We start from the raw sequence: 72,089 nt of genomic DNA on the forward strand, positions 1-72,089 counted from the left end.
TTTATTGCAATGCTGCCAAAACAAGATGACTGAAAGCAAACAACCTCAAGGTCACAATAAAGAGCCAACCTTCCTAGTAATCTTTCCATTTAACTCAATTTAACACCTTCCTACTACTCATCAAATGCATCTACACAAACAAACCTACTGACTCCATTTGTTTCACAATTGACCCATGTAATAAAAGAGAATTATTTCCTTGCTCAGGATTTGAGAGGATAATGGAATCTATAATGGCCCAAAATGCTGTACTCGATCTTACTTATAGAGAAATTCCAACATAAACATGTATATAAATGTACTGTAAAACATACAGATTATTTGTTTGTACTTAATAATAACCACGTGCTGTACTTTGACATTGGTTGGCTCCATGTGGTGTGTGTACAGAAGAGTAGGAAAGAAAACCGAGAATGCTTGAATCTACAAGCAACAAAAATTGGGCTATTTATGGAGTGTTCCCTCACAAAATGCAAAGTGCATTCAAATAGACTATCTCATTCATAGCACAAATCGAGTAACCACAGGATCCAGGTTCCCACTAATGGTACAAAATCTATGAAACCAAACAAGCAGGAGAAAGGACAGCCCCCCACCTGCATGGTGCCCCCACGAAGCAATACCAGCCTTCAGAAGAAAACAACCCCCGTTGCAGCGAGCTGACTGAGTGCAGTGCTGATAATGTGGTACCATGTAAAGCTAGAGCCACTAATGAAGGTCACTTCATAGAGGTCAGGCAGGTATGTTTTCTTGCAGTCATTGTGCCAAATGTCTGTAAGCCATTTATGCAACAAGGAAAGGGCATCAAAACCCCTGCTTCTGTCCAGGGACTACTGATGCATGTGTGCTTGTCTCAGAGAAACATTTGCTATCATTTTCACTGAGAACTGTTTTCTTTCAAACACACTGTAAAAACCTCTGACAGTACTTGCACTGGGAAGTTTGTCTGATAAAGGGACATAAATGTGGGACCAGTAAAGGTAAACATTTTTGGGAATATTGAGTCCCTCTGAGATACTTCTCCTTTTACAAAGCTTAAGATACCCATTTACCATTACTGGTAGTGTTTCTGAATGCCAAAAAAAAAAAAAATGCAAATTCTACTGAATGCTTAAATCCTAATCAATCACAATTAATTAACTGAATTTCTATGAAGCAGTGTGACCCAATGATGTGGGAATTATGGCATCCCAGGGCACAGCTAAATGATGGAAAGATTTGCTCCAAACCCAGTGAAAACTGTCATTTCACTTACAGGATCCATTTACAATGTGGAAAGTCTGGAAGTCATTGTCAAGACCAGTCACCTCAAACTTTCTGAAAACCCTAAAATTCTCACATTGATCATATGATCGTCTGAATAAAGCAAAAACATAAGCCACTCCTGGCTCTTCCAGGGTTAGTTTTTGAGCTAACCAGTCCTGGAGGCCTCACCCATTTCTCTTTGATTGTTAACGTTTAAAAAATGCTCCTGGCATAAAAACTTTCATTGCTATTAGAACTCCTTTTATATCTTTTATATCTATTTTATCATCAACTCCCCATGCTAACCGCAGTCACAAAAGCAGCAGGTGAGGCATAAAAAGGGGTGGCTGCAATTAGTGACAGATATATCTGGCAAAATAATCTTAACATAGATGAAGGCCATTACTTTTTTCTCTTCCACACAGGCCCTTTTCATCCATGCTACTGCTCTCCTTCCTTCTCCAAGTATCTTCCCTAGGTTTCATTAATAGAGTCTTCTTCTCAGCAAACTAAACTAGCCATGGCAGGGGTTAATTTTTAAGTTAAGTTTAGCTAATAATGGCAAAAGTTTTATAATCTTTCAGAAAGGCATTTTCATTATAGAACTTCAGTTCAATTCATTTCCATGAATATGTCAGGATACCTCCTGTGTGTCACTTCACATCTTCTTAGCCTCATGTTTGATTCCAGTCACTGGAGCAGTTACAAGTTATATGAAATTTGGCAAACTCTGATCATACGAAACAAAAACGAGCTTTACTCAGCTCTGTACCATGTACTTTTCATTTTCTGTCCTGAGATTTCAGAATATTTTTTTAAGTTTATTTATTTATTTTGAGAGCGAAAAAGCACGAGCTGGGGAGGGACAGAGAGAGAGGGAGACAAAGGATCAGAAATGGGTTCTGCACTGACAGAAGTGAGCCCAGTGTGGGACTCAAACTCATGAACTGTGAGGTCATGACCTTTGCCAAAGTCAGATGCATAACTGGCTGAGCCACGCAGGCATCCCCAGAATACTTTATGGAGGACACCCACTAGAACCCTCTTGGCATTCATACATGGGAAAGGACATTTCGTGTGGAAGAAGAAGAAATCTGAAGTGAGAACATGCATCACCCTGGTAAATGGTCTGTGGTCTAGTCACCTGAACAGGTGCTTGTTAGGAAAAGACAGGATTAGTGATAGGGAAGTCTGTGTAGAGGAATATGGATGGACAAATAGGATTCGAAGATTTCTGTATAACTAGAAAGTAGCCGTAATGGAAGAGGTGCTAAACAACCAGACAGACAAAATGATCAACCTGCTTTCATCATTAAGCACCCCAGAACTGGCAAAATGAGTACACAAAGGGGAATATCATTGGTGGGAGGTGTGGTGGCTATATATAGGACCAAGAGCAGGGACTCCAACATACTAAGGTCTATCTACGTAATGATGCTGCTTCTAAGTGTCCAATCTTTCAAGAACAGAAACCATCACTGAGCCTTTGGTATAGTGGAAGATGGATTAAATTGGTCCTCATCAGTTTGGAAGGCCTAGAAGTTCATCCTTAAAGAGATAATTTCCTATTCCAAGTATGTGCTCACCTTTACTGCTCTCAGAGTCGTAGCAGAAATGCCACAGTCTGACGACTTATGAAATGCCTGATCCATAGATATGTAATCCTATACAACCTAACACCCAACCAGGATATGTACTTCACAGCAAAGAAAGTATAGGAGTGAGCCCATTACCATGGGATCAAGTATGATTGTATCACATCCTGCACCATCCAGAAGAAGCCAGCCTCATAAAGCACTAAAGTGTCCTTCCAAATGCATAGCTGAAGTGCCACTGAAAAATTCATCCATTCTGAAATGACGGTGTGCTCTCCTTCAGGATATGGGCTATGTGTTAAATCAGGGATGTATGCTGTTTCCCCAGTGGGAAGAAACCGTGGGTCCAGGAACAAAAGGATAGAAGCAGGAGTGCCATCATCTTCGGGCACCCACTGAGAAACTTAATATTTACTCTTCCCACAACCCTGGGCTCTGCTGGGTTAGAGATCCTATTTTCCAAAGGGGATGCATTCTTGCCAAGGAACACAATAGAGATCCCAGTGAACTATAAGCTACGGTGGCCACCAGGATACTTTTTATTCCTTGTGTCTAGGAACCAACATGTAATGGGAAGTCATCTTTTTGGGGGTAATTTACCCTAATCAGGAGGACATAGTACTGTTTCAACACATTGGAGGCAGGAGAGAATAGGAGTTGAATGCTAGTGATCCACGTAGGCGTGTCTTAATATTTTCTTGTTCCATTGTAACGATGAATACAGTGATCTCTCACCTGAAAAGAATATGAAGCCCATTTTATTATGTCTTTGAAATTTTCCTCACCTGTCAACATGGTAAATTAGAAGCAAAAATACATCTCAAAAGAAAATGTGAGAATTAATGCCACCATCAAAGGTTTAAAAGTTTTGGGGGTGGCAATGCCCATTATATCCTCAGTTGGTGAATTTGTTGGATTCTGCAAAAACTAAATGGATAATGACAGGTGATGTTGAACTCCATAATCATGCCAAGTGGTAGCTCCCATCACAACTACCATGTCAAATGAGGTTTCTTTACTGGACAGGATAATGAAGCACATGCTACTAGGTGTGTAGCTATTGATCTGGTCAATGCGCCCTTCCAAATCTCCATCAGTAAGCAGAATCAAAAGCAGTTCTTGTTTATTGCCTAGAAAAACACATTGATTATCTTTGCTCCATGACCACATTCATTCTCCTGCTCTCCCATAATATAGCCCTTAATTATCTTGATATTAGAATATCATGCTTTTCCTAAATTGATGTTATCATGTGAATAGGACTTGTTGAGCAGATAAAGAATCATTCTAGTTGGCCTGATAAGACATATCCATACCAAAGGATAAGAGGTAAATCTTAGATGTACTCAGGGATCTGCCATACACGTAAAATATTTAAGTCTCCAATAATCTGGAACATACAAACACAGAAAGTGTTGCAATTTGGACAATACTGCCACTAAGAAAAAAGCACTTCCCAGGTGTTGAATTTTGGAGGCAGTAGTACCACACCTAGGAAAAGCACATGATCCCATTTTTTCAGATGACCAAGAAGAGTGCCAGTTTTGACTGGGGTCTAGAGAAAGAGAAGGCTCTGCAGCAGTTTCAGTCTGTGTTGCCTGCTGCCCTGATATTTGGGCAATATGGCTAGCAGATAAGCTAGTGATAAAGGCAGCTGTAGTAGTTGGGGCTATTGTAGAGTTTCTGACAAGGCTGAATAGAAACATTTCATGACATACTCCTAGGATTTTGGACGAAGGCCATGAATTCTCTTCTAGAGAATTGTGCACTATTTTAAAAAACAGCTCCTGTTATGTTCTTCATCTCTAGTGAAGACAGAGCATCTGGCAACGAGACTAGTGATCATGAGACCAGAAAAAAAAAAAAAAAAAACATTAGCAACCGGGTGTTATCATACCATATCATATGATATCAAGTCATAATGGTGGATGGGCTCAACAGCAATTCCTTACACAGTGGAAACTATACACTCAGAATTGGGTACAACTAATTATAGAAATTGTGACTAAATCACATGAACAAGTAGCCCATATTTCCTTGTCATTCATCCCTGCTGCACTGTCACTTTTTTTTTTTCAACGTAGTCATTTGGCCTTATGGAAGATTTCTTATAGCCAACTGATAGAGAAAAAAAAATCTTTATCAAAACTCACCCCTACCATGCAAGTGTATTTATCTTCCCTTCCCACTGTTCTGCCAGCTGCTCCAGGACTAAGAGAATGCCCGTCTGGTTCCCAGATCGCTCAGCACAATGTGTCGTTATTACCACAAAGGCACTGCTGCCACACTAGAACCCTCTCTGAGTGGACTTCATGGTTAAATGGTGAAGGGAGATCCCCCAGTGGCAGAGCTGTGAGAAGCATATTTGATCATTCAGTTTGTTGGAAGAAATGGCCCAAAAGAAGATAGACGCCCTGGGCAGTAGCAAAAGGATGGGTGGGCTAAAAGGTCTAAGAGAGCAAAATTGGGATTTGGAAAGAGGCATGTGTATCTTTGATACAGAAAGATCATGTCAGTACCAGCAGAGAACAAACAACACAGTAGAGGCAATACAAAACCCCATGGGTGGAATGACTCAGCATCGTTTTTCCACAGTCCCTGCAATACTGGCACAATTGGCCTGTGAATAGAAAGACTTTGGTGACAGAGAAGGAGGCCATGCATGAGGCCAGCAGCTTTGGCTCGCCCTCGTGAAGGCTGATCTAGCTACAGCCCATAAAGAAAGCCTGAACTTCCAACAGTAAAGTCTAACAATGAGCCTTCAATATGCTATTGTTACTCAGAGACTACTCAGCCTCTTGGGAGCAAGTTTCTTACATGGACCCCTTCAACCCTAGAAGAGACATTGATAGATCCTTATCAAAACTGACACCTACCACGGTTATGTGTTTACCTTTACTACCCACAGTTCGTCTGCCATCAGCACCTGAACTTAGAGAATACCTAATCTCTTGGTGTAGTATGTCGCATAACATTGCTTGCTGAGATCTCTTGGGTCTGTCCCACTAGACAAACAATTAAATCAGACAGTATGCCAACCAACGGTGAAGGAAATGGAAAATGACCAATGGAAAAGGGAAATCAATTATGTTATTTACAGCCTCTGGACCACCTGCAGCAGTGAGGACTGTTCTTCCAGTAAACCTCTTAAATTAAGTCCTATAGAGTTTATGGTTAGCAACAGGTTAAAGAGGACTCCAGGATATTTGGGATTTAGTAAAGGACACAAGCACCACTTCAGATCCTGTCAGGTCTGCCTCTTACTGAACAACTGTGGAGTGACCAGGTTTGCACAGTTTTCATTCTGATTTACACAGTATTACTTCCAATGTCTCACCTCAGGCTTTCACTCCATACCTACTCTTCCAGATCTTCTCTGATGTCCAATCACAGGACATCAAGGGTCACCCCATCAGCATTTACACAGGCAAAGTTCATAAGTACGAAAGGGTTAATGCCTACAGGGTCTCCCTTGACTACAGGACTTGGGAAAGATTGATGAAGCTTTGCCTTTTTATCCTCTTGGCAAACAGTTCTAAGACTTGTTTTCTGTGGTTCTTTAGAAGGTGCTATGGGATTGAGCACCTAGGGTAGACAACTTGATAAAGCATCCTTGTGTTCTCTATCCTTTTCTGTTCAGTTCCAGTGTCCCCTACTCTTAACTTTGTACATCACTTTGCAAATAAACTATATGAAAGAAAGCCTTTATCTCAGGCTATGTTTTTAGTGGATCCTAAGACATAGGTTTGCTATCTCTCTGTAGAGTAAGTCTGCTTTCATTTGAGTGCACTTAAAAGAGTCTCTTAGATTTATACATTGCTACTAATTAAGCAATTATAATGTTATTTGAGCATTTAAAGCTTTTCACTGATTACAAAGGTTAATACAAATTCTTTGGATATATTAATGCAATTGAGAGATACACAGAAGAAAAAATAGAGTGCATTTTTAATACCAGCACCAAGATAACTACAGTTAACATTTCTTTGAGGCTTAACATATTTTTAATATGCATACTACACACACACAAACACACCAAAAAGGAAATGGACCATATCACAACTACCTTTTTGGAACATGATTAAAACAATTCGTGGAAATGAAATATATAGAGATATATTTCATATCAAAAATTATAAATATACTTTTTTTACTTTTATAATGCAGCATATTTTTAGATTATACTATAATTTAATCATTTACCTACAGATAATTGTTTCCAGTTTCCCTTGTATACAATGCTCCAGTGATTTCCTAGATAACGTGCTTGTGCGATTTGTCTGATGATTCTCTTGGTACATAGAACTACACTGAGATATCACCTCATGCCAGTCAGAGTGGCTAAAATGAACAAATCAGGAGACTACAGATGCTGGAGAGGATGTGGAGAAACGGGAACCCTCTTGCACTGTTGGTGGGAATGCAAACTGGTGCAGCCGCTCTGGAAAACAGTGTGGAGGTTCCTCAAAATATTAAAAATAGAGCTGCCCTATGACCCAGCAATAGCACTGCTAGGAATTTACCCAAGGGATACAGGAGTGCTGATGCATAGGGCCACTTGTACCCCAATGTTTATAGCAGCACTTTCAACAATAGCCAAATTATGGAAAGAGCCTAAATGTCCATCAACTGGTGAATGGATAAAAAAGTGTGTTTTATATATACAGTGGACTACGACTTGGCAATGAGAAAGAAAAAAATCTGGCCTTTTGTAGCAACGTGGTTGGAACTGGAGAGTGTTATGCTAAGTGAAATAAGTCATACAAAGAAAGATACCATATGTTTTCACTCTTATGTGGATCCTGAAAAACTAACAAAAGACCATGGGGGAGGGAAGGGGGAGAAAAAAGTAGAGAGGGAGGGAGCCAAACCATAAGAGACTCTTAAAAACTGAGAATAAGCATTGACGGGGGGCGGGGGAGTGGGTGATGGGCGTTGAGGAGGGCACCTGTTGGGTTGAGCACTGGGTGTTGTATGGAAACCAACTTGACAATAAATTTCAGGAAAAGAAAAAAAAAAGAACATAGAACTAAAATTGAATTTTAGTGGGCCAAAAGATACATAGCTTTTAAAGCCTTAGATGTATATACAGATTGTCACCTCAAGAAATATCATCCTAGTTTATGTTGCCACCAGTGTTTCTTCATACCTTCACCAGTATTACATAACGAGAATGGAAGAATTTCATTCAGCAACATCTTCCTTGGGGAAATCTATCACTTGACACCCCAGGGTTATTTCAATAATAGAAGAATGCCAGTAAACTACTTTGTTAGGTGCCTGGTCCTTTTAAATGGAATATCCTTTTAAATGTGTTTTAATGATCTTGATGAATTTGAGTGTTGACATTTGGGAATAAAAGATAAAAGATAAAGCTGAGCTGATTGTTCTATATAAGAGTGAATAAGGAATTGTGAGATTCTTAGAGAGAGTGAGATCTGGAGACCAGAGGGGAAAGTGAGAAGAAAGAGCAGAGGTGAAGGAGAAGGAATGCCTATGTGAGCAGAAGGGAGAGAGGGAGAAGAGACACACAAAGAAGGGAAATAGGGAGGGAAGAAGAGAGAACATAGGTGAGCATTTGCATTAATGTAAAACCAGTATATTCAAAGGCAGGAGAGCAGTGTTAAAACTAGGACTGGCACAGGTGATGAGGACGTGTGGAAGGGTAGATAAGCAGGAGCTTTTAAATGGTTTGTGCTAAGGTTTGCAATATAGGCATTAAAAAATCTCTGTCAAGTCAACCTTTTACATTAATGCCATTGTCAAATGAAAAAGAAGAAGGAGCTTGGGGTAATTCTGAGTCCTCAGTTTTTCATCTGCTTAGCAGTGATTCCCAGGGTTTTATCAACATTTCTGTGTATTCACAGGGTAATTATGGGCAGCTTAGGATCAGTTGTAAAGCACTCAACGTAGGGCCAAATGTCCAAATACAAGTTCTGACGTCATCTTCTCAGTGATTCTGAGAGTCATTTAAAGCCCTCTGAACCAAAATTTCTTCAGTAGGAAATTTTAAAAGACAATACTGAAATTTTCAGGTTATTAGGCTGATTCAGTATATAATTTTTGAAGGGGAAAAATTATTTGCCCAATGTCTTCCACATAATAGGCAATCAATAAATGTTTGCAGAATCCCAAAAGACCATAATTCTTAGAAACACACAAAATAAAATACATATGCCAATGGGAACTAGGGGTAAAAGGAGGCAAAGGGATTTTGCAACTCTGTAAAATAAACATTGCCCAAGTTATTTAATATTAATTTGATTCCATCTCTTATTCACAAAAATCATACTGAATTTCTATATAAAATGATATATAACCAAGAACTTACCTGAAAGTTCCTATAAAGGAAATATAAATTTTTCTTTTTTCAGTGATTACCTTTTATCTTCAAATGGCTAAAAGAGTCAATTTAAGAAATATTTGAATAAAAACACCAGCAATACTGTGAATTCTTATGTGTTAAAATATTTTTAAATATTAAAAATTATTTGTAAAATGGAGTGATAATGTTATTTTTTAGTTTCTACATATTTGCCATTTTCATAATCAGAGAGGTTTGGAGGGAATGAGTTGTCTAATTTTAATTATCATTGCCTATTTGATTGACATAGGAATATATTGAGTTACTTACAAAACTGCTAACTATGTAAATCTATTTCTTCAGGAGATATTGACTGAGAAAGCCCTAATAATCTAGTGTAAGAACATGTACTTCGGGTGTTTTTAAAATATGAATTATTGATCCAACTAACAGCTCCAAAGGAGCTATTAATGTCCATCATTAAAAATATTTAATGACTTTTTAAAGCAATAGTTATTCACCTAATTGACCATAACAGTCGCTTTGGTAGAGTTATGATATGTCATCTCAAATCTAGTTACAGACCTTTTTAAAACTAGAATTATTAGTTCCTTGTACTGTCACAGAAAGGTAAGTAATCACTATTACCAGTTGTGGATTGAAGAGCAGAATTCACAGCTCACTCCTGCTCTGTGAATAACAGAGGTATTTGCAACAGAAGTTGCAAGGTATTTAAGGTCCTATATCTAGCCCTTCTGAAACCTAGACAAGAAAGAGAAAGGCTGGTAAATTTGTAATGAGGCAACACATGAGTCATCTATCATTGTTTCTGATCCTGGTGCTGGTGTCTCCTGTTTATTTGTTTGAATCAGTATCATGGTTTCCACAGGATGGAGGGCAGTTGCTCAAAATGTCTTTGCTTCACTTACTCAATAATAAAGCCCTCTCCTCCTCCCACTACTGGCAAGCAAGAATGGGGTGGTGAATTCAATTACTGACAGGATTTATGATAGTAGAAAAAGTCTGGAATTGGAGGGTCCATTGCAAAATTCGTTGATATTCTAGAGAAGAGGAAGGAAAACTACATGGGAAGGTTATCAGAGAACAAAGGGAAACAATATAATTTCATTATTGTTTGCTGAAGCACATCAACTTGGACTGAAATCAGGCTATTATGAACACAGATGCTCACTCTTTCTAGGGCAAACAGAATGTATAGCAACATAGAAATTTATACTAGCAAATTTCTGACTTTGGATTTTGTTCATATATTAGTGTGTCCAGGATTTGAAACAGGCCTCAAAGAAATATTATAGGCATAGTAGAAACATGTGCAGCAAAGAAACAGAATATGATGTAATCACTTAACTAAGTGTTTCATTTCATTATGACTGGAATATAAAATGTGCACATGTCTATGCACACATGTTCTTGTGTGGGATTTGTGCTGTGACATTGGGTGAAGTAAGGAGTCAGTGAAACATGAAGCTACCCAGGTAAGTAAGGAAGTGACTTATTACACTGGCCTTATTTGGCCAATTTTGGAATTTGAACTTTATCCTAGAGATGAGATAGAGAACATTTGAGAGTAAGTATGGTGGAACAGTGTTGGTTTCTGGAAAATTTGCTCTCACACTTTAATGCAGGAGAGATGAATGGGGGGAAAGGTCTGAATGAAATTGAGCAGATCAGTAAGGAGGTCTCTGATATTGCAAGAATTAATCAAGGGATTGCCCGTGCTTTAATTAAGCATTGCCAATAGCATTAAGAGGAATGAGAACAAGATAACAAGCATCTAGGGGTGATAGTGGTGATAATTGCACAACAATGTGAATGTGCTTAATACCTCTCTGAACTATACACTTAAAATGGTTATGATGGTAAATTGTATGTGTATCCTACCACAATTGTTTTTTTTTTTAAAGGGAAGGTAAAGGAAATGAGAGATAAAAGAAATATTTGAGAGGCAGAAATGAGTTGTGGGGTCAAGCTAATTAACATGGGTGTGAATAAAAGGAAGCAGTCTCTGAAACTTTTGTTTGGAAGTTGTGCAACTGACTGGGGAAGGTGGAAAATCTCAGGTTCAGGAACACAGGGGAAGAGTAGATTCTTTGCCTGGAGGAGGGGACAGGATAGGTCATGTGTTTGTTGGACATGTTGATTGCGAGATGTCACTCGCTGTCTAGTGCGTGCTGTCCAGTAGGCAATGAGAAATACAGATGCCTAAGGGAAGAAGTCTGAGTGAGGGATATTGGACACATAAATTTCAGTCATAAAATTTGAAGTCATAAATAGGAGCCGTAAAATTTGAACTTAAAGCTCTGGAGGTGACAGAGAGAATTGCCAGAGTGGGTTAGATAGAATGAGAGCAGTTTCAAGCCGAGGATCGAACCCTGGTTACCCCTATGTGAAGGGGGCAAGTGGTGGAACAGTAACTGGGGAGGAGTGGAGAATAACTTGTCATAAGGGGGAAAGGGAATCAGAGAGACTGAAATCCTAAGGATGTAAGGGAGGGTAAGATCACAAAGGAGAGAGATTTAAGCAATGACAAGTGATACGGGGTGGGGGGGGGGAACGTGTAAAGGAATGACATTTCATTTGTAATTAGGAAGTGTGAACAGCTTCAGTGGAACGTTGGATGCAAAGTTAGCAGGGCTAAATGGGAGTGACTTGACGAGGGAGTGCTAATGACAAGGGCAGAGATGTAGTTCAGACACGATTTAGACATGTAGTTCATGTTTGATATGAAAGGAAGTTAGGGAAGAAAGGCTGTTACTGTAGGGAGATGCAGGATGAAACAAATTTTTGTTTACTTTTGTTTGCTCTTATTTTGTTTTTAAATGGGAGACAACACACTTAGATCTGTGTATAAAACGAGTCAGTGTACAGAGAAAGGTTGAAGATACACAATAGTATAAGAAAGACTTAGAAGAAGAATGGGCTTCAAGAATACTGATAGTGTTATTAGCCTGCAAAAAAGAAAGAACGTTTTGCCAAATGGCCTCTATTAGGAGGCAGAATAATAGAATTATTATAAGCTGGGGCTCTAAAGAAAGGCAACATGGGTTCAAATCCCAGACACATTGCTTAGGAATGTTACTTAGATTCTTTCAAGTTGGTTTCCTTGTTTGGAAAAATTGGTTGATAAGGCATTAATTGAGATAATGTATGTGATCAATATATATAATAATCAAGTGATTATTATATTGCATAGTAAGTGCTCAATTCATGTTAGAAGCTATTATTTTGTTTAGATAAAAGGAGACTGTCATCTGAAGAGGTGAGCTTCATGGTGAAGGTCTAGCAAGTAGGATGGGGATTTGGGAGAGTTGGCTAATGGCAGGACGATTGGCATGGCATAGAGAATTTTGCTGAATAAAGTCAGAAGACCAGTAATGCCATTCTTTAACATACAAGGATCGAACACCTAGGTATTTTGCAGCTTCTGTCTCACTTTTTCCCCATGTACTCTTGTATTTTTAGTTTTAGTGGCTTCCCATTAAAAACCATTTCTTTTCCAACTGATTTTAATTGAGCAGCTTCTATTTGGCTGGTGCTGTTCTAGGTGCTGAGGATACAACACTGAGTAAAATGGTAAAAATCTTTATGCCCTCATGGAATTTCAATTAGACAGGGCAATTATAATGAACAAGATAAATTAGTGAAAAAGACAGTATGTTAACTGGTGGTAATGGTAAGGAGGAAAAGCACAGAAATAGGAGGAAACAGAGCTTCTCCATTACGATGACAGGGAAGGGCCTTACCTAAAAGGGTGAGTGAAGATCTGAGAGTGGTAAGAGTCTGAGTGATGTGGGTAATTGTGGAATCCCAGGCGTTGATAACAGCAAATGCACATACCCCGAGGCACAAACACACTGGCACAGCCCAGAAACCATAAAGCCAAGCTGACTGGACAGAGTGAATAAGGAAGCAGCAGAAAGATAATAGAATATTGTGCTCATACTTTAAGTGAGAGAGGAAGCCAGGGATAGCATTTAAAAAGCCTTGCTCTTGCTACTATTTTGAGCAAGGGAGAAAAGAAGAAGCAGGGAAGCCAGTCGGAGACTCTTACAATAACTCAAGATAAGAGATGCTGAAGATGCCACCAGGGTGGCAGCAGAAGTGGTGAGAAGTGCTTGGATTCTGGATACATTTTGGAAGTAGATCCAAGTTTAAGATATCAGTATTGAAAGTGATATTTTGATGTCCATCACTCTGGCTGCTGTACCTAGCTCTCATCCGCTTCTAAAGATGGAAACAGAAGACCAATATTAACTATACCTCACCTCTAAATCCCCCCAGGTTCCTTTCAGTTTATTTCTGATATCTGACATCATAAATTTCAGAACCGGGTTTAAAGATTTTACAGTATTTTTGTGCAGGCCTCCTCTATCATGACTGAAAAATGTATTTAAGTAATTTATTCTGAGCTAAATGTTCTGAATTTTATCTAAAAAATAAAACCTAATGCCTTGGCCTTATGTAAATGAGAACCTCTCTTAATCTCAGTTTTTTAGTGATAGAATTAGGATATTAATTTCTGCCCTCCCAAATTCATTCACAGTAGTATTCAGGTCAAAACTGATAATGTGTAGTGTAGAAAACGTCTTTTGTTATTTGTATCACTTCTTATACGTGAGCATCTTCTAGAAGAGCTTTTTGCCTTTTACAGTTTTTCAGTATTCCATACTGATAATTGGGTGCTTAATTTTTATTCCTCTTTGATCCTTTATGTGACACAAGACTTAGAAGAAACAAGAAAGAGTTGATTCTTCCCCCAGTACTATCATAGAGATTGTAACCTTAGTTATTCGTTACAAATAAAAATTATTTTGAAATCGGGGCACCTGGGTGGCTCAGTTGGCTAAGCATCCGACTTCGGCTTAGGTCATGATCTCACGGCTTGTGAGTTCGAGTCTTGAATCGGGCTCTGTGCTGACAGCTCAGAGCCTGAAGCCTGCTTCAGATTCTGTGTCTCCCTCTCTCTCTGCCCCTTCCCCACTCATTCATTCATTCTCTCTCTCTCTCTCTCTCTCTCTCAAAAATAATAAACATTAAAAAAATCATCTTAGTTATTTTAAAATAAAATCACACCAATATGATTTTTTTAAGTTTCCTTTAACAACAAAGCAAGTGCTTGTCTTTCTTGTCCCAGTTTAGTGCTGCTTCAGAATTATAGATAAAGTATAAATACCCAAACATCATATGCTAGAACCCAGAGGCATATTATTTTTTAAGTTTACATATTTAAAGAGAAAGAGAGAGAGTGGGGAAGGGACAGAGAGAGAGGGAGAGAATCCCAAGCAGGCTCTGAGATGTCAGCACAGAGCCCGTCCTGGGGCTCGATCTCATGAACCATGAAATTATGACCTGAGCCAAAATCAAGAGTGGGATACTTAACCTACTGAGCCACCCAGGTGCCCCCAAAGGCATATTAACAATGGAGATTTTTGTTGGAATGTCCACATACTCATCATGGAGTGGAAGCAAACCAGGTTATCATTTCATTCACACATAATCCTGTGATCCTGTATGGTACACTCAAGCCATTATTGATATTTCATTGTTAAAAATTAGTCACCTTGGATTTGGGGAGAAAAATAAAGATAAGTAGGTACAATCATGTGGAGAAACTGTTTTTAGTATCAAAGTTCAATCCATTTCATTTTTTAAAAATATTTATTTTCATAATAATGAGCTGCACATAAAAGTTATAGAAAATCACTTGATTGTAATGCATTATTAGTTATCCGGAGTTTTATGCGATTTCAGGGAAATATTACTAGGCTGTCAGTTTAAATAAATAAATAGTGCAATTGAACAATTTGACCTTCAAGTAAAATAAGTGGAAATTTATCTACCAGAGTTTTTAAATAAATCCAACTATAAAATGTTTTAGAACTAGAATAATTTTTGCCATTTGTTTTGACATTTAAAAAATAAGCTTTATACAATTTCCTTCTTTTGCATTAGTTCCTAGTAATATATATAATTTATATCTCCCTGAAGCACATATTTGATAGAAAGTGTTAAATTATATGATACTTCAAGACAATGGGAAGGCAAAGAAATTGCATACACTATCAAAAATTTACTTATAAAATGAGAGTTTGGCTGTTTTATTCTTCATCACTTTAAGAGACATTGAGTAAATGCATGTGTCTATTTAAAGGAGAAACTATGAATGTAAGTATAAATATTAAACGATACATCTTGGGGCTCCTGGGTGGCTCAGTTCGCTAAGCATCCAACTCTTGATTTTGGCTCAGGTCATGACCTCACAGCTTGAGATTGAGCCCTAGGTTGGGTTCTACACTCAGCGTGGATTGTAAGATTCTCAAAACAAACCACCAACCAACCCCACCAAGTTATATCTTATTCCGAAATAATCTGGTCTCTTTTTAAACACTGTGTCAAGAGGACTGTAGGTTTTAATCAGTCCCCCATCCCATATGGCTGAACGACTGCGGTAAAATGTTGGTTACAATAGCCAGCACCCTGGAAGACAGTGTAGTTAAGTGTGGGTAGAATCAGATTAGAAAGAAGATAAGCTCTTCTGTCCAGCAGGTGCTCTGAGAACCTGCTATGGGTTGGACGCCGCACCAACATGGGGATTGTTTCAGGGACCCAAGAGTCTTAATGCTGCATTTCTAAGATGCACGTCTTGTTGTTGTTATTGTTGTTGTTTTTACATTTTATCATTTCTGACATTGTGGTACCCTTACAACAAATAAATGGCATTTTAGCTTTAATGAAACATGGTAATTCTAATCCCTTTTCCTAGCATAACGTTTTTTAAAGGGCAATAAGTAGACTAAAATGTGTGAAGAGTTTGGGGGAAAAAGATATGAGTACATCGTGATCCCTTAGTTTATATACCATGTGAGGAATCATATGTTGATATTTGTGTCATGCTTTTAGTAATGTGTGTATGTGCAAACACCTTAACGTCTCAAGTTGTGAGCTACTTGAAGCAAAGGGTGGCACTATATTCTTCTGTTTCCTCAGACATGTGGAGAATAGGTACTTATTATACATTTATTAATAAATAGAGACATGGTCATGGAGACAAGCTACAAAAGAAAGCATTTTCCTTTCTCCAGTCTGTAGTTTTATTCCATAAATAACAAAAGATACTTTGTAAGGAGTCATTTGCTTGAATTTTTAACTATATAAGTTTTTTCAAAGAATAATTTTCCTTTATATGTTAAAATCTGTATTTAATAATTATCTGTGAATATTTACATTCACTTGAAGATAATAAAACATCTTGACCTAAACCTATATCTATATTTTGAAAAAAAGATTAAAAGTTACCATAATGTTAGATATTTTTGTATTTGACGTGTTTAAAATCATACCTGAGTGTGTAGAGTATTTTGAACTTATTTTGGTTTCATAAAGCACATTATAAGCTCTGACTAAATATTTGGATATTGGCTAAGGTTATGTTCCTAGCTAGCTGGAATTTTCCTCATGACCCAAGATGGTGTGTGTGTGTGTGTCTGTGTGTGTGTGTTTATGTAGTCCCTGCTATGGGGCTGTGCACAATGCCAAAACTCAGGTTTTTCCTGTTGACAGAGCCACAGAAGAAATCCCATAGATATGGCTTGTATGATTTCTCAAAAAGTCCCTTCTCATTTGATTTTAGAAATTTGACTTGGTTCAGGGAAATTTCTTTTTTTTTTTTTTTTTTTTTTTTTTTTTTAGTTTTTTGTTTTTATTTATTTTTTATTTAAAAATTTTTAAAGGTTTATTTTTGATAGAGCATGAGCGGGGGAGGGGAGACAGAATCTGAAGCAGGCTCCAGGCTCTGAGCTGTCAGCACAGAGCCCTACACAGGCTCACAAACTCAAACTCACAAACCATGAGATCATGACCTGAGCTGAAGTTGGATGGTTAACCCACTGAGTCACCCAGGCGCCAAAGTTCAGGGGAATTTCACCTATAGGAGCAAGCAAATATCCTGCTCAGGCTGTTGTCAACAAAGGATTTGGATTTTGCATGCAGCTCAGGGAGTCCCTCTAGCTTTGGGAACCATGTGCACTAGTTCCTCTGGAGACTTGAAAAGTTGGTATCCTTTCTCCTCCTCTACCCACTCCTGCTCCTTACTCCTAGGTTTTGTTAACCCTTCCAGTTAGTTTGTATTTTATGTGTTTAGCTGTCTCCTGGTTTCACAGAAATGGATTTGTTAATTTTGTGCTTTTCTGTTGCTTTTGGGTATTTCTCAGGAAGGGAAAAAAAGCCAAATTTACCCCATCATCCTTAAAACAGATATTCTCTGGAAATGTTTCTGTTATAGCAGGAGCCATTGGATGTATTTTTACTACAGATGCAATAACTTTCTAAGGAACTACTATCATTACCTGATGAGCAGATAGATGTTCATCTATTTATTTCTCCCTCCACGGAGTTACTGCTATTTCCTTAGTCCTGATTCTAGGCTCCAGGGAAGCCGTGTGTGTAAGCTGGATTCTTCTCCACCAGGAATTATAGAAGTTCCATTACTGTCTCCTAAATTGAATCAAACAGGTTAGTTACCATTAAACAAGGTCATTTTGCTATCGATCTACTTTCTCCCCACCACCCCATAAACATAGGAGAGCATTTTTCTGCCTTTGGACAAAAATCATTTAAATATTTGCCTTTTATTCTGCTTGGTGGCCATATTTATGACCTCTGTCATCAGTAGTGTATTCCTGGATCCCAGGGTTGTTGTTATTTGTTTCAGCATTCTACTAATTAGATTATATTTCTACTCTAACTTTAGGCATTATAATATATTTTAAGCTTTTCCAGTGTTTTGGGGATTTACAGTCTAATGCTTTCTCAGCCTTCTTGTGGATGCTTCACTGCTGGTTGACTTTGCTGTTGTGACTCTGAACCTCATTGAACTTCAGAACCTGAAAATACATTCACTCAGCACTGTCTACCTGGTTTTAAACCTCTAGCTCTCACACCATTACCACACCCCAAAACCCCAGTCTCTGCCTCAGCAAACCAAATGTGAGCATCTTGTCAATGTAATCACAACTGCTGCCACTAATTCTCTGCTATGTCCACATCCTCAGACATACACATTTTTAGTGAGCTCTGAACATCCTCAGATAGACTATTGGTTTTAGCTATGCAGAAAATAATATCCTCCATGGTCTTTAGAAGTTGAGTAGAACGTATTCGTTAAGTACTTTCTGCTTAGCATTATCTGTCTAAAGCAGATAATGTCTCAAGAATCAAGAGATGTACAGAATGAAAAGTGAAGAAAGAGCCGAATCGTGGCTGAGGGAACAGCTGTGACCTAGATCTAGAAGAGCTATAACAGTGGTGCTCTCGATTTAAAATGAGCCCTGTGAAAGTCCTGAATGGCAGCTCTCAGAGGACCCATATTTAAATATCCACGTATAAAATTAGAGAACTTTCTTGTATATACAGAGCAGTACGTGTCAGGAATTCAAAGCTTGTTCTCTTCAACAAATGTTCCGCAAGCTCTTCTATATTTATTTGTACCTCTCTTTTAATATCCCAAGACATTCATTGCTGGTATTTATGTATTAGCATTTGAGAATTGGTCGATTTAACAATTAATAAAGTGGTAGAAAGTCTGAATGTTACTGAAAATATTTTATTTTGTAGGCTAAAGATGCTATTTTGTTTTGAGGAAGTGCTATGGCCATTTGTCATAACACTATTATGCTCACAAATATAATATCATTAATAAGGGTGTTTTACAGAATTCAAATGTATTAAAAATAAATTAAGACAAATTGAATTTGAATTTAATTGGTTTGTTCAGGTTTTTTTTTAATTGGAGTGAGGCAATTATTTAATTGTTCAGGCAATTATTTGGTTCCCTGAGAGCTTCTCTTATGTTCGATGAAAAGTTAAGAGACTATTAGTGTAAATTTGGAATGAAGAAAATTCTCCTACAAAAATAATAAACCCAACATGTATAAGACAAAATATAGACATATTTGACTTGATACAAATGAATAAAATGGCTGTGATAAATATAGTATAGACCAAGTACAAAGACACATGATAGATTGAGACAAATATTGGTAAAGTATGGGACAGATAATGGATAAATGGTCCTACCACTACCAGATGTCTGTAGTTTAAGAAAAAAGACAACCTAAAAAAATTAACAAATGATATGAGTGAGAATTTCATAGAAGTAGAAATTTAAATACTCAATGAATCTATGAATTCCCAAATTCATTCATAGCCTGGGAAATGGAAATAAAAGTAATAATGAGATACTATTTTTAAACCAGCAGACAGGCAGAAATTTAAGATGCAGTGTCCAGTGCTAGTAAGAACACGGATAAATGTGCGTTCTAATTTGCTACTAGTTGGAAGTGTAAATTGCTACAAACACTTTGGAATCTAGGCTGGTAATAGCTATTAAGTTAAAATTGAATGAACCTTTTGAACTTGCCCAGTTTGGGAATCATTACCATAGAAATAAAAGAGTTAATACCTAAGAATATATATGTTCATTCAACAGGAAATTAAACATTTAACTGTATTTATTTAATTAATAGCTGCTTATATAGAAGAATACCCAGGATACACTGTTAAAAAGGAAAAAGAAGTTACAATATAATGTGCACTACATGGCCTCATTTTAATAAAAACAATTGCAAAACTAACAGCACAATTTAAATGGGTTTATATGTTTGTGTATAATTATATTAGCACGAGGAAAATTTTATGTGGATCAAGCCATTAAAACTGATAATTCTACACACAAGGAGGAGAGTTTGAATGCAAAATTCATTTGCAATTTGAGAAAAGAATTTAATAAAGTAAAACCTTAAATGTAAAATTTAATAAACAGTAAACATAGCATTTCTCTACCTTGTATTTCTTTTAAGGAATGAAGTTGAAATAAAACTCTGTGTATTTTCCTGAAGATTAGTTATCTGAGCACCATTTAATGAATGCACTATCTTTTCACCCACTAATTTGAAGTGTTACCTCTCTCTTACATGAAATCCCCGTTTCGATCCATCTCCTTCTGTACTGCTACCACACTGTTTTCTTTTCTGTAGCTTTGTAAAACAATCTATTATATAATTGAAAACTTACATTATTACTTTTTATTTTCATTTTCTTTGATACTACCAAATGGGAGTTTTGCCATATAAACTTGGGTAAAATTTTGTCAAATTCCAGAAAATTTTAGTGGACATTTGATTGGGATTTGATTTAATTTGCAACTTTCTTTAGGGAAAATTAGTAGTTCATCACATTCAGAAGGTTTTTTTTTTCCCAAAAAGATATGTATTTTTATTTATGCAAATGTGCTTTCAGAATGTCAGAAAAGTTCTCATCGTTTTCCTGTCAGTTTTGTACATTTTTTAAATTTGAGGATGGGTTATGCAGCTATGAAATAAGCTATCTGATTCAGCCTTAGTTGAACAAAACTCAAATAAATACACTATTTAACTTTGAGCCTGAATAACTCAGGAAACTATGAAACACACTTCAGTGACTGGAAACATGCTTTAGTGGTTGGAGGTGGCTCTTAATGCAAAATGTATTCCATGTCCTTATAATTTGTAAGCAATGTCTTATTCTAAGTTCTTTGTTTTTAGTTATATTCTTTATTCTATTTTGCCTCATGCCAATAATTTTTCAATATGTGTGAAGGAAAAGAACACCAAACTGAAGTCAATAGCAAGTTTTGTTAAGTCTTTTGGGGAAGTTTCTAGATAAAACATAGTACATTTCTCAATTTATAGCTTATTAAGTTACTATGCTTCATATAATAAGCATTTAAAAATGTCTTTGTATTTGAGATAACTTCCAAGATAAATATCTATGGGAAAATACTTGTAAAATCTGAAAGCAAAGAACACAACTATGGTATCACTAGAGTAGTATTATGTCCCAAACCAAGAAAGTAGTCTGAATTTTCTTTTTTTTTCTTTTTCTTTTATTTTTTTGCAGTATAGCAAAATTTATTCAACAAATGCTTATTCAATCATTCATTTAACAACGATTTTGAATGCTTAATGTGTACCAGGTAATGTACTAGATGCTGAGAATATAAAAATGACTATCACTGGAGCATACATATAAGTAATCCAGCAATTATAACATAGGATGTAATGTTTGCAACTGTAGACTTAAGCCCAGGGTGTAGAACAGGCTCCTTGGCTGTTCAAGCTTTTGGTGATAGGGGAATGTAGTGTTTCAGAGAAGTGATGTTTAAGCTGGGATTTAAGGAGGAACAGCAGTTAGTGTATACAAGGTGGGGAAAAAGAGTTCTGGCCAGATACCTTAATGTGGGAAATAGTGTGATAGTTTCATACATCTATAAGTGCTATGCCAAGGAAGATGTATATTTGAATTTGATGGTTTTTGTTTTTTGTTCTTTGTTTGCTTTTTTAACCCAGGAAGTGGTAAAAAAAAAAATCACTACTACCCCTACTGTACACATGATCCTTGCAAATGTTAAAATAAAAGGTCGATCTTCAGTAATCATTAATGAAATGCCTGTTGACAGAACAGATATAATCATAGCTCTAGAGTCGTAACAAAATTTAACTGTTACTGTATGAACCTCAAAACATCTTTGTTTTATGATTTCTTGTATTTGAGCTTTTCTTTTTTTATCCTTAAGGCAATATGAAAATTTTTTGATGTTTATTTATTTTTGAGAGAGAGAGAGAGACAGTGCGAGTGGGGGAGGCGCAGAGACAGGGAGACACAGAACCCGAAGCAGGCTCCAACCTCTGAGCTGTCAGCACAGAGCCCAACACGGGGCTCAAACCTAGGAAATGTGAGATCAAGACCTGAGCAGAAGTTAGCTGCCCAACCAACTGAGCCACCCAGGCACCCCATAACCTTAAGGTATTTAGAGATGCTGAAGCAATATTTATTTTACCCAAATATTTAAGAATTCACCTTAAAAAAAACAACTAAATTAATATGATCTGGTTGAATAACTGAGTTAGATTTCAATAAGGAATATTTTCTTCCAAACGCAGACAAGCCGAAAGAATTGTGATACACTTAACAATTTGAGCATATACTAAAATATTTAATATGCAGAGCTTGCAGAAAAGTAAAAAGTCAAGACTCAAAAGGGTCAGAAAGGGCAAGCAAAATGGTCTTTTTGGCACAAGAAATGCTCAGTAATTCAAATAGTATCAATAATATTAAGTACATTTGTGCTCTCTGTGGCAAACTCTGTATTTTCGACATAAACTCTCTTTTCTCATTATACTTTTTATCCTCAGTGCCTTCCCTGCAAATAGCCAAACTCACTCTGCTTTCTTGCCTTTATAGAACTTCAGAGGTTGAAGGGTTGACCCAGTTCCTTCAAGAGCCTCCTCAGTGTCTTTTTCCTTGTGAACCTTTCTGTGAGCTTTCTCACCCATGTCTGTCTTCCCATTCTTGCAAGTGCCAGTATTATCAATATCATGCACCTTGGCATCATTTTCTAGGTGACACAGAGGTGACAATAAATAAGGCATGATGCCTTCTCTCAAGTTGCTCACAGTCCACTAAGGGAGACAGACAAGAAAAAGATTACAAGGAAAATGCTATGTTAAACATATTCAGGAAGTGTCATTAGGAAGACAAAAGGCTAGAGTCAGTCATATTCTACTTGTATTCAGCTGTTTCCTGTGACACGTAGAGTTCTGAAGATCTTTTCTTTGCCTCCTAAACTCACAGCAGATACTACAACACTAAACGTCTTTTGGCTTATTGAATAGAATGTTTATGTTTTCCTGCATGAAAAAAAACAGCAATGTCTTTGCAATTTTTCTGTAAAGCTACAATTTCTAAAAGAAAATGTTTACTTTAAAAAATAACACTAAAGACTATTTCTAAAGAGAAGTAATATTTATAGCTTACTCAAAATCCCATCCATTCTGCATATATATTCTCTCTCAATGTTTTTGAGTCAGTTTATCACCTCTTCTACACATCCACTTTTTTGTGTGTAAAATTCCTCTCCGTTTTTCTGAATTAGTTAAAACATGCAAGATGATGCAAATTGATTAACATGTAGTAATTTGAACATGAGCATAAATTCCAATTTTGAAAAATAAGTGTGTGTCCATTTTTTACATTATAGTTTAGAAGTATCTTCTGGCTGCATGTGCATATGAAGCCTAGATGCTGAATGTCTGACTGCTATACTAGTTTGACCCTTAAAAAAAAAGAGACTTGTAGTTCTTTGCAGAGGCAACCTCAGATAACATGATACCCTCCACATGATGACATTTTTCTTGCACCTGCTAGAATGTGCTTATATCAGTTTCCTATTGCTGTCATAGCAAATTACCTCAAACATAGTGGCTTGAAACAACACAAATTTATTATCTCACAGTTCAGGAAGTCAGAAGTCCAAAATGGGTCTTAGTGGCTAAAAATCAAATATCAGAAGATCTAAGTTCCTTCAGGTAGTTCTAGGGGAGAATTTGTTACTCTCCTTTTTCAGCTTTGAGAGACCACCCACATTCTTTGTCTTGTGGCCCCATTCCTCCATCTTCAAAGCCAGCACCATTGAGCTGAGTCCTTTCCACACTGCCTTCTCTTTGGTTCTCTCTCTTCTGCCTCTCTCTTCTAATGAGGACCCTTAGGATTACATTGAGCCAACCTGGGTAATACTGGATAATCTCCCCCATGTCTAAGTTAGCTGATTAGCAACCTTAATTCTATCTGCTTCCTTAATTCCCATTTGCCATGTTATCCAACACATTAAAAACTTCCAGGGATTAGAACGTGGATATCTTTAGGGGACTGTTGTTATCTCTCCCACAATGTTAATAAAATTTCTGCCCTCCTCTGGTAGGACAAGACAGAACCAGCTTTTTCAGGATCCCTCAGAGAGTAGAAACAACACTTGACACCTTGTCTGCCCCCAGAAAATGCAGCATCCTGAATGGTAAAATGAGTTATGAAAACCTTTATCTTCCCTTGGGTTAGGGATGCTATCCTTCTCAGGAGGTACATCTGTCGAATCTGTTTTGTGTGTGATAAGGTTCACTGGGTTCAAAGCAAAAGAACTGGTTCACAGTGTTCTCTCTGGAACTCAATTTTAACAATTTTAATGTTGGAATATTAGCCAAGATTTTACTGTTCGGTTATCAGATTAAAACTGACCCTGACTAGACATTGCTATTGAGAAAATCCAGGTACTGTATCTGTACAGTGCATTGGATAGCAACATTGCCTTAGCAGGTGTTTATGCTGATTATTAGTTTGGGTTTCATTCGTGATTGGCTGAGGATTAGTCTAGACATTCAACATAAACTTGTTAAGCCCACTGTCTTCAAGGCAGTGAGTTAACACATGGGGATTCAGAAGAAATAAAGACTGATACAGTCTTATCTACATAAACTGAACATTTTACCCAGAGACAGAGATGAAACTCTAATCATATAATGAATCAGTAATGAAACTAGTAATCATACAATGAATTATTTAATTATAGCTGTGGCCAGTGTTGTGAAGAAGAATAAAGCTCTATATATCCACTGATTCTCAAATCATCATCAATTAGGTTAAAAGGAGGCACTCACAAAAAGGAAAAGAAAACATTAATCAAGTGAAAATTTTACCTATTTAGTTCACCCCTGTGTATGTATCACTTTACACAGTGCATGGCATTTACTAGAAACTTACTAAATATTTACTAAATGAAAGAAGATGCTAGAATGGAAAAATTGAAAAAACAGGGTGTTTGGATTAAGAATTATATTATTAAAAATGTATACTATTTGGAAAGAAGAGCAGCCTTACATAAACCATATTTCTAATAGGTTTGTATGGAGAGGAAATGACTATGTTAAGCAACATCTCCCTTCCTATTTTATGTCAGGTCTTTGACTGGGCTCCCTCACAGTTTTCCCAGCCCACACTGAATTAGTAGAGCCAAGAACAGCCTGACATATCTCATGTACCACAGGAAGTAGAGTCGACATGCTCTAATCTAGGGCTTGGAGTAAAATCTAAGGCCTAAATTCACTGAAATCATACTTAAATATAGCAGCAAGTCTGAGAAGGCACTAACATGAGAACCCGAACAAAGAGAGAACAGAGCTGGCAAATTCTGGTGAGAAGGCAGGGACAGAAATTAGAAATGTTTTTGTTAACATTTGTCTAGTTGCATTTGTCCAGACTACACTCTTTTGTCTTAGACTGTCTTCTGAAAGTCATAGGACCTACATCTCATTTTGAGCTTCCAAAGACTATCATGACACTTAAAAAAATCTGATAGAGTCTGACAACATTTGTCGTGGAATGAATGACAGGGATGTTTTCTTCTAAATTAGCATGAAATGTAACTAAAAATTAGCATATAAAAGGTAGACAAAGCGCTGTATTGTTTTTATTTTCAAAATATGTATAATTTTCTAATATAGTAGGAAAAAAAAATTAACCCTAAGATCTTCTCACCTCATGTGTCACATCTCATCCAAAGAAGAAATCAATTGTAGCCTATATTTTTCTTTTCTTCCTCTTCCTTTTTTAAAAAAAATCTGTCTTGGAAGCATTAAGAAAGGCAAAGTAGTCTGGCAATTCTTTTAGTCAAAGAGAAAATAACCTTGAAGTCAAACAAAGAATGTCTATCATCTAAAGTAGAGATGAATGAGATCTGATTAAAATCAGAATTCCCATCACTGCATCTCTACTCACCACACCAAAATCGGGAACTATTGATTCCTTTAATTAAAAAAGACCCGATATGGAACTACTACATTAAGACCAATCCCAGATGGACAAGTCTGTCAGGATTTTTATTTTTTGGCTCATACCTCAGAAGATAAACCTGCTTACATTTCAATTAAATATTATAGGGCCATAATGAATGTTCATACACTGAAAAATCCAAGGGGAAAGAAAGTAGGAACAAGGGGAGAGAAATGTGAGGAAGTGAGTAGACTTTCCTGTGTGAAGGGGGGAAATGTACTAAGAGCCCCAAACATAGAACATAAAGAAAAAAATAATGAAAGCAAATCACTAAAATCAAGGTGAGTGATGTAGTAATCACTCAAATCTCCCAAAGTGCATAGCCAAAATACTATTTCTTAAAGTTTACGGTGGGTATAGATGTGCTAAATACCAGCATCTAAAGATTATTTGTGAATTAACCCTACAAACCTGAATATACTTTGTTTGTTTTGACTCCTTGTCTCTCTAATGCTGTTGTCCTATGAAGTTAATATTAAAGATAGACCTCAGCTAAGTAATAGGACACAGCATATAGCATACATTCTTCCTTCCGGCCTTCCTTCCATCCTCCCTTCCTTCCTCCCTCAAATAAACAGTAATAACTAAAATTCAAAAGAAACATCACCTTTGTGGAAGTATGCAAGCTGACACCATTTAATGACTTTGTGTAGGTTTTCTCTTTTTCATATATTACTATTCATAACATAAACATGGAAGCAAAGTAAGAAAAAGAGGAATAGAAATTGGAAGGAGAGAAAAAGGCAAGAAAATAGAAAAAAAGGAGAGAGAAAGTGTGTCACTTCATAAATGAACCCAGTCATTAAATTTTCATGGCAAGTTATTTCAGTTTTACATTTCAAGTACTTAAAGTATTTTAAAATACTCACATTCCTTCTGTTTATTAAATGGCAAACTGGTTTAATGTTCTTAGGTCTGGGACCATGATGCTGGCATCTGAAGCAGAGCCAATTCTCTACACTTATAAAACTGTCCTAAATATCTATTTCTTCCATGTATTATTAATAATGAATTTTTCTCTCCCTGGGACAGACTCTTTTATATTTGCTCATGGGACAGTGTTTAAATGCAAAATGCTACATGAAAGGAATAAAACCACTGCAGGAACTTGCAAAATTCTGAACAGAAAATAAGGGAGACATAAAATAAACAAACCTGCAAGAAATGATAAAAAGAAAATGTAAGTAAATGAGGAAACATAAACTGTGAAACAGGAAAAGATCCCCAGAAAACACAGTGTGGATCAATTTGGCAGAAGAATGATTGTAGACTATTCCAGACATGACATCTGGTGATTGTTTCCATTGGAGAGACTGGTTCCTAAAGACCTTTGTCAATGATTTCTCTCCCTGAAGGACCACAGCTGATTGATTAATATGTCACATAAACTATAAACTTTTCAAAGGCATTTCTTCTAGATGTTTGTTGTACCTTGAAGCTCAAAAATATTCAGTGAATTCAAAATTTTCTTTATAGTCTACCAAAATAGTACAGAGGGAAATTATCACCATGTTTTACCATCCCGTAAAAGAAAGAAAGAAAGAAAGATTGAAATTATTAATTTTTTAGGGGCATGGTTTATATATCAAAGAGTTAATGGCCATTTTCAACTCATAATCTTCACCACAATAGAGAAGGAATACTCCTTAGAAAAGAGAAAGCAATTTGAAATCACAGAGTGTGTACGTTTCTTTCTAAAGATCAGAGGAAGCCATTCACAAAATGGCTGTGAGCAAAAGAATATGCTCCCTTTTGCTTTGCCAACAGCAGAGTCCTTTTAAATGTGCAAGCTCTGGTTCACAGAAGAGTTCATGAAAAACTAAGAGGTTAAAGTTAGGAGCAAATTCTCCCTGTGGTCTTACTATTCTAGGAATCTATTGCAAGAGGGGTCAGTTTTATGGTCATTGAAGTGATCATAAAAACATTCTTGGGAAATGTCAACATAATTTCACACTAAACAGCTAAAGGAGGAAAAAGCACTGAAAAGGGGAAGAATGGAAAAATAGTTTATAATTTGTCAAAAATATAGATAATAGACCTTATTTATTTATTTATTTTTTACCAAGGAAGGGGAAAGGGAAGGAAGGGAGGAAGGAAATGCAACAACAGAATGAATTGGACTTAATAGAAAGCATTCATGAGGCACTTAAAACCATCAATGATAATGTTCATAGCAATAACAACAATTAAAGTTTAATGAGAGTGTGCCAAGGAATGTATCAAATGTTTTCCATGCATTTGTCATGTAATTTCCAAAATAGTGTGATGAAATTGCCATTTTTCTATAAACAGAGAAACCTAGGCACATAAAGTTTAAATAACCTGTAACTGAGTTAATGGGTACTGATTTATTAGCTATATATGAAGGAAAACTGAGTGGGCCCACAAATCAGTCAGATACCACTTAAGAAACAGCAGCAGTTATTGGAACAGGGAAGTTGACAGAATTGTTAACTAAGAGTAGAACATTAATAAGGAGTACAGAAAACTAAAGAGCACAGGAATAGCAGAATAGGGAAGGACCACTAACTCTAGGCTGAGGGAGAGCTCACTAAGGAGGAATAAATACGTACGAGCCCTATGCCACCAGGCTGAGATCCAGACCTGTCACAAAAGAGCAGGTCCTTGGTCCACTGGATGGCAGAGGAGACGGCTGAGGGCTGTGCACTGGGGCTGGAGGGCAGCAACGGCCAGCTGGGAGGCCAGTGGAGCATGTACACCACTGAGTCTGCATATACTTAGCAGCGACTATTGCCAGCCGTGCATCAGGAAGCCATTCACTAAGTCCAAGAAATAATCGGAAACTTGGGAAAGAGGAGGAGAAGCTCCTGCCTCTTCCATTGTTCTCTTAAGCACCCACTACCTGTAAGGTGCACCGTTGTGCTTGCAGGAGTGGTGGTGGGCGGGGTAATGAAGAAGCCCTGAGAAAGTCCAGCTTATGTATCGGTAAGCGCAGAAAGTGGGTAGGTTTTCAGCTGAGAGGTAATAAATTGATAACTGGTACCATCTATGACTGCAAACACTGCTTTATTTTCAAATGCATCATTGCAGAGCATTTTCATATCTCAAAAAATGATCTAGGTTTAAACCATTTCAGGTATTGTTTAAATCTTGATTATTTCTGCATTTATTTTAATTTGTTTATATCGGAAAAGGGAAAGCCTAATTCTGTGAGATTTTCGTATATGGTAAGGTATGCCTCTTCAGATAACAGTTGTAGGGAAACATACTTTTTTTTAAATGCCAAGGAAATGGCAGTGACCACTGGGTTCTCCAAGTGCACAAGTTATTCATGCTTTCCTTGGTGGTGAGAATTTGGCTCCTTGAATCACCCTTGCTGAGGGGCTTGGGCTAGGTCTGTTCTATTTCTTCTATTCCTCCCCACTCAACACTCAGTGTCTCCCGTTATCTCAAGTTAGATATACCTGTTCCAGTACTTGGCCCATGGGAGCCCAGGCTGTTATTCTGGTTTCTCACTTGGGTCAAAGCTATTCCTCTAATGATTGAATGGGTTACATATTTTTACTAAGAGTAGTTTGAGAAGTTCTCTCCACACCTAAATAAATATTTCTTTTTTTTTTCTTTTTTTTTTTAATTTTTTTTTTCAACGTTTATTTATTTTTGGGACAGAGAGAGACAGAGCATGAACGGGGGAGGGGCAGAGAGAGAGGGAGACACAGAATTTGAAACAGGCTCCAGGCTCTGAGCCATCAGCCCAGAGCCTGACGCGGGGCTCGAACTCGCGGACCGCGAGATCGTGACCTGGCTGAAGTCGGACGCTTAACCGACTGCGCCACCCAGGCGCCCCGAGTCCTCTTTTGGAAAATAATGTCAATACAATAAAGAGAAGAAAACTGGGAAACCCACTCCTTAATGTTTATTTATTTTTGAGACAGAGAGAGACAGAGCATGAACGGGGGAGGGGCAGAGAGAGAGGGAGACACAGAATCGGAAGCAGGCTCCAGGCTCTGAGCCATCAGCCCAGAGCCCGACGCGGGGCTCGAACTCACGAACCGCGAGATCGTGACCTGGCTGAAGTCGGACGCTCAACCGACTGCGCCACCCAGGCGCCCCAATAAATATTTCTATCAATTGATGCATATTATAAGACTCCGTTCACCTGCAACTGATGCAATAAATATCCTACCCGACAAAAATCAGCTCTACTGATGCTGTCTTTTCAATAATATCCTTGTGGTGCCCACTCCCCAACTTGCAGGCAAGAGCAGATCTAGTGCCCCAGTTTCTTACTGGTTATACACCAAACATTAAATACAAATATAAAATTAGAGAAAAGTTGGCAGAAAAATACAGTAAAATATTTTTAGATATGTAGACTAGTGGTAATTTTCTCAGCTTTGGAAAAATAAAGAAGTCATGAAAGAAAGATTGACAGTTTCAAAATTCCAGAAGCATTTTTGTATTCTTTGTGTAAATACCTAGTAGTGCAATTGCTGCATCAGAGGATAGTTCTGTTTTTAACTTTTTGAGGAACCTCCATATTGTTTTCCATAGTGGCTGTACCAGTTTGCATTCTCATGGAACAGTGTGAGAGTGTTCTCTTTTCTTCACATCCTTGCCAACATTTGTTACCTGTGTTGTTAATTTTGGTTACTCTGACTGGTGTGATGTGATAATTCATTGTAGTTTTGATTTGTATTTCCCTGATGATGCATGAGTTGAGCATTTTTTCATGGGTCTGTTAGCCATCTGGATGTCTTCTTTGGAAAAATGTCTGTTTGTATCTTCTGTCCATTTCTTAACTGGCTTATTTGTTTTTTGGGTGTTGAGTTATATAAGTTCTTTATATATTTTGGATCTAACCCTTTAGCAGATTTGCAAATATCTTCTCCCATTCAGTAGGTTGCCTTTTAGTTTTGTTGATTTTGTTTTTGCTGTGCAGAAGCTTTTTATTTTGAAGAAGTCCCAATAGTTTATTTTTGCTTTTGTTTCCCTTGCCTCAGGAGACGTATCTAGTAAGAAGTTGCTACAGTCGGTGTCAAAGAAATTCTTTCCTGTGTTCTCTAGGGTTTTGAAGATTCCCTGTCTTACATTTAGATCTTTAATCCACTTTGAATTTACTTTTGTGTATGATGTAAGAAAGTGGTCAAGTTTCATTCTTCTCCATGTTGCTATACTGTTTTTCCAACACCATTTGTTGAAGAGCCTGTCTTTTTCCGTTAGATACTCTTTCCTGCTTTGTAGAAGATTAATTGACCCTATAGTTGGGGATTCCTTTCTGGGTTTTCTGTTCCATTGATCTATGTATCTGTTTTTGTGTCAGTAGCATACTGTCTTGGTCACTACAGTTTTGTAATATAACTTGAAGTCTGGAATTATGTTGCCTCAATTAACTGGAATTTAAATAAAAACTTAAAAAAAAATCCAGAAGCATCCTTATAATGAAAACCAGCAAAACTGAATCATGAAGGAAAGCATATCCTGGTAAATGTAAATGTTTATGTATGGCAACAGTTAATGACCTTCTTAAGCATAGATTGCATTTGAATTTATGAGGAAAATATCAAGAAACCCAGGAGATAGGTAGGCAAGAATTATGAATAGATTATTATTAACTAAGGAAATCATATGTACTGTAAAGGCAAAAGTGGTTCATCCTCACTGCTAAACTTAGAAGGCATATAAAATCAATTAAAATGCCATTGAATACTTCTAAGTTGTGGGAAGGGGAGTTCCACTCAGAGCTATTTATGTAGGGAGATAAACAGGTATACAATGCTTTTTGAATTTTGAGTTGGCAAAACCCTTTAGGCAAGCAGTATAACAATATGTGACAAGTACATAAAATGTTCATATTGTCCCAGGAATGTCATCTCTGGAAATTTATCATGAAGATAATTGAATGGAAGAAAAAGATCCATAGGTATAAAGGAGCTCATCACAGCATTGTCAGATTATAACTGCCCCCCATACTCGCACTTCCTACATTTTTTGATTAACACATAGCAAACCCTGAGAGAAATGTTATGCAAACATTAAAATCAAAATTTTGAAGACTACATAGAAAAGAAAGACTATGTAGAAAATCCAACATAGACAAAGTTTATAATATAAAGTAAATGGAAAAAGAATAAAAATAAATGAAAGGAAGAATTTATACGATGTTTGTAATTATGTAATACATACAATTCAAAAGACAAGCAGTCGTGGGGCCCCTGGATGGCTTAGTTGTTTAAGCGTCTGACTTCGGCTCGGGTCATGATCTCAAGGCTCCTGAGTTCGACCTCCACATTGGGCTCTGTGCTGACAGCTCAGAGCCTGGAACCTCCTTCAGATTCTGTGTGTGTGTGTCTCTCTCTCCCTTTCCCTCTCCCACTCACACTCTGTCTTTCTCTCAAAAATAAATAAACATTAAAAAGTTTTTCAAAAAGACAAGCAGTTGATTTGTAAAACTAAAAATCATGTTAAGATGTTGAGATTATTTTTAGTCTGTTTTTCTAACATTTTAGTAATTTTATTTTGGTCTTAAGATTGACCAAAAAAGAAAAAAGAAGCTAGTTCTTTCACAGATTTGTTTCTGGTAAGGTAAATCATTTGTCGTTCTCAACACTGCCATAAGAAAACTAGGAAAATTTTTGATTGCTGTGAACATAAATAACTTCAAATTTTAGTTCACACTAAACCCATTAACATTTTGATCTGCAGAGAGCGGAAAAAAATCTCAGAGAAACTAGGAAAGAAGGTGAGAGTTCTTCCCATTTAAGGGAAACTCAAACTGTCATCAACACCCTGAAATGCAGCGTTTCTCAGCTTGGCTGGCTTAACTATGTAAACGGCAAAGTAAAGTCCAGAAGAAAAGGGGGCTGAAGCTTCTTTGAAATTAGAGCATCCGCATGTCAAAGAAAATAGCTGCTAGTCACTTTCTGAGCGATAGTACCTGCAGGCCCAGCTAGAGGGAACTGCAAAAACTTCTAAAATTGCACCAACCTGAAGCTCCAGAGACATATTTAATGTTGACAAGGATTTTGACAATAAATTGCAAGAAAGAGCTACATGAATTCCAAGAAAAATCAACAAGTGACTGAATTGTAGAAATGCCTAGGGATTTCTTGTCACAAATTGATGACAAAAATACTGCTTTTCACCTTTGAAGCATCACAACATGATTTTTAAAATTAATTTGGCTTTTATTTTTGTCACAAATACATATATCCATACTTTGAGGAGTCAATTCTATGAGGAAGGTTTAATATAAAGTAGTATTTTTTGTGTGCCCCATTTCCTCTCTGAGGATTCATTTTAACTAAATCTTCTCATATTTGCTTCCTTGTCTCTAAATAATTGCTCATAGTGATACTTTTTAATTGTATTTCCATTTCTAGGCACTGTGAAGTAGTAAGTAGGCAATGCACACCCCTTCACACGCGCGCGCGCACACACACACACACACACACACACACACACACACATTCACATTTCCCAGTCTTGTAATCTCTGAATTTAGTTAAGATAAATAATTCTCAGTTTTACTAGATGTGTGATAGTCACAGCTGAGCTATGTTCTCTACCATGATTATTTTTATTTTCCTGAACAATACTTTGTTTTCCCTAAAGTGAATTTTTCCATTTGCTTAGCTCTCTAGTTACTTACTATTAATTTAACCCCCTAGATCTTCTGATATGTAAGACTCTCTTCAATACACTGAAACAATTTGTTATTGCATTAATTTCTTTTTTTTAAAGAAATCTTTTCCAGAACCATTGGTTCTGTATTGGCCTGGTTGCAAGCTAACACATTGTTGTTGGGTGTTTTTTTGGTAGTGGGGGGTGGGGGGTGGGGGAACTTCTCTCACTGATATCTTGGGCATTTCCTTTGCTTCTCTTTTGTTTTCAAGCCCTGTATTTTTCATTCCTTATTTTCCCCTAGTTGGAAATAAAAATTTTAGGTAGGAAAATAATTTTCCATCAGAATGACTCATAATGCTAAGCAATGTCTTCATAATTCCTAGTGTGTTTATTGAGATTATGTAATGCCATTCTGACTGTGGAAATACTAGATCTTCTTATTTGTACTATTTGGAAACTTTAGCGTGCATCCCAGGGGTTTCCTCCAGCCCGTTGTACACCTGGAGGGGGCACTTTCGATCTTGGAAGTGATGCTCATTTCTACATATTTCACTTGAGTGTTATCTTTGATGACTGTCTATTCTCTGCTTTCTATTTTTTCTCTCTCTGGCAAATCATACTATTCTGATATTGGACAACCTGGATTGGTCCTTTAATCTTGTTACCTTTTCTCTCCTGTTTTCCTATCTTGTGCTCTTTGTCCTATTTTCTGGAGACTTCCCCAGGCTTATCTTCTTATTACTTTTTGAGTTTTTCATTTCTGTAATATGTTCAATATTCACGAGCTCACTTTTACATGTAAATGTTCCTTTTTATAGTTTTTCTAATTTAATTGATACAGAATATTTTCTTATTGCTCCAAAAATATTAATGGTATTTTAAATATTTTCTTCTCCTTTAAAAGTCCTACTTACTCTTTTTTTTTTTTTTTTCCTGCCGGGCCCCAACCTAAGCTTTCACTCTACTCTCCCCACCCATACCCCATAACACCATGATTACCCTTACTCCCTCCCTTCTTCCCTCCTTCCTTCCTTCTTACTTTTAATTTACATCCAAGTTAGTTAGCATATAGTACAATAATGATTTCAGGACTGGATTCTACTGATTCACCCCCTATGTATAACACCCAATGCTTATCTCAGCAAGTGTCTTCCTTAATGCCACTTACTCATTTAGCCCATCCCCTGACTCATAGCCCCTCTCGCAACCCTCAGTTTGTTCTCTGTATTTATGAGTCTCTTATGTTTTATCCCCCTCCCTGTTTTTATGTTATTTTTGCTTTCCTTCCCGTATGTTCATCTGTTTTGTATTTTAAATTCCAAATATGAGTGAAGTCATATGATACTTGTCTTTCTCTGACTGACTTTGCTTAGCATAATACCCTCTAGTTCCATCCACATCCTTTCAAATGGCAAGGTTTCATTCTTTTTGATTGCCAAGTGATACTCCATTGTATATATAAACAATATCTTCTTTATCCATTCATATGTCAGTGGACATTTGGGCTCTATCCATACCTTGGCTATTGTCAATAGCACTGCTATAAACATTGGGGTGCATATGCCCGTTTGAAACACCACACCTGTATCCCTTAGATATATACCTAGAAATGCAGTTGCTGGGTTGTAGGGTAATTCTATTTTTAACTTTTTGAGGAAACTCCATACTGTTTTTCAGAGTGCCTGCACCAGGTTTCATTCCCACCAGCAGTGCAAAAGAGATCCTCTTACTCTGCATCCTTGCCTACATCTGTTGCCTGAGTTGTTAGTTTTAGCCATTCTGACTCATGTGAGATGGTATCTCATTGTGGTTTTAATTTGTATTTACCTGATAATGAGGGATATTGAGCATTTTTTTCATGTGTCTGCTGTCCATCTGGATGTCTTCTTTGGAGAAGTGTCTATTCATGTCTTTTGCCCATTTCTTCACTGGGTTATTTGTTTTTTGGGTGTTGAGTTTGATAAGTTCTTTATAGAGTTTGTATACTAACCCTTTATCTGATATGTCATTTGCAAATATCTTCTCCCATTCCTTCAGTTGCCTTTTAGTTTTGCTGATTGTTTCCTTCACTCTGTAGAAGCTTTTTATTTTGATGAGGTCCCAGTAGTTCATTTTTGCTTTTCTCTCCCTTGCTTCCAGAGACGTGTTGAATAAGAAGTTGCTGCAACTGAGGTCAAAGAGGTTTGGCCTGCTTTCTTTCTCCTCTAGGATTTTGATGGCTTCCTGTCTTACATTTAGGTCTTCCATCCATTTTGAGTTTATTTTTGTGTATGGTGTAAGAAAGTGGTCCAGGTTCATTCTTCTGCATGTCGCTGTCCAGTTTTCCCAACACCATTTGCTGAAGAGACTGTCTTTATTCCATTGGATATTCTTTCCTGCTTTGTCAAAGATTAGTTGGCCATACATTTGTCAGTCCATTCTGCATTCTCTATTCTGTTGCATTAATCTCAGTGTATGTTTTTTGTGCCAGTACCACACTGTCTTTTTGATTACAGCTTTGTAATACAGCTTAAAGTCCGGGATTGTGATGCCTCCAGCTTTGGTTTTCTTTTGCAGGATTGTTTTGGCTATTCGGGGTCTTTTCTGGTTCCAAACAAATTTTAGGAACCAAATTTAGTTCTAGCTCTGTGAAGAATGCTGGTGTTATTTTGTTAGGGATTGCATTGAATATGTAGATTGCTTTGGGTAGTATAGACATTTTAATAATATCTGTTCTTCCAATCCAGGAGCATGGAATGTTTTTCCGGTTTTTTTTTTTGTGTCTTCTTCAAATTCTTTCATAAGCTTTCTTGTTTTCAGTGTATAAATTTTTCACCTCTTTGGTTAGGTATATTTCTAGGTATTTTATGGTTTTGGGTGCAATTGTAAATGGGATCAAATCCTTCATTTCTCTTTCTGTTGCTTCATTACTGGTATATAGAAATGCAACCAATTTCTGTGCATTGATTTTTATATCCTGCCACTTTGCTGAATTCCTGGATCAGTTCTAGTAGTTTTGCCATGGAATCTTTTGGGTTTTCCATGTAGTGTCTGCGAAGAGTGAAAGTTTGACCTCCTCCTGGCTGATTTGGATGCCTTTTCTTCCTTTGTGTTGTCTGATTGCTGAAGCTAGGACTTCCAACACTATGTTGCATAACAGTGACATGAGTGCAGATCCCTGTTGTGTTCCTGATCTTAGGGGGAAAGCTCTCATTTTTTCCCCATTGAGGATGATATTAGAAGTGGGTCTTTCATAATATGGCTTTTATAATCTTGAGGTATGTTCCTTCTATCTCTACTTTGTTGAGGGTTTTTATCAAGAAAGGATGCTGTATTTTGTCAAATGTTTTCTCTGGATCTATTGAGAGGATCATGTGGTTCTTGTCCTTTCTTTTATTGATGTGATGTATCACATCCATTGTTTTGCAGATATTGAACAAGTGTTGCATCCCAGGTATAAATCTCATTGGTCCTGGTCAATAATTCTTTTAATGTACTGTTGGATCTGGTTGGCTAGTATCTTGTTGAGGATTTTTGCATCCATATTCAACAGGGATATTAGTCTATAGTTCCAGTTTTTAGTGGGATCTTTGGTTTTGGAATCAAGATAGTGCTAGCTTCATAGAATGAGTTTTGAAGATTTCCTTCCATTTCTATTTTTTGGAGTGTCTTCAAAAGAATAGGTGTAAACTCTTCTTTAAACATTTGGTAGAATTTCCCTGGAAAGCCATCAGTCCCTAGACTCTGTTTTTTGGGAGATTTTTGATTACTGATTCTATTTCTTTACTGGTTATGGGTCTCTTCAAATTTTCTATTTCTTCTTGTTTCAGTTCTGGTAGTTTATATGTTTCTAGGAATTTGTCCACTTTTTTTCCAGATGGCCTAATTTATTGGCATATAATTGCTCATAGTATTCTCTTATTATTGTTTTTATTTCTGCTGTGTTGGTTGTGATCTCTCCTCTTTTATTCTTGATTTTATTTATTTGGGTCCTTTCCTTTTGATCAAACTGGCTAGGGTTTTATCAATTTGTTATATCTTTCAAAGAAGCAACTCCTGGTTTCACTTATCTGTTCTACTGGTTTTTTTTTGTTTGTTTGTTTGGTTTTTGTTTTTGTTTGTTTTCATTTTGATAGCATTGATATATGCTCTAATCTCTATTATTTTCTGTCTTCTGGTGGTTTTCGGTTTTATTTGTTGTTCTTTTCTTTTTTTTTTTTTTTTTTTTTTACATTTTTTTAACGTTTGTTTATTTTTGAGAGAAAGAGACAGAGCGTGAGGGGGAGAGGGATAGAGAGAGAGAGGGAGAAACAGAATTGGAAGTAGGCTCCAGGCTCTGAGCTGTCAGCACGGAGCCGGACCTGGGGCTTGAACTCATGAACCATGAGGTCATGACCTGAGCTGAAGTCGGATGCTCAACCGATTGAGCCAGCCAGACACCCCTATTTGCTGTTCTTTTTCCAGCCCTTTAAGGTGTAAGGTCAGGTTGTGTATCTGAGACCTTTCTTCCTTCTTTGGGAAAGCCTGGATTGCTATATATTTCCCTCTTATGACTGCCTTTGCTGAGTCCCAGACGTTATGGGCCCTGCTGTTATTATTTTCATTGGCTTTCATATACTTTTTAATTTACTCTTTAACTTCTTGATTAGTTCATTCATTCTTTAGTAGGATGTTCTTTAGTCTCCAAGTATTTGTTGTCTTTCCAAATTTTTTCTTGTGGGTGATTTTGAGTTTCATAGCATTGTGGTCTGAAAATATGCACAGTATGATCTTGATCTTTTTTACTTGTTGAGGGCTGATTTGTTTCCCAGTGTGTGATCTAGTCTGGAGAACGTTCCATGTACACTCGAGAAGAATGTGTATTCTGCTACTTTAGGATGAAATGTTCTAAATATATATGTTAAGTCCATCCAGTCCAGTGTGTCATTCAAAGCCATTGTTTCCTTGTTGATTTCCTGTTTAGATGATGTGTTCATTGTTGTAAGCGGGGTGTTTAAGTCTCCTACTATTATTATTATTATCATTGAGTTTCTGTATGTTTGTGATTAATCAATTTATATATTTGGTCCTTCCACATGGGGTCATAGATGTTTACAATTGTTAGGTCTTCTAGATGGATATACCTATTAATTATGATAGAATGTCCTTCTTCAGCTTGTGTTACAGTCTTTAAAATCTGGGTTGTCTGATATAAGTATGGCCACTCCAGCTTTCTTTTGGCAACCTTTAGCATGCTAGATGGTTCTCCATTCCCTTACTTAAATCTGAAGGTATCTTTAGGTCTAAAATGGGTCTCTTGTAAACAGTATATAGATGGATCTTGTTTTCTTATCTATTCTGTTACCCTATGTATTTTTTTTAATGTTTGTTTTTGAGAGAGATAGAGACAGAGACAGAGTGTGAGCAGGGGAGGGGAAGAGAGAGAGGGAGACACAGAATCCCAAGCAGGCTCCAGGCTCTGAGCTATAAGCAGAGTCTGATGCGGGACTCAAACTCATGAGCTGTGATATCATGACCTGAGCCCAAGTCAGACACTTAACAAACTGTGTCACCCAGGTGCACCCCTATGTCTTTTGTTTGGAGCAATTATTCCATTGACATTTAGAGTACTGAAAAATAGGAATTTATTTCCATTGGGTTGCCTATAGAGTTGGAGTTTCTGGTGGTGTTCTCTGGTCCTTTCTAGTCTTTGTTGCTTTTGGTCTTTTTTGTTTTGTTTTGTCTTTTCTCCCCTCAGAGAGTCTCCCTTAAAATTTCTTGCAGGGCTGATTTAGTGGTCATGAACTCCTTTAGTTTTTGTTTGTCTGGGAAACTTTTTATCTCTCCTTCTCTTTTAAATGACAGCCTGGCTGGATAAAGAATTCTTGGCTGCATATTTTTCTGATTCAGCACATTGAATATATCCTGCCACTCTTTTCTGCCCTGCTAAGTTTCTGTGGATAGGTCTACAGTGAACTTGATCTGTCTTCCCTTGTAAGTTAAGGACTTTTTTTTTCCCTTGCAGCTTTCATGATTCTTTCCCTGTCTGTATTTTGTGAATTTGACTACGATATGCCTCGTTGGTAGTTGGTTTTTGTTTAATCTAATGGGAGTTCTCTGTGCTTCCTGGATTTTGATGTCTGTGTCTTTCCCCAGGTTAGGAAAGTTTTCCACCATGATTTGCTATGAATTTCTATTCCACTATGATTCAGATATTCTTCCTTTTTAATAAATCACTGAGTTCTCTAATTTTTATATTGTGCTCTTTTGCCACAGTTTCCCTCTTTATCCTGCTTTATTATTCTCCATAAGCCTGTCCTCTACATTGCTGATTGGCTGCTGTGCTTCATCCATCCTTGCCTCCGTGGCAGCTATTCAAGATTGCATCTCAGTTGCAGTATTTTTAATTTTGTCCTGACTAGACTTTATTTATCAATGTAGAAAGGGATTATATGCTTTTTTCAACCCCCGCTAGTATTCTTATTATTGTGATTGTAAGTTCTGGGTCACACATCTTGCTTGTGTCTGTGTTGGTTAAGTCCCTGGCTGTCATTTCTTCTTCTTCCTTCTTTTGGGATTAATCTCTTCATTTTGTCATTTTGGAGGAAGAAAAAGAATAAAATAAAAATAAAAATTGGAAACAACACAAAAAAAGTCAAAGGATGCTAGATCTTAGGTATGTTTTGGCCTGGTTATTGAAAGAAACTTGATAAAACTGAGGAAAAAGGAAAAGAAAATTAAAAAAAAAGGAAAAAAGAAAAAAAAACGCTTGAAAATTAAAAAAGAATACAATAAAATAGAATAAAATGAAATGATGAAAGTAAAATAGAATAAAAAATTTACAAAAATAACAAATGTAGTAGAAAAAATTAAAGAAATATCTTTTTTAAAAAAATGGAAAATAATTTTTCTCTTTCTGTATTCAAGAATAAGAAAAAGAAAAAAACTGAATAGATGGACTGACAAACAGAATGGAATATGAGTTAAATTATATCCAGTTTCCCCTAGAAGTCAAACTATGAAGCACTTTATAGTCCATAAACTAAGCAGGTTGAGAGACTTGTGGTATTCTTCTAGAGCGTGGTTGACTCAGTTGGATGGGGATTGGCATAACAGCTCCATTCTCCACTAGATGGTGATGCTTAGCTTACAGGGGTGGGTTGTTGTGGAATGTGTATGTGTATATGAGCATGCGTGGGAGAGGTGAAAATGTCACCTAGCTACCAATTCTCTGGTATGAGACCTGTGCTCTGACCAGCAATCAAGCACCCCTCCTTTGTCTCTGGCCTCCATCCACTCTCTGCTTATACCCTGTCCATAACCAAGTCATCACCCTGCCAGGCGGCACCTCCCTCCTGAGTTTTATCTCAGTTGGGGCTGTGTTTCCAAACTCCTCACTTCTGAGGGCCCTTCTGCTTTGACCTGCTCAGACCCTCTGGGGGTGGGTCTGGTGGAGTGATGTTGGGTGCTGGTCTGGTCCCAGGAACGTTCACATGACCGCCCTGCTGCAGAAGCCCGGAGACTGTGGTTGGGTGCCAGCCCACACCAGAAATGATCATATAGCAGCAGCGTTTTAAGAATTATCATAAATCACAACACACATCTGACGCCAGGCTTCACTGCCTCTTAATGTCCTTGTTCCAACACCAGCAAACATGGCATTTCTCTGGAGTCTGCTGGGAACTTTGCCTGTGGGGAGGCTGCACAGCCTCTACCAACTGTTCTCTCAGCAGGGTAACCGCCTTCCTGTGTGGCCTCAGGACACTTCAGACCTTGATGTCTGCTCCTGGGGATTCACCCTTTCCACCAGAGCTCTGCCAGGAATGGAGCTATGGAGTTTCAGACTCTGTGCTCCCCTGTTCATAGAATCTTAATACTATCCAAACTATCTCCTTTCTTCTTCCTCCCTTTCTTGTTAATTCCCTTATGGGTGTTTCCACTCTTTCTCTTTCTCTCCAGCTGCTTTTGGGGGGGGGGAGTGTTTTTCCTGTACTCTCCACCCCCTCCCCTGTCTCTGTCCTCTATCCACAAACAAAAACAGCTCCCTACCCTCCATGGCTTCTCTCTCCCCTAGTTCACCTCTCTGTGCCATATACCTGCTGAGTTCTGTGGTTCAAGTTATGGAGATTATTGAGTTAATCCTCAGATAAATTTTCTAGGTGTGCAAGATGGTTTGGTGTTGATCTAGCTGCATTTCGTGGACGAGAGAAGCAAAAAACTTCCATGCTGTTCTGCCCTGTTGACCCCTCCCCCCGGTCCCTATTCATTCTATATTGAGAGATAATATAATATACTGTTTATTGGCATGGGATCCAATAATTAAGTACTTGTGTTAAAGTACTTATTAGCTATGTGGCCTTGGGAAAGTTAGTTAACCTTTCATTGTCTCAGCTTCCTTATCTATAAAAATTATAAATGAGGGGCGCCTCGGTGGCTCAGTTGGTTAAGCATCTGACTGTTGATTTCAGCTTGGGTCATGATCCCAGGGTTGCAGTATCAAGACCTGCGTTAGGCTCCATGCTGATTTTCTCTCCCTCTCTTTCTGCTCCTTCTCTGCTCACATTGTCTCTTTTCTCTCAGAGTGAATAAATACTAAAAAAAAAATTATACATGATAGAGTTCTGAATATCAATCACTAATACACATAAACAACTTATAATGCTTGGCGTAAGGTAAGCCCTATATGTGTAATGTTAAAAGAGAAGCTGATCATTTGTTTTTCCATTTGTTAATTTCAGACTCTGCCATTCATAGATTATTTCTTTAAATATCTTGTGACTTCTAACTGTATGCTCAGATCTATTTCTCAAATACATAAAAGATGACTGGAAACTCTATGCCTGTCAAGGGTCTCCCTTTTGCAGGCTTCACCGTAGACCATTTAGTTGGAGAACCCTGGATATCAGTATATACATATCTTGGGCTTGTCAGATCTGCCTAAAAGTACATATCTATCTTCCAGCTAAGAGAAGACGGCCAGGGAGGTTTTCTTTAAGGTATTTGCACCCATCAGTGTACTTGAGAATCACACCCTCTGATCAGATAAGATTTAACCACAATTTTCCAGTTTCCAATGCTCTCAACAGAAGTAGTATTATCTACTGCTATAAATCCCTTTGCTATTTTTAATGGAATTTTACAGAGAACAAAGGTAAATGTGAGTGTTCAATTTGCCATCATTAACCAGAAGTTGAAATGACTATTTAAGACAATGAAAAACCACTATTAGTGGGAAAAAAATGCGTAATTGTACCTAGGCATTTATCTCTATAAATTTCCCCTTCTTACCAAGCATTGATATTTTAGGAATAGCACTTCTGCATAATTGCACCCTGTATTCACTAAAAATTTTTCTCAATAACAAAGCCGAAATAAAACCTTAGTCTTGAATCTAACCACAATATTCACCCCTCTGCTAAGGCAGCACTGGCCCTCTGCAAAGAGATTCCTTGTAGTGCTACTATTTGGCACGAACCACCAAGCACTGTCTCCTTCACTTTGTGCTTAAGCATGTAAACATACTTGAGGCTGTCTACTAGTGAGGTTCTGTATATCAAATACTATCTTTGCTCTCTTCCATGAAGATAGTTCCAAAAAGAGATTTTACAAGGGGCCTAGTGCTTCTCATAGAGCACAGAGGAACATCGTCTTTGGAGATAATTTAGAAACCATCAGGAAAAGAGAGTGAGAAAGAGCAGGAGACGGAATATCCGTTTTCTTTGTGTATGGTATGGTGAGTGAAGGCTTACTTGTAGGTTTGAATTTGCTATAAGCAGCACTGCTCTTTTAAACAGAATGTGCTTTATGGTAACAATTATTTCAGGAAAAATTTTTTTTTTTTTTTTTTGCCTCACACTTCATGTAGGAAACAAATTAAAGGCATTAAACTGGGAATCAGTGTATTTCTTTTGTAAAATGTGGTTTTGGCAATGCTAATTAATATTACAAGCATACCTATTCATCTATTCTATTTTTGAATTTGATAAAATTATAATTGAATGGAAAGACATTTTGCTTCCTCTCTCCTTCACTATCACTGGGGGGTTTAGGGCAACGACCATCACTAAAACATTACTTCAGATCCATGGAGGCAACATAATCCCTATTGCAGGAAATTGTCTGGTGGGAATCCTTAGCCACTTCAGTACTGTGCCATCAAACCTCCTGAACATGCAACATGACTGCATAATCTGGAGCAGAGCCTCTCTACACTAAGTCAACTGAGCTTATCCTCTTTGGAAACAAGGTCTCTGTCTCTGTCCATGACATATTAGAGCTCATCCAAATGTCTGAACCAGTATGACTATCAAAGGAACACCGTGAATGATTTAAGCATATAAAAATGCTAACGAGGAGCCTGGGTGGCTCAATCAGTTAAGCGTTTGACTTCGGCTCAGCTTATGATTTCATGGTTCATGAGTTCAAGCCCCACATGGGGCTTTCTGCTGTCAATGCAGAGCCTACTTGGGCTCCTCTGTCTCTCTGCCCCTCCCCCGCATGTGTGTGCATGCTCTCTCTCTCTTTCTCTCTAAAACAAACATTAAAAAAAGAATGCTAATTAATGAAACATTTTTCCTCCTGCTTGTATTCCATCTTTTTTGTGTGGTTAGTTCCTGGAATTATCAATAACTGTTACAGTACAGCTGCTCTGCAAATGTCTCCACAATAAACAGAATTACTCATTTATCTTACCAAATAAAAACATATTCAATTCTTAAACTTAGGTATCCTTAGGATGATCTGTGATAGACTAACATTTGGGATAGTCATCCTGAAAAAAACTTTTTTGATGTGAAAAAGGCTTTGTTTTGTATTCCCAAAATTTGTTTTGCTTGGCACACATTAAAATTAGGTCACTGATCACACATTATTTTATTTTTAAAAATTAAACAGCTATATTTATAAATGCAAATATGTATATATTTTTTACATATGTATAAATTTTTTTCAGCAAAATAGTGAGACTTCCTGTGTCCATTTACCAACCCCACAGAAGCCTATCTCTCTACCATCCAAGATAACTCAGCCCGCTGACTGCATACTAGGCTTTGATTTGGAGAAGAATGGAGAATAAGATTATCTCATCGTGTGGATGAGAGAATTTAATTCATCTTAGATAGGCAACAATATTAATTATAAAATATCACACACTTAAATCACTGATTCCCCATTATTTTCTTTTCTTAAAACATGCGCATGCTGTAAGACAGAAATGTTCCCTGGTAACCTTACTGAACAACAGAGGCCTGTGTCACACACTGCCTATTCAGAAGGGAGCCCCCTGGTAAAGACTGAAACTGTAGAGAATGCTAATGAAAAGACAGATCAGAAAGTTCTTCTGTGGAGACTAGTGCTCGATGCAAATGAAAAATGCAGAACACAGCGCTCTGGGCTCTTTGGCCCATTCTGCTGAATTGAAAGGGGAAATTGAAAAGGTTCCAATTATTCCATTTATTACCTTAATGAGTTTTTATAACATGAAATGTATTTTGTGATTAATGAGGATTTTATGTAGACGGTACATAAAAAACGTCATCTACAAAAAGCAAATAGCATTATTTTCTGGCTAGTGAAGGTGAAAATGAAATGCAAAATAAGGTTGATTGACTTAGATTTAATACATAAAAGGTAGCACTAGTTAATAGGGTATTGATTAAAGATATAAAAAGAGGTGGTGACAATTCATCAAATATCCTTGTTCTAGGTCCCCAGGGTGACTGATTAATAAACATCTTTTCTTATAACTGACTTAGATTTTCCTATTACTCTTTTTGTTATCTAGTTTCATTTTTTTGTAGGCATATCAAATTCACACACTACCATCACAGCAACCCAAAAAAAGTATTATTTCAAAAAAATTTTTTTTTAATTTTAACATCTTAAATGAGACTGAACTTACAATAGGAGCAGGTACCATAAGTTGGGGGTACTAATTAAAATACATTAGCCTGAATTAGTTAGTTAATTCAGGCATAATACTACAGAGAACTACATCTGTAGCCTTTATGCATTTGATACATGTAAACATAATTTTACAAATAATTTAAATATATGATTCATTAATATATATAATTAATATAACTTGTTCCTATAAAACACTTGTATATAAAACTGTCTTTATAATATATCAAATTGTAAAGCAATTATTAAAACTTAGGAAAAGGCTTGGTTTTCTAATTGAATTTATCTTCTTTCCCTTTTATTAGCTATTGTACTGTCTATACACAAGACAACTTACACCCTCAACACACACACACACACACACACACACACACACACACATACACACGCATACACACACACACCCTCCAGCTTCAATTCAGTCTTTAGCACTGTGAAAGAGAAGAAAGCTCCAAGCAGCATCTCCCTAGGGTGATGCAAAAGCAATTCTGAATCCTAATTCAGGAAAAGATTTAACTACTTTATGTACAACATATCCTCCTTTGCTTTCCCCAAAGTCATGACACCTGAAGTGATGGGTAAGTCCCTAAGGATTACACTTTTGCTCTCAAGAGAATATGTCATGAAGTGTATACCATTCTGCAACTTATAAATCTTGGCAGTGAACAGAATATGGGGGAAATCACCCTAGCAGAGTGTTTTAAGCGTTTCCTTTTTTTTCCTGGACCCACAGAAAACTTTGTCCCATGCTTGGCAATTCGAGTCTAAGCCAGATCAGCGACTCTGAAAAAAGTATCAGTCAGTTCTACTCTCTGTTTCTATATGGGCAAACAGAAGAACTGTTAGTAGCACATGGTAAATGGACAACTTAACAATCGACCCAATTGGCAATCTGGTCAGCTGGCCCAAGACTCTAGCTAGAACCAATAGGCAGCTCAAGGGAAAATACGTAAAATAAATCTATTGCGTCTTACTTTAGTGTCATGGGTGTATTTCAATAGATAAAGAAGTGCAGTAGTACTTGTTTCTTAATGATAGAGAAACACGATTAAGTGTTGTGTTGGCTTCTGCTCACAAATAGGATCCTGCATAGTTGAGAAGACCCCCTACTTTCCTCCTCGAAATGATATAATAAAAGAATAAAAATGTTTGCTGGATAGGTATTTTAAAAGGATTTTAAACTTGAAGTAAAAACAAACACACACTTGGCATATGTTTCTGCTCCAAATTTCTCATGTATGGTAAAAAGAAATTTACAGCACATCTTTGTATGTCTTTTATAGTCAGGTGTAATCACTCTTGCTGTTTACCTCCCAAGATAATGGAAACTAATAGCATTGTGCTAGAATAATTTTGAACTCTCATAAGAAAGCTGCTGACTATGGTTAAGTATTATTATTAATCACTATGCTCAGGATCAATATAGCTATGCATTAAATTTAGCTTAGTCTGAATTATGCCTGAAGATATATTTAAACAATTATGTGATGTGTTTACATAGCTGTGTGGACCATACAACCCAAAACTTACAGCTCAATCCCAGTGTTAAATATTATATTAAAATTTTTTTATACATTAATTTATTTTTGAGAGAGGGAGAGGGAGAGAGAGAGAGAGAGAGAGAGACAGTGTGAGCAGGGGAGGGGAAGAGAGAGAGGGAGACACAGAATCCAACGCAGGCTCCAGGCTCTGAGCAGTCAGCACAGAGCCTGATGTAGGGCTCGAACCCCCAAACCATGAGATCATGACCTGAGCCGAAGTCGGATGTTTAACTGACTGAGTCACTCAGGCGCCCCTTAAATATAACATTTCATTGTCAGCACATGCATCCTGGTTTTATTTTGAAAAATTTAGTCACTTTGTATAGCCGTCACATTCCATAATTCACAATATTTATCTGCTGTACTTTAATGAAAATTTCCTCTTGCTGCTTTACTAAATGCAATGCCATATAGAAATAATATGGAAGTGCCATATTATTTACAAAATTCATGAGCATATATTTTTCCTTTTATCTAATTAGTCTAAAAGTTAGTGTAAACAATGAAAGATAAAACAAAAGTGCCATCTTTTCTTCTTCTGTAGAATCATCAGTTTGTTAAATTACTAAATTACAGTGTACACAAAATCAATCAATGCTCAGTCTAAAAATATGGGCAAAGAAATTTTCCCACAACTGATACAAGAAATACCTTCACACAGGATATGTTAAGAACACAGTACATACAAACATGTAGCTATGTATGATTGTCGTAGACCCTGGGTCTGGAGTTCTCTCTTGTCCAGCAATAGAGTGGACACAGGATTAAAATGTGAAGCTAATGTCCGGGAGGAGACAAGAGCCCCGAGTAAGGGTCCTTACACCTTTTTTATTAGGATCAGAAGTCCTACAAGCATGATGGATGTGCACAAAGAGACAATGAAGCCATGAACATTAACTCATAAGCAAGAGGGAAAGGGTGTTTTGAAGATATGTGGTCTCAGGGATTTGGGTCAATACAAAATAAAGTCCTGGTGCGGCAGACTGTTGTTTAAGGCAGGCATGAGGTGCCTTGTCTGTTTATCTTCGCTAGCCTAGGGGATAAAACAGAACATGCTATCCCAGGGTCAACAAGGCACCTTTCTTTTGCTAATTTGGGCAACTTCACCCTGCTGCAATCTATAGCCCTGTTTACCTATTTACCTGTTCTAGTCCTTACTTCCTGTGAAAGGACTTTCTGCTATTGTACTAAGTTGGAGGCATTTCAGCCCTGAATACCTAATCTTGTTTACTTCATTTTGGATGCTTTTATCCTGAGGCTTTTCTATTCCTATATGCCTTGTTAACCCATGAGTGCAAGCTCAGGGAATTCCTTAGCTTATTCCCCACAGTGACAAATTAAGTTTGTAATATTTCTAATAGTTTACAAAGTACAGGCATACTTTGGAGATACTGAGGGTCCAGTTCCAGACTACCACAATAAAGCAAACATCACAATAAAGTGAGTCAAATGAATATTTTTGGTTTCCTAGTTCATATAAAAGTCATGTTTATACTATACTGTGGCTTATTAAGGATGTATTAGCATTATGTCTAAAAAACAATTTACATACCCTAATTTAAAAATATTGCTACAGGGGCGCCTGGGTGGCGCAGTCGGTTTAGCGTCCGACTTCAGCCAGGTCACGATCTCGCGGTCCGTGAGTTCGAGCCCCGCGTCAGGCTCTGGGCTGATGGCTCAGAGCCTGGAGCCTGTTTCCGATTCTGTGTCTCCCTCTCTCTCTGCCCCTCCCCCGTTCATGCTCTGTCTCTCTCTGTCCCAAAAATAAATAAACGTTGAAAAAAAAAATTTTTAAAAAATAAATAAATAAAAATATTGCTACAAAATGGTAGCCATCATCTGAGCTTCCAGAGAGTCATAATCATTTTGCTGTGGTACTCTGATGAAAATTTCCTCTTGCTGCTTTACTAAATGTAATGCGACATGGAAATAACATGAAAGTGCCATATTATTTCCAAAATTCATGAGCATATATTTTTCCTTTTATTTAATTAGTGTAAAAGTTAGTGTAAAAAATAAAAGATAAGAGTCCTGCCTTAGTGTTGATGGCTGCTGACTGACTAGGGTGCTGGTTGCTGAAGGCTGGGGTGGCTGTGGCAATTTCTTAAAATGAGACAACAAAGTTTGCAACATTGACTGATTCTCCTTTCATAATCATTTTCTCTGTAGCATGTGATGATGTTTGATAGCATTTTATCTACAGCAGAATTTTCAAAGTTGGAATTATTGTTCTCAAATCGTGCTGCTTTTTTATCCACTAAGTTGGTGTAATATTCCAAGTCTCTTGTTTGCATGAGCCGTTTTCACAACATCTCCACCAGGAGTAGATTCCATCTTAGGAAACTACTTCCTTTGTTCATCCCTAAGCAGCATCTGCTCATTTATGAAAGTTTTATCGTGAGGTTGTAACAACTCAGTGCCATCTTCAGGCTCCACTTCTCTGTCCAGTTCTTCTGCTGTTTCCACCACATTTGCAATGACTTCCTCCACTGAGGACTTGAACCCCTCAAAGTCGTTCATGAGGGTTAGATTCCACTTCTTCCAAACTCTTATTAATGTCGATATTTTTACCTCTTCCCGTGAATCACGAATGTTCTTAATGGCATCTAGAATGATAAATCCTTTCCGGAAGGTTTTCAATTTACTTTGTCAAGGTCCATCAGAGGAATCACTATCTATGGCAGCCATTGCTTTATGAAATGTATTTCTTAAATAGTAAGACTTGAAAGTCAAAATTACCCCTTGATCCTGAGGCTGGAGAAATAATGTTGTGTTAACAGGCATGAAAACAACATTAATGTCATCATTGTACATATACATCAGAGCTCATGAGTGACCAGGTATGTTTCAGGGAGTAGTAATATTTAGAAAGGTATCTTTTTTCTTCTTTCCTCCTGAGTAGTAGGTCCCAACAGTAGACTTAAAATATTCGGTAAACCGTGTTGTAACCAGATGTGCTGTCATCTAGGCTTTGTTGTTCCATTATACAGCACAAGCAAAGTGATTTTAGCATAATTCTTAAGGGACCTAGGATTTTGAGAATGGTAAATGAGCATTGGCTTCAACTTAAGTCACCAGCTACATTAGCCCCTAAAAAGAGAGTCAGCCTGTCTTTTGAAGCTTTGAAGACAAGCATTGACTTCTCCTTTCTAGCTATGAAAGTCCTATATGGCATCTTCTTCCAATAGGCTATTTTGTCTACATTGAAAATCTGATCTTTGGTGTATCCACTTTCATTAATTAGCTTAGCTTGATCTCCTAAATAACTTCTTGTAGCTACTACATCAGCACTTGCTGCTTTACCTTACACTTTTATATTATGGAAATGACTTATTTCCTTGAACCTCATGAACCATCCTTCGCTAGCTTCAAACATTTCTTCTGTAGTTTCCCCACCTCTCAGCCTTCAAAGAATTGAGGAGAGTTAGGGCCTCAGTCTGGATTCGGCTTTAGCTTAAGGGAATGTTGTGGCTGGGGTTTGACCTATATAGACTATTCAAACTTTCTCCATACCAACAATAGGCTGTTTTGCTTTCTTATTCATCATTTGTGTGTTTACTGGAGTAGCCTTTTTATATCCTTTAAGAACTTTTCCTTTTGCATTCACAATTTGGCTGTTTCGTGCAAGAGGCCTAGCTTTCAGCCTGTTTTGGCTTCTTACATGCCTTCCTCACCAACCTTAATCATTTCTAGCTTTTGATTTAATGATTTTCTTTTTTTTTTTTTTTTAAACGTTTATTTATTTTTGGTACAGAGAGAGACAGAGCATGAATGGGGGAGGGGCAGAGAGAGAGGGAGACACAGAATCAGAAGCAGGCTCCAGGCTCCGAGCCAACAGCCCAGAGCCTGACGCGGGGCTCGAACTCATGAACCGCGAGATCGTGACCTGAGCCGAAGTCGGACGCCCAACCGACTGAGCCACCCAGGCGCCCCTCTAGCTTTTGATTTAAAATGAGAGATGTGCAACTCTGCCTTTCACCTGAATGCTTAGGGGCCATTGTAGAGTTATTATTTGGCCTAATTTCAATATTGTTGTATTTCATGGGGGGGGGTGGGGGGCTTGAGGTAAGAGAGAGACATGGGGGAATAGCCAGTGGGTAGAACAGTCAGCACACACAAAATATTGATAGATGAAGTTCACCATTTTATATCCATACAGCTCGTGGTGCCCCAAAACAGTTAAAATAATAACATCAAAGATTACTGATCACAGACCACTATAAAATATAATAATGAAAAAGTTTGAAATATTTCCAGAATTACCAAAATGTGGCACAGAGATACAATGTGGGAAAATGCTGTTGGAAAAAAAAAATGGCACCAGTAGACTTAACCAACAAAGGGTTGCCATCAACCTTCAATTTGTAAAAAAAAAAAAAAAAAAAAAAAAATGCAATATCTGCAAAAATCAAAACACAGTAAAATGAGGTGTGCCTATGATTTTTATCCTTTTTTACATCTTATTAGACCAATTCTGTAAGATTCCCACTTCTTAAAAACTGAGAACAATCTGAGGGTTGATGGTGGGTGGGAGGGAGGGGAGAGTGGGTGATGGGTATTGAGGAGGGCACCTTTTGGGATGAGCACTGGGTGTTGTATGGAAACCAATTTGACAATACATTTCGTATTTAAAAAAATAAAAATATAAATATAAATAAATTAATTAATTAAATAAGTAAATAAATAAAAGACTCCCACATAAAAGAGGCAAAGGTATTAAAACAAGACCGTAAATGATGGGGTCTTGTCAAGACAGCCGTGTCTGCTGGATCTTTGGAGAGAGATTAAAATGCAGGTAGTGGGGCAAACAACTCCCAGGAAATAATTTCCCTAAGCTGCTGCTTAATGCTTTTATAATTCCAAGTAGTAGACAGGTAGATAAAGTCAAGATGCTCAGAGTTGGCCCAAATAAAACTGGTTGGATGTTGAGAAAATAGGTGATTCTGAAAATAATTTAACGGGAAGACTTTTTATGTATATTCATGTATATTCAAGACTATTTATGTATATTCATGCCTTGTCTGGTTGCTAGGAGGAGGCTGACTCATATGAACAAGAAAGAGCAGGCCAAAACAAATAATAAACATGCACAGAAATTCATCAACATTCCACCCATCAAGAGGGTCTATGCTCCTTCCCCTTGAATTTAGGTAGAGTTGTGACTGCCACAGCCATAGCTGTGATGGGCCTAACTCCAAATGATTTCTGAGGATAATTCAGGTAAAACTATACAATTTGGCATTGTTTCATTGGAACACTTGGTTTTGGAGACCTGGGCTCCAAGTTTGACTACCTTGAAGTCTTGGTACCATGAAGAAGCCCAAAAAGCAAGAAAATCACCAGAAATCTCCATATGATTCCAACTGCCCCTTCCCCCAGGCATTGAGGTTACTCACAGCTATCTGGGTCTTTACAACTATGACCCAGATTTTATAGAGACAGACCATACTCACTGTACCCTTTCCAAACTTCTGATTCATAGAACCCATGAGCATAAGAAAATAGTGATTGTTTTGTGCCCTTAAGCTTTGGGGTAGTTTGTTACACAATGATATATAACAGATACAAAGAATAACTTTGACATATGTCAGAACAGAATTTTATTCCTGACTTAGTAGGAGTAAAAAACAAGTAAGAGAGAGAGAGAAGGAGGAGGGAGAGGGAGACCCAGTTTGCTCCCTAATGGATACAAAGTAGCTAAGAGAGGCAGTCAGAAGTACCAAGATAAAGTTTCATTGTTTTTATAGCTTTTTCCCTCCAGAAAATGTAAGGGATCTAAATTTCCCCATCACACTCAGTACAAGGGCCAGAATGACCCATTGTCTCTTCTGCTTCAGTAACAGAGAAGCGGAAGAACCTTACTTATCCCTTAAAGATGCAGGGGTATAATGTGAATTTTTATGTGAAACCTGAAAAAGAGAGCCCATCTCCTCTCCCCAAAAAACTCATTGACAAGAGTTTTTTTGTGGGAGCTTTGGACAGAATAACTTAGGAAGAATGAACAGCGGAGTTGAAGTGGAACTTGAAAAAGGATCTATGGACAAGACTGCCCACCTGCTCCAGGACCACCCACCCACCTGTTTTGTGATGTGCAACTAGAAGAATAGGCAATTTAATTAACATTTTTAGCAGCTTGTCAAGTGTTCCTGGAACTTTGACTATTCATTGCATTCATGAGCATTCTAGGATCTGGTGAAACAAGCTAGGAAAAGGCTCCTAGAGATAGAAGCAAGGAAGTAATTTTAAAAAAAATGCAGTTTGGATCTTGGAAGGACAGCACAGTGGTAGAAAATGCAGAGAGACATGGACAATGAGGGGAAAGAGAAAAAGTAGAGAGACTCTGAAATAATCACCTGAGGTGGATGCCATATGCACGAACAGACAAGTCCAAGAAATTTTGCACCATGCTCTAGATTCATCTACTTATGATCCCTTCTCGTCATGGTTATGACAACATTAGGGGATATATTTTGGAAGATTATTCTAGTACACTGTTGAATAACTCAGTTTTAAAATCTACCAACGTTGTTGAGCTGTAACAGAATAGTAACATGAGAAAGTTAACATGGGTGGGGATCTCACAAGGAAACAGTCACCACTACTGGCAGTAAGGGTAGCATCCCTACTTCAATTTAGGACTCAAGCAAAGAGGAGCAGGAGTGACTGAGAGAAGGTGAGCAAAGCCTAGACTCAGAAGTTACACCGCTTCAGTGCTTCTAGCCATCAGGAAACAAGAATAAAACACCTGAGGGGTGCCTGGGTAACTCAGTCGGTTAAGCGTTCAACTTTGGGTCAGGTCGTGATCGCATGGCCCATGAGCTCAAGCCCCACCTCAGGCTCTGTGATGACAATTCGGAGTCAGCTTCAGATTGTGTGTCTCCAGCTCTCTCTGCCCCTCCCTGCTCACCTTCTCTTTCTCTCAAAAATAAATAAACATTAAAAAAAAAAAAAAAAAAAAAAAGAATACAACACCTGCAATGAACTGAACTGGGTCATCCAGATAACAAACAGGACACCTTGAGTTTTTAAAAAAATTAGTATAGGAATGGAAACTAATTTTAGCTGCTATGCAGTTGTACAATCAGCAAAGAGAGGCTCCACTTCTCCAGTTAATTTTGGGGAGTTGAAACACAGTAAAATCTAAGAAGGAATCCCCTAAAAGCCTAATCCAGAAGACTGAGTGCTACCAATTCTCAGAGAAAGCCACTTTTAAAATTTTTGTTGCCTACACTTCTCTCACCAGGAGTTTATATTTCTTCTAGGAATCTCCTCTGTTTATTTGTAATGATAAAAATCAGTCTTTAAATTTTATCCGACCAGGTTCCTGCTACAAATAATGGAAAGAAGGCGATACTTTTATAATTTGTTAATAAATTTCAACACAGGGGCGCCTGGGTGGCGCAGTCGGTTAAGCGTCCGACTTCAGCCAGGTCACGATCTCGCGGTCTGTGAGTTCGAGCCCCGCGTCGGGCTCTGGGCTGATGGCTCAGAGCCTGGAGCCTGTTTCCGATTCTGTGTCTCCCTCTCTCTCTGCCCCTCCCCCGTTCATGCTCTGTCTCTCTCTGTCCCAAAAATAAACGTTGAAAAAAAATTTTAAAAAAATAAATAAAAAAATAAATTTCAACACAAAAAAATCATGTCTCGACAATGACAAGACCTAATGTAGTTCAAAATTATTGTATAACTAGGCTGGAATGTCTGGGAAGAAGGCAGAAAAAAAAATACGTTGTTTATTTGCATTTTAATAGAGTAAGAATCCCATTTTGAAAACTGCCTCAGTTCCATTTTGAACTGAGCCATGTTCAAGTCCACCCATTTCAGCGTTTTTAAACACCTCTGTTTCCTATTAAACCACTGCACACATTTAATTTCCTCAGCTGAAACTCCACTGAGGTAACAACATACAGAGAAAAGCATGAGCATTTTGTGCAGTACACTGACAGACGCAATAGTATTCGTGTGGTATGTTCCATCTCGGTGCCCAGAAAAGCACTGAATCTGACAAAATAGATTCTTACTCTCCTAAATGAACAGACTGCACTACACTGGCTCAAGATGACTGCATAATATTGGCGCCTTTTAAAGGAAAATTTCGTTTGCATGTGCTTCCTTTCCCCTTGGCTCTAAACCAAACACATTATATTAGCTCAAATATTTTATTTTGTCCAGCAACATTGTAAATCATACTGAACATCAAAAGAATCTCTGTTGTGAGATAGTTTATTACCAAATATTTGTAACTGGTAATGTGAAAGGATTGTGGTATTCCTTCACAAAGGAAAGAAACTAGAAAAGTGGAAACGTTGAACGACTGTTTATGTAATGGGGTTTATAACTTCGAATCTTAAATTAGCATCACTTATTCCTCTGTTGGGAAACTAACTTTAACTAAAGTTGATTGGAAATAAATGCGTTACCTAGAGAAAGTATCCTACTCATCAACAAAACTGATCCTAGGATATTTTGATCCCTGCCAATCTAAGACTCATAAATCTTGAAAAAAACATTGCCAATTCTTAATTTTCTCAAAATTAATCTCACTTCTCCTCCATCCCTCCTGTTCTAGTGGAGAAATTATCCCTAGTGTTTTTCATGGCTAATGTTTCTGTCTCTATTCTTACATTCATCTATTACTGCTTTTTTTTTTTTTTAAGAGAAATCCTTCTCTAGTGGCAGACTCAATAAGAATTGAAAGAGATAGGGGCACCTGGGTGGCGCAGTCGGTTAAGCGTCCGACTTCAGCCAGGTCACGATCTCGCGGTCCGTGAGTTCGAGCCCCGCGTCGGGCTCTGGGCTGATGGCTCAGAGCCTGGAGCCTGTTTCCAATTCTGTGTCTCCCTCTCTCTCTGCCCCTCCCCCGTTCATGCTCTGTCTCTCTCTGTCCCAAAAATAAATAAACGTTGAAAAAAAAAAAAAAAAGAATTGAAAGAGATAGATTTTGGGGAATCAACAGACCTTGATAAACTTACTGCTTCCTAGTTCCCAGAGGCGTGACCTTAGGAAAATTAGTCACCTTGCCCTTGTAGGCAAAGAGTTTGCAAAATCCTTTTCCCTATGTCGTGAAATGTTAGCTATGTGTTGACTTCAGTCAAATGACTTTTGCGGGGTAAATTGCATCTGGACAGGGAGAGTCTGTAAACATACTATGAATATCTTATACAGAAGCCATAGATAGGGACTTCCCTAACTGTAAAGACTCTTGCAACAAGCATCTTCCTTGCAAGGTTGTGGAGTTGTTCAAAAGCTGTTGGCTTCTGTAAGCATGAAGCTTGTAAGTCAGACCCGTTTTGCATCCTCCTGATGAATCTTATCTCCTAGTACCTGAGCTGTCTGCTGAACTGCTATGTGGTGTCACATACAACAAAAATGTACGATGCTTCTCTGCTGGCATTCTGTGTGCCTGTCTTAAATATCCTTCTGAGTATTTGGTGTCAGATATGGCCTATGATAGTCTTATAAATCTAAATGTTTAATTGCGCCCTAAGAAGACCAGTCCCTTCAATGAGCAGTATAGAAGGATAATAAAATCTGCCTTCTAATGATACTATAAGAATTAAACCAGACTGTACATAAATACATGCACATAGAATGATTCAAATATACCTTTGTAGGTTTCCACACATATATAGCAAGAGAAAGTTCATTGCATTGGAATTTTATCACAATTGTAACTTAAAATGTTTTTTGTATCTGATTCATGATGTCAGTCTTCACCTAGTGAATTACAAATTTGATGAGGGCAGGGGTCACTGCTTTCATGTTAATGTTCCCAGCTCCTATCAACAATTCTGTGCTGCCTCATAATAGGTATTCAGTTCGTATCCGTTCTTCCCTATTACTACCTCTCACTAGAGACATCCCAAACTGAGATTGGTGGGAAGCCGATTCCTTATAATTTTGACACGTTATTCTACATGGAGGAAAAAAAGACTCCTTGGCCAGATAAATTTGGGAAACACAAGATTAGATGATGCTAAACACATTTTCTTTTTATTATAGTACTTCTTGCAACTCTCCAAAATGGAGTGAAATGGGAGAAAGAGACGTATACTTACTGGTCGTGCAGTTTCATACCTCTCTTTTTTTTAAGGCCAGCTTTTGAGATGGGTTTTCTGCTGGAAATATTGCCAAAAATCTAAAGATAGGTCCTCTTGGAGCTATAAGTATCCCTGGATATGAACAGAAGCAACTAATTCTCTCACATACAAGTGAGGGGAATGAGAACAGAAAAATTTCATAAATTTGCAAAGATCCCACAGCAACTAATATTTCCCTATAGACTTGACCCCCTTGTTGATGAAAATTGCTCATATAATTGCCACAGCTTGACTGTAGTATCCTCCCCCACCCCACACACACGAATCACTTCAGATGATAACACAGTAAGATGAATTAAAAACTGAGCATGTGTCCAAGAACCAGAAGGATCCTCAGGTGCTAGGTCTGTGGGAGTGATCCTGCCCAGTCCTCACACATGTAAGTAACTATTGGAACGTTTGCTCTCTAGAAGGGCAAGATATAGTTTGGCATTGTGTCTGTTGTCCCAGTCTCCCTGGATCCTTGACCCTCATCTCCATGGTAATAAACCTGTGGCTCCCTTAGTGTTTCTAAAGCTTTCTCACAGTTGCAGATCTTGCAGGAGATTCATACCCACTTCTCTCTAGCACCTGTTTCTTGGTTTGCCTGCTCAGCTCAATCATAGATTACTCATTGCTGTACCCCAGCATTTAGCACTTAGTCTGTACTTCCCAAATATTTTAAAAATGAATAGATGAGTCAATGTGATGAGAATTTAAAAAGTCAGAGCTGATCTGAGCTAGGGACCCTGAAAAATCCAGAACCTAGGAGCTCTGAACATCAAGAATTTTAGAGACAGTGGAGACAGCAATTTTTGTCCAGGTAACAACTGATCTTTCTGTTTATGCAAATAGAATGTTGGGGGGGGGTGGATTTAATTAAATTCTATCATTAACTAATATAGCCATAAAAGCATTTACTGAAAACGTAGGACCTTTTGACAATTCCTGCTAGATATCACTGGGCTCAATTCAATAAAGACTGTGTGGAGGCTTTAGCATCTAGGCTGTCATTAGTGTAATGTAAATAAAAAATCTATAAGAATTTTTTAAAGAGCTGTCAATCTAAATCTTCTCTTTCTACTAAAGATAGAGCAGTTTTGTTCTTTGTTATTATAAAAGAAGCTGTAAAATATCTAAGTCTCAGAAATCTTTAAGAAAAGAGAATTGGGGGCGCCTGGGTGGCGCAGTCGGTTGAGCATCCGACTTCAGCCAGGTCACGATCTTGCAGTCCGTGAGTTCGAGCTCCGCGTCGGGCTCTGGGCTGATGGCTTAGAGCCTGGAGCCTGTTTCCGATTCTGTGTCTCCCTCTCTCTCTGCCCCTCCCCCGTTCATGCTCTGTCTCTCTCTGTCCCAAAAATAAATAAACGTTGAAAAAAAAAATTTTTAAGAAAAGAGAATTGAGCAAAGGAACTATTTTACTGATGAAGAGATCCTGGGGGTAAAAGAGGTGATTTCATAAATAGATCCTAAAAATCATGAAGATTATTAATGCACTACATGATGTATTATGCCATCAAATTTTACTCACAAAAAAATAAAAGAAAAAGTGGCCTTCTGTGAAGCATTTAGGAGAACTTTGCCTTATATTTGTACTAGGGTAGAAGGAGAGGTCTAAGGATCATGAGAATAAGTTTCAAGAAAAAAACTCCTATTTTTAGTTAGGCAAAGGAAATCAGAAATGTGGTGTGAAACAATACACAATACCAAATTTATCTGAATAAAAAGGAATCTCTCTACAGGCAGTGAATCTCAGTCATCATCTTACAAACAAACTGCCCCATTCTAAAAGACCTTACGTATTCAAGCTCTTGAATTTATAAAGAATATGTTGGTTACAAAGAAACCCCAACTCAGAATAGTTTAAACAAAACAGGGGATTTAATTGGATAGAAACTCTAGTACTTCATGAGAGAGTTGACCAACAAAACCAAATGAATAAGTGAGCTTATTTGGTGAGGGCAGTAAAAGCAGGCTGGAACTCAGAAACCACAGGAGCAAGAGTTCATCACCCGCAGAACTATCCCCGGGCCTCAGCTCTGCTTTGCTCTGCCTACCAGTATCATCATCCTCCCTCATTACAAACTTACAAACTGTGCACATGGGAAAAAAAACCCTCAAGGTTTATTTTTGAGGGGTTTCGGCATTGAGAGATTCAAGGGACTTTTTTTCTAGGTTTCTAGGGTGTGGCTCAGCTTGGATCAGATGCCTCAAATTTAGTTAACTGTAATCAAGGGAGAAAGTTCATGTAAGAACTTAACTGTTTCCTCATTGCCCATATGGATGAAATGAGAACAGCTAGTTCCAGAAGAAGGAGCGCTATTCCTAGAGGAGTTATCACCAGACAAATCACACTACAGTAGGTAGAATAATCGTCCCCCAATGAGAGCTACAACTTAATCACCCTACTTCCCAGAACCTGTGAATATGCTACTTGTATGGTAAAAGCATCTTTCAAGGAGGAGATTGTACTGTATTACCTAGGCACACCCAATATAATCACAGGGTCCTTAGAAAGGAGGCAGGAGGGTCAGAATCACAGAAAGATATGAGACTGTATGCTGCTCGCTTTGAAGATGAAGGGAACATAAGCGAAGAAATACAGTCTGCCTCCAGAAGGTAGAAAGGCAAGGAAACATTGTCTCTGAACCTCCAGAAGGAACACAGACATCCTTACACCTTAATTTTAGACCTGTTTTGGACTCCTGACCTCCAGAACTGTAATAAAATAGATTTCTGTTGTTTTTAGCCACTAAGTTTGTGGTAATTTATAGCAGCAGTAAGAAACTAATAGCCTGTTTGTTTTAACTTTGCTTAATCTTTAAGCAGCAGACTTAGGCATGCTGAGTCCCAACACATTCACACTTTTCTGTTATCTTGAAAGAGTGACTTAAAATTAAAACTTAACCATCTGTTATTTTAATTCACTTACGTTTTAATTCATAACTTTATGCAACATGACTAATATCAACCCTCTGAAACTGATCTCTAAAATGCCACCAAATGACATTTTAATGAAGAAATCATGTCTTCTTATTCCTTATATATGAAATATAGGCACATTAGTAGACTCCATTGACCAGCATTCATTCTTAGAAAAATCCACTCCACATCTTGAGGTTAGTGGTCTCTCTCTCTTTCTCCCAACCCCCTCTCTGAGGTATATCTGATAATTAGGAATAAATAGGTATACAGTTTGGTGATTTGATATATCTATCCATTGTGGAAAAAAATCATCACCCATATTCAAGCTAATTAACATATATAGGTTCATGGGCTCTTTTAATTCTCTTCTATTCCTGATTTCTTTTGTTGTTCCTTCTATTGATTCATTAAATATAAACATCCCTTCCTCTACTGTATGATCTGTTCCTCCTTTATATAGTTTCTTCAGAGGACATTGGCTTTGCACACTCAGGCACCCAGTGACTGTCTGTAACAATCAATAGCTATATAACACTGTCAGATTGTTTAACAACATTTCTTTTCCCATATGACCGTAATACCTGCTTATACAGTTGTTGGATGATCAGAGACAACATATAGAAAATATCTGCCCTTGGTATATTTTTAATCAGTTGTCACATTATTTACTTCAGTTATTTCTCCCTTCTGCCTTTTATGTTTGTCTTTCTGTAACCCTGCTCCTCCCTATTTAATTCTCAAACCACCTACTTTGACATCTCCATAAGGATGCCCTTGTGACCACTATCTAAAGCCCTTCTCACTTCTCCCCTCTTATAGACCACAGCTGCATCTCTTCTGAGCTTTTTATAATCCTAATAGAATTGCAAAGTCTTTCACCCTGACTGGAAGGTTAACAATTGCCTTCCAACTAGCTGTTTCTCAAAAACAGTTGATCATGAAATATCTCAATTGAATTCTACATAGCATTCACATGGCTATTTCCAAGCATTTCTATTTTCATTAAGCCTGGTTTCTAACCCTACCATCTTGGCTTTTTTTTTAATGATACTTCTTTATAATTTGATGGAAAAAAAAGGTTCATTATGAGCTACCTCATCTTGCTGCCTCTTCACCTCAAATTTTCTCAATATTTCAGTCACCATCTTACCCTTGTCTTTATATCAGAGAAAGAAGAATCACCCTTCCACTCTATCTACCTTTGAAAGGCAGAAAACCTCAGGGCAATTAAGAATAAATACCCCAGGTTTAAGAGTCAAAAAGACCTGGTTTCAGTTCCAGGCTCCTTTCACTTATTGGTTGTGTGATCTTTAACAACTTACCTTTGTCTTGTTTTACTCAACTGTAAAGTAGGAAAAATAACTACCTCAAAAGGCTGAGGTGATAATTCAAAAAGAAGAGCTTTGGAAGGGTGCCTTAACCCTCTTCTTGATCCCATTTGCTCTTGGTGATGTTCCCCTACTCTCTACCTTATCTGATCTCTGATCACTAGACATCTAAACACAGCCTCATCTTATTACGTTGAAATTGGGGTTTGACAGATAAGAGGATTAAGAATACATTTATCTTGATGATCACTGAGAAATATAGAAAATAGTTGAATCATTATATTGTACACCTAAAATTAATAAAATACTATATTATATTTTAATAAAAATAAATAGATACATAGATAATTTTAAAAAGAAACTAGTGTTGGAGACTAAATGCCCTTCTTACAATCCAGACTGCCTGAAAAAATGTTTAATCACAATGTAGGGGGTTACCAGATTCTGCAATTAATTATACAAGATACCCAGTTAAATTAGAATTTCATACAAACAATGAATATTTTTCAGCATAGTTTTTTAGTGTAAGTGTGGGGCATGCGGTATGTGGACACGACCATACTAAAAAGTACTCCTTGTTTATCTGAAATTAAAACTTAATTAGGCATCCTATATTTTGTCTGGTAGCCTTAACCACATACCATTTTAATTTTTTTTTTTCAACGTTTATTTATTTTTGGGACAGAGAGAGACAGAGCATGAACGGGGGAGGGGCAGAGAGAGAGGGAGACACAGAATCGGAAACAGGCTCCAGGCTCTGAGCCATCAGCCCAGAGCCTGACGCGGGGCTCGAACTCACGGACCGCGAGATCGTGACCTGGCCGAAGTCAGACGCTTAACTGACTGCGCCACCCAGGCGCCCCCACATACCATTTTAAAGATACATGGGATGGGGCGCCTGGGTGGCGCAGTCGGTTAAGCGTCCGACTTCAGCCAGGTCAAAATCTCACAGTCCGTAAGTTCGAGCCCCGCGTCGGGCTCTGGGCTGATGGCTCAGAGCCTGGAGCCTGTTTCCGATTCTGTGTCTCCCTCTCTCTCTGCCCCCCCCCCCCATTCATGCTCTGTCTCTCTCTGTCCCAAAAATAAATAAACGTTGAAAAAAAAAAATAAAGATACATGGGATGATAGAAAAACCTCTGCTTTAATCATTTCAAGAGACTTAAAGGGAAAGAGTGTTGTGAAAGGTAAATGAGTTAAGGTGTACACAGTATCCAGAATATTGCAGTGCACATAGTAAATATTTGCTCACTGCTCGTTATTTACTATAGCTTTTGAAATTTTATAGGCGCTTCTATTAATACTGACAAAGATTTCGATTTTACAGATGATAACATTTAGTCTCAGGAAGAGTAAGTGACATGATCGAGGGCTTGCTAATAACGGTAGAAGCTCACCTTGTCTACCTGCCACACAGATACTTTTCATACTGTTCCGTTCTGTTGTTTGAGATCACCTGTCATGAACTAGTGTCCGTCTTGATTTGTGCAGCAACATGTGGTGTTACCACAAAGCACTAGTGTCTCAGTCAAAGCGACAATATGGTTTAAAAAGATAAATCTGCTTTAATGACAAGAAAAAAGAAAAGAGAAGGGAGGAAAGAAGGGAGGGAGGGAGGAAATGCATTATACTGAAATGGATCTTCCTTTATCACTCTGGGTTTTGTGGTTTAATAAAGATAAACTCATCATAGGTAATAAAGCATTAATACACTTCCTTCTGCTAAGTGACTCATGCAATAGAAAAGTTTCCTGTTTTCTTACTCCTCTCCTGCCAGTGGATAACACGCTCTCTTATTAATAGTCATCTTCATTAAATTTTGTGAAAACAATATTTAAAATTAACTCTTTGTTCTCAGTCCATGGTTGAGAGAATTCATCTCTGAGGAAACCAAATTGCTGTCTTCTTTCTCCACGGTGCAGCAGTGTATGCCTAAGACCGCTTTCTCTGTCTTTAGCCATGAAGTATTAGCAACCTAACAGGGCCAAACCACTAATGTGTGCAGGCTCAGAATACTCTCAAGACATCTCATTTTATTTATTTTTTTTTTTTTAATTTTTTTTTCAACGTTTATTTTTTTGGGGACAGAGAGAGACAGAGCATGAACGGGGGAGGGGCAGAGAGAGAGGGAGACACAGAATCGGAAACAGGCTCCAGGCTCTGAGCCATCAGCCCAGAGCCCGACGCGGGGCTCGAACTCACGGACCGCGAGATCGTGACCTGGCTGAAGTCGGACGCTTAACCGACTGCGCCACCCAGGCGCCCCAAGACATCTCATTTTAAAGACACACTGGAATATGTCTGTCTTGTACGATCCATAACCTCTGACACAGTATTCAAAAACACTGCTAAAGACACAAAGCACAGAGGTCTAGTGATAAATAGCTGTGGAAGTAACTGGAAGAAATGGACATTAGACTTGAAGCAAACATTTAAACATATATTAAGGATTTACACCTATTTTATTTTGAATTGGCGATGTTAAACCTGCTAATCACCTAAATGGACACAAGAGAATCCTAATTTTATAATTCAATTCTTAAAAAGTAGAGGGTCAGGGGCGCCTGAGTGGTTCAGTCAGTTAAGCATCCAACTTTGGCTCAGGTCATGATCTCACAGTTCGTGGGTTTGAGGCCTGCGTCGGGCTCTGTGCCGACAGCTCAGAGCCTGGAACCTGCTTCAGATTCTGTGTCTCCCTCTCTCTCTGCCCCTCCCTGCTCATACTCTGTCTCTCTCTCACTCTCCCAAAAATAAATAAATGTTAAATTTTTTTTTAAAGTAGAGGGTCAAAGTTTATTTGTTTTAAACTAAATGGCTATAGCTATTGATCACAGCCTAACAAACTCTCCCCGAAGACAGGTTGACTTGAACCCAGGTACAATGGGTAGGTATTATGATGAACAACACACACATTTGAATTTTTAATATTATCTATTAACTTATTTGAGAGCCAGTACTTACTTTTTCTATTGCATTTAAGTTGTCCATGTACTATCTACATAGAAGATCAGTGACACTTCAGTGTCTGGACTTCTCTTTTGTGGCATGTTTTTAGTAATTCCTGGACTGTAGGTGTTACTCCAATGTCATCAGTAAAAAATAAAGCTATTAAAGAAATGTGCAACATTTTCACTAACCTATCTAAAAAAAATTGACTTCTAAATAACCACTTCAGTCACTTATTCTGCAGGAACATTTTTCTAAAACTTTTTAGTGCTCACAGTGGCCCACACATTTGGGCAAGTTTACCTACTTATACTTCATGGTCAGGATGCAAGAGGGAAAAGAATTAGGGGGGCAAATATACTTTAACTCAATCAGAATTCTAGGTGCAGTCTGCAGGAGACTTTTGTAATAACCAATTTGCTGTAGCCAAATCAGTCACAAGCACTATGGAGAGGACATTTTGCAAGATGGGTTCACAACAGGTGGGACAGCTTTTGATGAAGACCCATTACGGTAACTAGTGCTGTCAGCATCCATGGGACCTGACTGAGTGAGTGAAGTATAGTATCTTCCCAGGCAAACGTATCGTAATCAGAGGACTATTATATCCAAAATATCAGGCATTTCAACTTAAATCCCTGAATATAATTTGAGAGTCAAAGGACAGAATTAGATGACCCAAAATATCATAATTGATGAAGTATATATAATTAATAAAACAGTAAATAAAGATCCTCTCAATTTAGTGGTAAACCTTAAATTGCATAGAAAATGAAGTCTCTTTTTTTTAAATAGTTAACAAAGGTATCTATATAATCAGGTTTTATATGTGTAGTAATGATAAAATAGTGGTTACAGGGGCTCCTGGGTGGCTGAGACGGTTAAGTGTCTGACTATTGATTTCAGCTCAGGTCATGATCTCACTGTTTGTGAGATCAAACCCTGCATTGGGCTCTGTACTGACAGTGTGGAGCCTGCTTGGGATTCTCTTTCTCTGCCCTTTCTGCACTTGTGCTCTCTGTCTCTCTCTCAAATTAAATAAATGAACATTTAAAAAAATAATAATAAAAAATAAAATCATGTTTCCAGTTTAAACAATTCTTAGGCTCCAAACTTAATTTCCTAGCTACAAATTGCAAGTTATGTTTTTTTATTCAAACTATTTTATTATAATACAAATCTATAATTAGTTATAAACCTAATATATGAATAGCTATTTTAAATTCATAAAATCTTTAAAAATAATGAAATCATAAAACTAGTAATATCAAAGTTTGCATCATTAATTTAATAGGTTGTGTTATTTTACTAAAACTAATTTCATTGTGCATATGACATATTGCTATGATGAAGCTTCTAAGCTTAAAATATGTACATCTACTTTTTTTTCCTTGTGGGAAAATATAAACAGCATAAAATTTACCATTGTAGCCAGTAGGTGTATAGTTCTGTGGCATTAATTGTGTTCACATTTTTGTGCAACCATCACTCATCTGTCTCCAGAACTTTTTCAACTTTCCGAACTGAAACGCTGTGTCCATTAAACACCAGCTCCCCATTTCTGTGTCTCCAGCTCCTAGCCACCACCATGCTACTTTCTGACTGTATGACTTTTACTATCTAGGTTCCTCATATATATAGAATCATATAATATTTGTCCTTCTGTGACTGGCAGCAAAATGTTCTCAGGGTTCGTCTATGTTGTATCACATCTCATTTATCCATTTGTCTGTTGGTGGACACCTGAGTTGCTTCCAACTTTTGGCTGTTGTGAAAAATGCTTCTGTGAACACTGGTGTGCAAATGCCTGTTTATGTCCCAGCTTTCACTTCTTTTGAGTGTATATCCTCTTCTTTGGGGTGAAATTGCTGGATCATATGGCAAATCCATGTTGAATATTTTGAGTATCGCCATGCTGCCTTCCACGGCAGCTCCACCAGCAACCAAGTTATATTTTTGATCCCAGTCCTTTTTAGCAGTGTCCTGATCTTGGAACCCCTACTGCCTAATTTGGACTGACTACATTTGTTGCTAATAAAAATAACCTCAAAAATTATGCTGACAATAGTGGTCCTCATATGTCCTTGATATTAATACATGACGATTTCTGCTTAAAACCCTGTTGGCATTCTGTTACTGTTACTTCTAACTCCTGCCTACTGAGGACTCTTTGCATTAGGATATAGGTGCAGTATAACAAAGGGAGAAAGACACTTCTCTGTGTCCATTCAAGAAAATGGGTTTTCTTTTTTGTCTTCCTGCATTAATTTGCAAGACATTCAGTATTTCTCTTTCTCTAGTAACTAATCTTAGTGTGCTTCTTGTGCTGTTTCCCAGGGCTGAGTTTTCTCTATATACAATCTCAGATTTACCAGTCTTCTAAGGGCTGTTAGTGATGTCCCTGGTCACATGCCCGAGACAGGGGGAATACTGTCCTGGTCCTGGAACCAGTAATCTCACAGATATTGTTGTCTTCTCCTGGGTTCTTCAAGTGGCCACAACTTCCTCTACCAGCAGTGCCTCATTTTTATCAAATCTTCCTGATCACTTGGATTCCTGCCAGGTACCAGTTTCTGAGCTTTCACATTCTTCATTGTTTGAGGCGGAAGTAACTTCTGAGCACCATTGTGCTGAGAAAAGTATCACCCATCCAATTTATTCTGATCTTTTTTAACCCCCCCTTAAAACAAGAGTAATTTGGGATATATTGAAAAGAAAGAAAAAGTAAAAAATAAATATATTTGTTAGTTTTCCTTATAATAAAGGATATCTGTCCTTAAATATAATGGAAAGAATCAAAGAAAATGTAACATTTAAAACATACGTACATCAAGAATTGCTACATCATGAATGGAACTGGAGGATGTTATGCTAAGTGAAATAAGCCAGACACAGAAAGACAGTTACTGTATTGTCTCACCTATATATGCACTCTAAAATAATGAAACTCACAGAAGCAGAACATAGAATGGGTAGTGGCCAGAGATTGGGGAGTAAGGGTCAATACAGAAGTGATGGTCAAAGAGTACACATTTCAGTTATGCTAGACAAATAGTTCTAGATACCTGCTGTACAGCATAATGCCTATAGCTACCTGTGTTATATATTAAATTTGCTAATATATTAGATCTATGTGAAGTGTTCTTATGCCCCCCCCACACACACACACAAACGAGTGAATGAATGAGTGAAAGAAAATGATAATAAAGGAGGAAGGTAGAATTTTGGGGGAGGTGACAGATATATTTATGGCCTTGATAGTAATGATGGTTTCACAGGTCTATACTTATCCCTAAACTCATGGAATTGCATAGATAGAGTATGTACACCTTTCTGTGTATCGATCCTACCTCAATAAAAATTTCTTAAAGAAACGATGGCATGTGACTTAGAAACAAACGCTTCAAAATATTATCTGTAATTCAATGTTGAGGTGATCAGTGATTTGTTTTTCATAGACATTTGTGTTTCCCTCCGCAAACAGTTATACATTACAGTCCATATTGGTAAAAGATAAACTGGTTAATTAAAATAGTTGATGATTTAAACAAGATACATACCACTTTCCACATAGTGGTGGAAAGACTGAGTGCATTGGGGGCAGATTGTCTTCGGCATGAATCTTGTGTTGCGCCACAAATTAGCCATATGGGCTTGGTAAATGACACAAGCTTCGTGGACCTTACTTACCTCTTCTGAGTATCAGGTATAGTTTTACCTCGAAGGGTTGACGTGAGGGCTATGAGTGAACATAAATGTGAAGCACCAAACCGTAATATAGAGTAAGTGCTCAACACGTGAGAGCTAATATTACATCTTGTGAAGTTTTTAGTTTCTAAGCGTTCTTTTCTCAGCCTCTCAAGAGAAAGAGACACGAGGTTGAGTACCCTGAAGCTTTGGCTTGCCTGATTCAACGTGGCAGGAAATCCGTTTAAAACACCTTTAACACTTGAAAGTTTCTCAGCCCTACCTGTCTGCCTGCACTAATGATCCCCAGCCATAGGAAACCTGTTTTTTATTCTTCCTGGGAACCTCTGGCACGAACACAGTGACTGGTTATGTTTCTCACACTCTGCCTTTGACTCGCACCACTTTGTTTAGAGCACCGTAATAACATCTCAGAAAACAAACCTCCATTCAGCCAGGTAAACTTTGTTATCCTGTGGCACATTCTTGCTAAGTCATTAAATGCTCTAGAGTAAATCCTCCTGCTCCACAGTTAAATAGGGAGTCACTCAGAGTTGTGGAATCAATTACATTCCTGTTCCCTGCTTCCCTCTTACAGAAGAGGATTGACAAATGACACACAGAGGCCCGGTTAGTGAAATGAGTCACTTTTCCCGTAACTGCAACTTAATCAGCACGGTAGTCCCGGTGCTAATGAACATTAGTCCAACCAGATTTCAGCTGGAAGCTACCCAGAGAACTTCTCCAAGGCAGTCGTTTTCCAGATGAAAAAACTGAATTCCAAAGAGTGAATGAACCACTGGGACATTGTAGGCCCTGAACACAAGCTTGATGAATGAGGGCACTTTTGTGTCAGAGCGTTAAATTCCTGTACAAAGAAATGATAGCTAATATGTTTTAAGGGCTTGCTATTGTTACGTACTGTTCTAAGTGCTTTATGTGTGTTAGCCCAGGCGAGCCTTGCCACACCACAGTTTACAAATGAGAACACTAAAATATATAACACTTTGGTGACTTGACCAAGGCCACAAAGCTGATAAGTAGTGGAGGTGGCTTTGGTCCTGAAAAAGTCTGTCCCCAGATCACATACTCTTAATAAATAGACTATACTCTATCCCAGATTAGGGCTCCGGTCCTGCATTTCTATTTTAAAATTACTCTGCAGTTTCTCCATTTCTCTCCACCATTAATGTTAATCAGGTTCAACATCCATCCCTTCTCACCTCCTTCCCTGAAACATCTTCCCAACTAGTCTTCTTATCTCCAGTCTTTGCCCTTGACTGTTCTTCCCAGTACTATCAGACTGATCTTTATAAGACAATTTAACCATGTCGTTCTCTATGGTTAAAAACTTACAATGCATTCTCTTTATCCTTAGTCTGTAATTCAGCTTATCAATGGCTCATAGGACCCTTCAGAATCATTTTCTTCTTGAAACTCATACACTTGTCATTCTGACCTTCTCTCACTTCCTACAAAGCAAAACTGGCTTTGCCCTCTACTCCAGTCTACCCTTTGCCCTTGCTGGCTAACTTCTGTTGATTCCAGGTTGCTGCTTAGACTTACTTGGGTGGAAAAGCATCCACCTACCTCTCCTTGGTCTCCTTTTCCATTTGCCTTAGTTGTTAACCTCTTGGTACTTCAATTTCCTCAACTAAAATGAGGATGATAGGGGTGCCTGGGTGGCATCCAACTTCAGCTCAGGTCATGACCTCATGATTCATGGGTTCGAGCCCCACCTCGGGCTCTGTGCTGACAGCTTGGATCCTGGAGACTGCTAGAGATTCTGTGTCTCCCTCTCTCTCTGCCCCTCCCCTGATAATGCTCTGTCTCTCTCTCAAAAATGAATGAACATTAAAAAAATTAAAATGAGGATGATGATACTTACTTCATTGCATGAAATGAGAAGAGACATGTAAAATATGTGGTGCCTGGCTCTTAGTAAGGGCTTAACAAATGGCAATAAATATGTTTTCAACACATAGGACTGTGCGATACTTAATTAGGAAGGCAGTATAATTATATAGCATTATATTCATTATCAGCTAAAATGGTACCTCGTGTGTTTCAAATGAAATACAGCTTTGATTTTGAACAGCGCCAAGTGAAAGAAATGCTAGGAGAAAGGGTGAAGGGGAGAGCAAAGGGAAGAGGCGCAGGGTAGGGAGGAGGGAGGAAAGCCTGCAGGGTTCACCACCATCCTGTGCAAAGTCCCCAGGGCCTGGGGTGTTCAGCCCAGCTTCCTCAGGGAAGAAGGAACCTACTGGGGTCAAGTAAGAAGGTCATAGGGCATGTTATTCCAGTACGGAATATTCCGTATTACTCAGGACACTCCCATCTAAACTCTGGACAAAAAAAAAAAAAAAAATACCTCGCTGCTTGCTAAATCTCGCATTTTCTTAAAAAGAAACAAGACATTTATTCCATTACAAAAGATGAAAGACTTAAACTTCACAAAAGATGTCCAAGCTAACAATTTTAAACTCTCCTGCGCTGCAGTGCAACCCGTGTATCCGCAAGCTGTTTGGCGGTTGTTAGTCTTTCCATTTCCATTTCTGCAGGCAGGTAGAGAGCAGGCCAACTTTAGCTACACCAAAAGATGAAGCATGAGGCCCAATCTCGGTGTCTGGGTCAGGATAGGCAGGGTTGCAGATGGTGGGCACAACGGTCAATGCAAGAGACAAGTCAGAGTTCCTAAACCTAGCTCAGTTTGGTCATGGCCTTCAGGGGAGGAGAAAGTGGGAGTGAACTGAAATTGTGTGTAATGGTGATTTTGTCTTATTAGCCTTTGAGTTCACAAAGTTCTGCTTCATGTATTTTAAGGAGACGTGTAATTATTTAGCGTAGAATCTCTGTTCCCAGGGGAGTACTTAATTTTGCAGTTGTGTGCAGAGGAAACTGCCCTCCAAGACGCTAGCAACTTAATGACATGAACTACAACGATGCCTCTGTGCACTTACGGCTCAACTACTATTGGGTTCATGTTCACTCAGATCTCCCTTTGTCAGAAATTACTTTCTCATCCTCTCCTCCTTTTCTCACTCTGATTTTCTAATACCGAGCCTGTCACTGTCAGAAGGGGCCGAGTTTTCAAATATGTTGTTAATTCAGCCTTCTGCGCCACTTGGCAACATTTTTCAAAGAAGGCCACCGTCTCCAGAATTAACCCTTCCCTGTCACCTGCCCAGGACTACACTGTCCATAACCTTATCAAGATCCAAATGAAGGAGCCACTGCATCTGCCTGAAATTCCAGGCTCTTTTATAGGCCCAGGCTGCCTGAATAAAAGATGTAGTCCACTTAAAAAAGAGAGCTACACCACAGTGAGAGTTCTCCAGTGCAAGAAACCAGGAACTTTGTAGGCTTTCACTATATAGATATATAGATTCAGATATATAGATGATAGATAGATAGAGATATGTGTATTTGTGTACACATATGTGTGTATGTTAAAATATGTACGTAAAGTTATATAACAAAATAAATTGCATCACAAACTATTTTCTCTCAGTCATGGCTGGCAAAATAGGGACAAAGTTCTTTTGGTAAAATAATTTGACTTATAAGTACTCCGTGACAGACATCATGCTAAGTGCTTCAGATGTAGCCCCATTTATCCTCACTGTTGTGGTGGTGACAGTTGTTGACAGTCATTGGTATGCCTATTTTACTATATAGAAATTGAGCTTCATAAAGTTGAACTAAATAGCCCAAGGTGATACAGCATGTCAGAACCAAAATTTAAGCCCTGCTCAACTTCCCTAGCCTGAAAGATCAGGTTGTAGACCCAAACCCCAATACAGATGATTCTCATCTGATCTCCAAGTGAATTAGCATCATTACAGAAGCACCTGATTTAGGGCACAGGCAAACAAAAGCAAAGGCAAGTAAAGGCCCCGGACCATACAGCTTAAACTCTAAAGAGCAAGGTTGTCAAGGTTGGACTCTCCAGCAAGTACTCCAAACTGTAAAGAATGCTAGTCCTTTTGAAAGCCACCATCATGATGCCAGGCTAAGAAGCATTTCCTTGGGAGGAAGATACTGTCACAATTATCAGAGGACCCCCGGTGCTTCCTACTCACTGAACAACCCCATGTCCTCAGCCTCCTACTTATTTTCTTCTTGTGAAAATGCCCTCTAGACCCAAAGAGAGTACCAGACAAAAATAACTTTTATTTCATTAGAAGATAGCTTCAGGCCAGAACAAGGATTCTTACAGCTTAATCTTGTTTTTATATCAAACATCTTATTTGAAAAATAATTTACAGCCATTGATTTCCCCA

Source organism: Leopardus geoffroyi, chromosome B4, assembly GCF_018350155.1.
Source record: "Leopardus geoffroyi isolate Oge1 chromosome B4, O.geoffroyi_Oge1_pat1.0, whole genome shotgun sequence".
NCBI lineage: Eukaryota > Metazoa > Chordata > Mammalia > Carnivora > Felidae > Leopardus > Leopardus geoffroyi.